Genomic DNA, 63,184 nt, shown 5'->3' with positions numbered 1-63,184 from the left:
GGGAATCGAACTCATGCGGAAGCGGCTTTAGATTCTCAGTGCTGTGCTTTAACAGACTGCACCACCAGGGAGGGCCGAAAGGTTATTTTTAATAAAAATTGTCTTGCGTATGCCAACTTGTCATACATTCACTATTTTTATTTTAAAAGATTAAATGAATATTTTTTAATTTTCAGTTTTAATTTCTTCCAATGGTAAAGATTGATGAACATAAATTATATAAACAAAAGCTCTCTGTGGTCTTTTAAATAGTATGAATTGGCGCTCACACCAAAATGTTTTGAGAACTGGTGGTGTGGATTCTGGCCACCCAGGCTCCTGGTCAGAGAGTTTCAAATAGTTGGACGTGTCATTTGCTTGAATTTTGATCGCCAGACGGTGACGCGTGGCCCTGGAGACAGAGCTGGCCGCGTCATGTAGGCTCTGTCTGTCACCAGAGGAACAAGGGCCCAGTGAACACTGGGATAAACAGATGAGAAAAGATGACCCAACAATTTCATAGAGCAAGCCTGATTCTTCACGTTCATATTGATTATTCTCTCCCTGGGGATGAGGCACTTCTCATCAGAGAATAATTAATTATGGTTCTGCAATACATGGACAGTGGAGTTGGTGGGAGAGAGAAGCTAGCAAACAAAGACGATAACTGAAAGAAGTTGGGGATAGCTTTAGCTGTGTTACAGATTTAGTGTCCACCTTCCCGTCTTCCTTTTTGAAGACTTATTTTATTTATTAATGCATACAAGAACTGGGGTCCAGGCCAGAGATGAGGAGAGTTGGGGGAGGGGATGACAGAATTCACTAGAGACAGAGTCAGGAGCAGAACAGGTGTACTGGAATACACTGCTGAGGGGAGCAGGGGGCGAGACAGGCGAGGTCTGCTGGGCTGTGTGGGTCACCTCCCGGCATCAAACTCATGATGCAATGGCAGATGATAACTTCATAGTGCTGAGACTTTAATCCCTGTGCCATCAGGGAGGCCCACATTCTCATCTCTTTCCCTCTCTAGCCTGGCTGTTTCAGTTGGGATGGATCAATTGAGTGAGTGCCACACTCGCCCCCTGGTGGCCAGATGCACTACCATGCTTCCCCCTACCTTGGCATAGGAAGAGCACTAGGTTCCAGAGGCTGAAGCTGGAGAGGAGCCAAAGAAATCATCTGCGGTCAGTTCAGAGCACCCAGCAAGGATAAGTGGTCAACGCATGGAAGCAATTTCTATTCCCAATGAAAACTCATTTTACCATTCATTCTTCAACCTGTAATTATGCTGGATAGCATTCAAGTGTCATGGCTACATGCAGGTACTGTGATAAAAGCTATGCACAGATTATATCACAACATCAAGCCTGGGAGTAGGGACTATTATTGCTGCTGTTGTACAGGTGAAGAGACTGAGGCTGAAAAATAGTAAGTAACTTGCCCAAGTAGTATGTGCCAAAGCCAGGATAGGGGCCCAGTGATTTACACTGCTGAGTGTTATGGTTTGCCTATTGTCTTGATTGTGGATGGTCTGCTTCTAAGTCCGTCTCCTCCCCCTGGACTGTCCCTTTCTAGAGGACAGTGACTGTTTTACCTAACCCGGTATCCCAGCACTGACGTCAGTGTCTGTGTTTGGAGTCACCGGAAGATGGCATGACCACTCGCTCAGGCGCCCCAGACATAAGGATCTCCACTTTGGGAGGCCCTGGCTAAAGGGCAAATGTCAGATTCTCTTCTGGCTATGACTCCAAAACACCTGGAAAGGCAAAGGGCAGGTCCTTTATCATTCCTTCCCTCGTGTGAAGTGAGGTGAATACTGCCAGGTGGCCACAGTGGCAAAGACTCAAGGCTTTGCTGGATCTCAGCTTCACAAAGATTGAGAAAGGGCAGAGGGGAGGGGCTCAGGAGGAGTGTGGGACAAAGGCACAGGATGAGCTCAAACCTCTCCCCGTAGGGCAGTAGCGCCACCTAGTGGGGGAAGTTTTAGATCATTTTGGGGAAAAAAAAATACCATAATGTCCAGAGCTAGGAGACGCTGAGAACACCATCTCCTGGAAGAGGTGTCTGGGCTGTAGCTGCCCTTCCTGCAGCCAAAGGTAAGCATCTAGAAGCCTTGGCTTTTCTCTGAGGCAGAGCAGCCCATTCTGAAAGGGCCCATTTCGTTGTGAAGTAACATCCTCCAGTCCTGCCTGGACTTGGCAGAAAAGATACCCTAGCTCAAGGTCACACCAAGATCACACCCTGTTCCTGGGGACAGCTTTCCTCCAGTCAGAAGCCAATGTAGGAATATAAAAGCCTCACCTCGACATGGGCCACTTTATTTATTTATTTTTAAAGATTTATTTATTTATGCCTACAGAGCTGGAGTACAGGCCAGAGGTTCAGGGGAGGTGAGAGGATTCACCAGAGACAGAGTGGGGAGCAGAACAGGCCGACTGATGAGGTACATTGCTGAGGGGAGCGGCCTGCAGGTCAGGAGAGGTCTGCTGCACCATGTGGGTCACCTCTGGGGTGAGGGGAGGATCAAACTCATGCTGAAGTGGCTTTAGCTTCTTAGTGCTACGCTTTAACCTGCTGCGCCACCAGGGAGAGCTGAACATGAGCCACTTTAACATGCCATTCCAGTTTCAGAGCTGGTTGAGACATCTGCTAAGACTGCATTGCTGTTTTCTTTACCTGATCTACTTCTTCCTAAGGAACCAAAGCCGGTGAGACCAAGACCTGTCCCCAACAAATTCCCTTTACTTCAACCTACATTTCAGTGTTAGCTTCCCAGCACCCAATTTGCATCACTATTTCCTGGATCATCTATGACTGCATAGTCAGAGCACCTGTCTGGAGTAGTGAACTCCAGCTCCCAGTCCCGGTCAGTTTCTTCTTCAGCTTATTGTCTCTTGAAGCCCAGAATCCCCCACGAAGCTTTCTTGTCCACAAAGACCACCAGCTGGCATGATGAGGCAGCCCTTGGTTCTGCTGGGAGTGCCAGATGTCTCTTATCCCCCTTCAGCTCATGTAGGGTCACTGGGTAGGCAACAGACCCCACACTGCACAGACAGCGCAGTGACACTGGCCTGAGGGTTCAGGCCACCCCAGGCAGGCCTTGTTGTTTGCCCTCACCACTAAAGGAATCAGTGTTTCCTGGCATACCACTGATCTGTGTCTGACACTAGAACTCGGAGCCTCTGCCTCCCAAACTTTTGCGATGTTTCCCCCTTATGTCTCTTATGAGGACACAGCATGGCTTGTATCTCTGTATATTTTCCCTGTGAAGTCAGTTTAATGGCCTTTCTGCCCAACAGATCAACAGAGGCGTATCATCTACAATCAGTACACGGTGAGAATGTGTCCTGTAGGCCAGCGCTGACTTTTAGAACTCACTGTGATTATGAAAAGGTTTTCTTTTTTAAAATTATTATTATTGTATTTTTAAAGATATATTTACTTATGCATACAGAACTGGGTACAGGCCAGAGGTGAAAGGGTAGTGAGAGGACTCACCAGAGACAGAAAGTGGGGAACAGACTGCTGAGGGGAGCAGTGGGCCAGTCAGGAGAGGTCTGCTGCGCCATGTGGTCACCTCCTGGGCAGGCAGGGATCGAACTCATGCTGAAGTGGCTTTAGATTCTTAGTGCTGTGCTTTAACCTGCTGCACCACCAGGGAAGGCCTAAATTAATTTTTTAAAAGATTAATTTTTATTTATGCATACAAGAACTTGGGTCCAGGCCAGATGTATGGGTAGGTGCTGAGAGGGTTCACCAGAGATAGTGGGGTACAGAACAGGGAGATCTGCTGAAATACATTGCTGAGGGGCACAGTGAGCCAGACGGGGGAGGTCTGCCATGCCATGTGGGTCAATGCCCTAGCTGGGGACGAACTTGTGCTGCAGTGGCTGGTGATAGCCTGATAGTGCTAAGACTTTAACCCCTGCACCACTAGGGAGGAACTGATGTCCGCTGGTTTTTGAAAGTGTTTTACATTGCCCAATTGTCTGCTATGTAAACATCCAGTATTTGTTGTGAGCCTTCTGATTACTTTGCACACATAATTCCCTCAAATTCATTCCAGTTTGTTGAAAACAGATGCATTTCATCATTTCTTATGAAATACTCTATGGTGTGAATATACCACATCTTTTTTAACCTAATTGTCTACTAATGGATATTTAGGGTATTTCTACTTCCGTATTCTGTAAATAATGCTGTTGTGAACACTATGGACAGATATCTCTTTGTGCTGATGGTTTCAAATTCTTTGGATAGATGCCAGAGAGTAGGATGGCGGGTCAGATGGCATTTCCCTTTTTAGTTTTTGAAGGGAAATCCAGATCACGTTCCATAATGGCTGCACACATTTAGACAACTCCCCAGCAGTGTAAGGGGGTTCCTCTTTCTCCACATCCTCTCCCACACTTGCTGTTGAAGGTCTTTTTAATATGTGCTGTTCTTGTGGGTGTGAGGTGATATCTCATGGTGGTTTGAACTTTCATCTCTCATATCAGAAACAATAGTGAACATTTTTTTTCACGTCTTTTGATCTTCTGAATATCCGCTTTGGTGAATTGACTCTTCATATCCATTTCCCATTTATTCATTGGATTCTGAATCTTTTAGATTTGAATTGTATGATTTTTTTACATGTCTTGGGTGTTAATCCCTCATCAATTTTATTTGTGTAAATATTTTCTCCCACTCAATAGGGTATTTTTTAATCATGTTTTTTTTTCTTTTGCTGTATAGAAACCTTTAAGCTTGAGGCAATCCCAATTGCTTATTTTTGTTTTTAATTCCCTTATCATAAGGTTCTGGTCACCAAAAATAGCCTTATTTTTTATATCATGGTACTGTCACAAACATGTTTCCTCTATGTATTTTATTGTTGCAGTACTCACATCTAAACTCCATAATTTTGTATGGGATTAGCAAGTGACCCAACTTCATTTTTCATAAGTGACTTGCCGATTTTCCCAGCCTCATTTATTTATTTAAAGATTTATTTATTCATGCATATAAGAACTAGGGTAAAGGCTAGAGGTGTGGGGGTGAGAGGGTTCACCAGAGACAGAGTGGGGAGCAGAATAGGTGGATCTACTGAAATACACTGCTGAGCAGAGCAGTAGATGAGACAGTCTGCCACCCATTGTGGTTCACCTCCCTGGTGGGGATTGAACTTGTGCTGCAGTGGCTGTGAATAGCTTCACACTACTGTGCTTTAATCCTTGCACCACCAGGGAGGGCCCACTTGCCCCACTTATTAAAGAGTCCTCTCCCATTTTGCTCTAGCATAGAGTAGATGCTTGTATATAAGTGGATTTATTCTGGGCTTTCAATTCTATTCCATCAGTCCATGTACCTATTTTTGTGTGAATGCCATATTGTTCTTAGCACTATTTTTACATTGTCTTTTTAAATTTTAATGTATTTTTTTAATTTATTACAAAGTTTATTTTTACATCATTTTGCACATTTTTTTTTCCATCTCGATTGTAATCCCCGCGGGTTTCCCATTACCAAATCACCCCTGTGCCACCACCATAGTCCCGTGCATTTCCCTCCCTTCCCCCCTCCCCCGTTTTTGTTCCCATTCCCCACTCCACCCCCACAGAATGTCTCTGGTCTATGGTTGTTCATTATTTTTGTTATTTTCTCGCCTGGTCCATTATACTCCTGCTGTAAGTGAAACCATCCGGTATTTTTCTTTCTCTTTCTGGCTTATCTCACTAAGCATGATCTTTTCCAGCTCCATCCAAGTTGCTGCAAAAGACATGTGTTTCTCTTTTTTGGTTGCTGAGTAATATTCCATTGTATATATGTACCACATCTTTCTAATCCAGTCATCTACTTTTGGGCATTTGGGCTGCTTCCATGTTTTTCCAATTGTAAATAAAGCAGCAATAAACATGGGGGTACAGGCATCTTTTTCAATCAGTGTTTTTGTGTCTTTTGGGTAGATACCTAGGAGTGATAAATTTTAATGTATTTTTTACATCATTTTTCATTTTTGTACAATATATGCTTTTCTATCTCAGTTGTAACCCCCATGGAATGAATTCCTACCACCAATTCACCCATGTGCCATCACCAGAGTCCCTTGTGCTCTTCCCACCCCCATTTTGATCCTGTTCCCTTTTCCCCCGCTATAGAATGTCTCTGGTTTATAGTTGTTTGTTAATTTTGATTTCTACTTTATTGCAATTACTTTTTTTTTTCTGATCCCTTCCATTCATCCTATAAGTGAACCAATCCAATATTTTTCTTTTTCTTTCTGCCTTATTTCACTGAAAATGATCCCTTCTAGCTCCATCTATGTTGCTGTGAATGGCATGAGTTTATCTTTTTGATTGCTTAATAATATTCCGTGTGTGTGTGTGTGTGTGTGTGTGTGTGTGTACATCTTCTTGATCGAGTCATTTATTTTTGAGCATTTGGGTTGCTTCCATAGCTTATCTATTGTAAAAAGTTAGCAGTGTTATTTTAAGAGAAGTTTGAAGACAGGTAAGACTTTATTTTCTTAGTGTTGCTTTTACAATTTGAGGCCCTTTGTGGTTTCATACAAATTTCAATATTTTTTTGTTCAATCTTCTTGAAAATTATTATTGGTATTTTGATGGGATAGTATTAAATTTATATATAATTTTAGGAACATCTTGTTCTCATTGTCAGGGCCCTTTAATTATACATCAGTTCAAATATATTTAATTCTTTTGGTGTTATATGTTATTTAAATATTATAATTATAGATGTAGTAATTTTCTTGATTTCTTGCTCTCATTCACTGTATATAAAAAGATGAGGTATTTCTGTACTGTTGTATTTTGTAACCTGCCACCTTGTTGTATTCATCTTTTGTTTCTTTTTTTGATGGAGTCTAATTTTCTATTGATGATATCATATTGTCTGTAAATTTAATTAATTTCTTCTTTTCCAACTTGGATTCACTTAATTTCCTGTGTTTGTCTGACCAAAAACTCTAATATCAATTGATTTGTGTATATACAATCCTTATTACATTAAGCAGGAATGTGACAGTGGGCACCCTTGTCTTATTCCTGACTCTGAGGGGAGAGCTTTCCTGACTCTAAGGATGTTAGCTTTTATTATATTGAGGTAGGTCCTCCCTTTTGTCTAAGGTTCTTGTCATAAGTGGATAGTGAATCTTACCAAATAATTTCTCTGCATCTACTAATATTTAAATGTGATTTTGATCTTTACACTTGTTGATATATCAGTTGATTTGTGTATATACAATCCTTGTATCTGGAAAAAATCTCACTTAATCATGGTGATATAGCAAATCAATCATGGTAAACTCGATTTGCTAGTGTTTTGTTGAAGATATTTACATTAAGGTTTATCAGAGATACTGATCTATAATTTTATTTTCTTGTGCTGTCTTTGTCTGGTTTTGGTATTAGGATAATGTTGGCAGTACAAACATGTATCAGGGGGCATTTCTCTTGCATTTTATAAAACAGTTTGAGCAAAATGAATATTAGCTCTTCTGTAGAGGTTTGATAAAATCTTGAAAATTCATTGGCAAGTCATCTGGTCCTGGGTTTTCCTTTTGTGGGAGAATTTTTAAAAAAAAATTTCAATTTCCATGCTTATGATCAGTTTGTTCAATTCATCTCTTTCTTTCTGGATTAATCTGGTAGACTGTATTAATCTATAAATTGCCCATTTCCTAAGGCTATTGAATTTATTGGCATATAGTTATTCATAATAATCTCTGATGACTCTTTGCTTATCTGTTTGATCTGTGGTTTCTTTTCTTTCATTGTGATTCCACTTATTAATGTTTTTTTTCTCTACCTTTATTTAAAGTCTAGGAAAAGGTTTACCTATTTTGTTTATCTTCTCAAAGAACCAGCTCTTAGTTTCGCTGATTTTTTATGATATATATTTCTTTTATTTCTGCCTTTCTTTTTATTACTTCCTTTCCTTTACTAATTTTGGGACTTGTTTGTTTTTTTCAAGTTGATTTGGGTATGATACAAGATTATTTATTGGGGCTATTTATTTCTTCTTAATGTGGACCTATACTGCAACTAGTTTCCCTTTTAAGACTGTTTTTACTGTGTCTTATAGATTCTGATAGTTTGATCATCATTTTCATTCATCTTAACGTAGTTTTTAAGTTTTGCTTTGATTTCCTCTTTTATTCAATAGTTATTATGCAGCATGTGTGTATATTTACAGTTTTTCCACCTTCTAGTTTATTGCTAACTTTTTGGCATTGTGGATCAGAAAGAATAATAGGAATAACTTCAATCTTTGGAGTTTTTTGACAATTGATTTATATCGCAGGATATAGGTTATTCTTGAAAATGTTCCTAGTGCACTTGAAACAAATATGTATGTAGTGGTTTTTTTGGTGGGAGTGTTATGTAGATGTCTTTTAGGGCTAACTCCTCATTTAAGGATGTTGTTTTCTTGTTTATTCTTGTCTTGATCAGTCTGTCCATTGTTGTAAGTAGAATATTAAAGTCTCCTAGAATTATTGTGTTATCAATATATCTCTTAAACTGTTATTGTCCCATATATCTTGATGGTCCATTATCAGGCACACACATATTTATAGTGTTCTTTCTTCTTGTATTCAACTGTTAATCATAACATAACATCCCTCTCTATCACTTACTACCTTTCTTAATTGGAAGTCTGTATTATCAGTTATATATAATGCTGTTTTTGATTTTTTAAAATTTCCATTTGCTCTCCCATCTTTAACTCTAAGTATATATTTTTCTTTGTTGGTAATTTATTTTATTATTAGCAGAAAATTGGACTTTGTTTTGAAAAAATTCATTTAGCCATTCTATATATTTTGAATGGTGAATTCAGATCATCTATATTTATGGGAATTATTGAAACATAAATACTCATTGCCACTTTATTATGTTTTTAGTTTTTGCTTGTCTTGTCTTTTTTTTTAAAAGATTTACTTATGTATGCATACAAGAACTGAGGTATAGGCCAGAGGAGTGGGGGTGAGAGAATTCATCAGAGACAGAGTGGGGAGGAGAACAGGCAGATGTACTGAAATACATTGCTGAGGGGAACAGCAGGTGGGCCAGGAGATGTCTACCATGCCATGTAGGTCACCTCCCTGGTCAGGAATTGAACTCATGCTGCAGTGGCTGCAGATAGCTTCATAATGCTGTGCTTTAACCCACTGAGCCACCAGGGAGGGCCCTTGTCCTTTTATTTTTTGAGGGCATGTTGTTTTGCTTAAACTCCCTATCTGATGGCTTATGTATAATTTCTACTAACTTTTTGTTTGTTTGTTTGAGGGTTCTACTGAGGTTAGCATATGATGTGTAATTCGTGGTACTAATTGGATGGTCTGGTCTTTTACTGATTGGGATAGTCCATAAATTTGTTTCTTTCTTCTCTTTTCCAGGTTAAGTAATTCAGGTATCTACCTTGATATTCATTGTTCTGATGTTTTCAGCTTTATTTCATGTATGACTTAGTGTTGATATATATATATATATATATATATTCAGTTTTTGCTTTTCAGTGAAAGCTCTTTATTCTTTCTTCTGCCTTAAGTGTTTAGCTGGGTAAAGAATTCTAGGCTGGAAGTCTTTTTAAATGCTAAGAATGGGAAACTTCCTCATATCCTATTTAGTAAATAGCTGGTAATACCATCATTTGCTATATCCATTAACTCAGCAGGAAGCAGTGTAGTCTATTAGTTAATTAATGACTTCTGGAGCCAACTGCCAGTTTAATTCCCAGCTCCATTACTTTTCTACAGTGTGGTTTTGGGCAAGTTATCTCTTCTATCAAATGAGGTTAATAGTAGCTAGTTTCCCCTATAGTTCTTATGAGGATACAACAAAGTGGTTTGCATAAAACATTTATTTGCAGGAGTACTTGACACAAAGTAAATGCTATGTAACTATCAAACATTTTTACTACTTTCCTTGGTTTATTTGACAAATCTCTGGCAAACTTTTTCTCTCTTTGGACATTACTTAGGAGGCACTCTATAAAGCTTTTTTTTTTTTTTCTGTTTTATTCCCAGCTTTCATCAAATCTGTCATGCATGCCAACTTTCTCTGTTGGCCTCACATGGATTTTCCAGCTTGCTTCCAGCTAGCTAGTAATAAGATTTTCCTCCCTCTGGAAATCTTGTTTATTTCGTATTTTGGTGCATACTTTCCTGGTTTTCCAATAATATATTTTAAAAGTTTTAGCTAAAAAAATGTCTACCTTCATATTCTCTCATTCTAACACAGAACAGATTATAAAATTTTCTCCCAGTTCAGCCCCATGAAACATCACTTTTCCTTTCCTCTTTTCCCTCCAGCTCCTAGACTGCCCTTTGGGAGAGGCTGTGTTATGGTAGGTGCCAGTACTGAGGCATTAATGTTACCAGTGTGGCCAGCTGGGTTCCCTTGAGAAGGCAAAGGAGAGCTGGGAATGTGGAGAGAGACATCACAAAGACAAATGCACTTTATTGATCAGGCATCAGCATCATACAGGGCCAAGGAAGAGACCCCACCTGGCCAGGGCCACACTGGGGGTGGGGGTTCTGATTCACATTGAGACCCAGGCTGGGGTGTCCCCTCTCCTCTTCCTAATGGTTCAGCAGCAGGGTGGTTCTCAGGGACGGAAGGAGGTGGGGATCTATACTTGCTCTGTCTAAAGTCCAGGGCTTCCCCAAGGGACTAGATCAGTTACTGGGGGAGTGGAAAGTGGATGTAGTGGAAAGAGCTTTGGACCATCAGGCCAAAGTTTGGGTCTAGTTCCTGGCAATACTTCTGACTAGGTATATGAGCTTGGGTGAGTCACACCCTCCTCTGAGTCTATTTTCTTTAACAAGGGTGTTGAACAAGATTTCTCTCACTGAATAGCAAGCTGGACCCATGCGTTGGACAAAGTCAAAATTAAATCTCAAGGGTGGCTCTCTAATTTGCAACCTAACAACAATTAAAGTATAGAATTTGCACAATGCAAGTTTTCCCCCCATAAATCTCTCTTTAACCAGCAGCAACTACTAGCTGCTATATTGAAATGCAGTAGAAATGGCGTCCAATTCTGAAAACAACTCATGTCTAATAGATGAAAGATTCAGCTATGAGAATGGGACCTGCAGAGAACATGGCTGTCAGATGGCTGTCCTCCTGAGGACAAGCTAGGCAGGCAGGCACCGATGCCTCTCGCAGTGGGCAGCTGGTTTTTCCCAGAGTTCTCAGGGAACAGATGCAGGCTTAGTACTCACATTAGCTCTCTGAGATATCAAATGAGGCTTTGTTCTCCAAACTCAGGCCATGATCTGAAGTACCCTCTCTGACTTCTAGAAACACCCTCCTCCAGGGGGTCCCACACACCATTGATTCACTTTCCCAAGGAACCCCAAACTAGTGTAAATGGACAGAGAGTTCCCATCTCCTGCCTGGTTCAGGGAAAATGCTGAATTTAAATTATGTGCCCTCCCCTCTGGCCCTGCCTCACAGATCCTCTGACTTTGGGGCAGAGGAGTGAGAAAAAGCATCTCAGGACTCCATCCTTTAAATGCTCTCCAGCAGTTCCCCACCATACTCCCCCACTCACACCCTGAGTGTAGCTCTTGGCTCTCCCTGGAGAATGGCAGTCTGGGAACTAGACCTGGCAGGTGAGAAGAGCATGATTGGGGCTGTTGGGGTCTGAAGGTTCTTGTCCCTTCTACCTGTCAGGTGAGAAAATGCAGCCCCACTAGGGACTGGAGCGGGCACTGCTTCTTGGGTCTGGGGTGGCTGGGAGATAGGGGCATCTCTGGATCATTCTTGACCATCCTAAGATGAGGCACCGCCAACTTCTGCAGCAAGAGAGCCTGGGGCCTGGGCGCCCTCTCTCCTGGCTGGGAGGTAGGGTACTGGAAGCATGAGACTGGGCACAGAGTCCAGGTTTTTCTGGACAATTCAGCCCTGCTCTTGTGGATCCAGTGGGAGGGGACCTGGGTCCAAGTTGAAGGGCCATGGGTTTGGGGCAGGGACAGCTGTGGCCACCATTCAGTACTCTTCTGTGAGGCTGGGCTTAGCTGCCACACACTGTCAGTGTCCTGCTCTTTTCCCTCCTTGGGCCTCTCAGCAGGTAGGTTTTGGGTAAGTGGCCCCAACCATGGGGAGAAAGCCCACATCACCAGCCTCCTCCAAGGAGAACTAGCGTGGCAATGGGTTACAGATGGACAGGGAGCAGTCCAATAGGTACCCTTGAGCCAGCACAGGTGCTTGAGGAAGGAGTTGTGACTTAGTCACCTGGTTTTGGTCATCGTTGGTAGTGAATGTCCTAGCCAGGCCAGTGGTAGGAGTCCTCTCAGAGGGAGAAGCCCTTGGTAGCTCTCTGGCCACGGATAGAACAGCACAGAATGCTGGCAAATGGGTTGGGGTTGCAGGCCAATTATATGTCATGGGTAGGTGGGACAGGGGCAGGGGCAGGAAGGTCCCCACCAGGCTCTGGACATGTTGGCCTGGAACGGGGGGAGGTACATTTATCTCTGTCCCTGAGGAGTGGGTGCATCTCTCCTGCCTACCTGTTCCCTCAACACCAGCAAGCAGCCGCTTCTGGAGCAGTGGGGGCATCCCCGGGCAAGGCCCCACCTTCAGCCTCTGTCCTCTGCCCCCACTGAAGTTTGTCAAATTGACAACAGCTCCTCATGACTGAGGTCTCGAGGGACTGGGGGAAGCCGGTGGTCTTCAAGAAAGGGGGACCTGATATTAGGTTGGGGCCAGGTGGGGAGAGGAGGTGAGAAAGGAGGGGCTGCACTCCAGAGGGGGTGGGAAGGGGTGTTGGGAAGCTGCCAGCCCCAGGCTGGGGTTTTTGGCCCCAGAGGTGCAGTTCCACCCAAGGGCCACTGCAGGCTGCCTTAGTCAGGAGATCTCGTTGCCAAACACCTCAAGAACAAGGGGCGTGAGCTTCATGCTACACTCGGGCTGAATAGACAGAGAGCGGTACTGCTTGGAGTGCTCCTCGTTGAGGCTGCGCAAGTCGGCCAGCTTCTGGATCATCTTTGCGTAGAGCAGGTGGCTGCCAGGAGGCGGGTGGCGGCAGCGAATGTAGGTCTGCAGCGTGTTGGACAGGCGGTCCTGGATGGCTTCTACCAGAGCCGCATCCTGCACTCCGGGGCGGTCTGCAGCACGCAAAGGTGGGGAAGAGACACAGCACTCTGAGTCAGGTCGCTTGCTTTACACACAGCTTCAGCACCTCCCAGATCACGCCTGAAGGAGCTGAACTCTTGCACCACGGACTTCCCTAAAACCCAACTACTTTCCGTTGCATTTAGGGTCAAGTCCCAGGACCCCAGCTCACCACTCCTTCCCTCCCTTGGTCTGCTCTGTCTTTCCACTAGGACTCTGATTTGTCTGACCTCTGGGCTTCCCACCTCTGGGCCTCCCATCAATGACCTCTCTACCTGGAACTTAGCTCTTTTATTTTCACCTGACTTTTTTTTTAAAAAGATTTATTTATTTATACATAATACAGAACTGGTACAGGCCAGAGGTGCAGGGGCAGTGAGAGGATTTACTAGAGGCAGAGTGGGGAGCAGAACAGGCTGATCATCGAAGTACAATGCTGAGGGGAGCAGTGGGCGTGTCAGGAGAGGTCTGCTGCTCCACGTGGATCACCTCCAGGCCTGATGGAACTCATGCTGAGGTGGCTTTAGCTTCTTAGTGCTGTGCTTTAACCCCCTGCGCCACCAGGAAGGGCCCTATTTTCACCTGAGCTTGAAAGACCTTCCTCAAGCTCATTCCTAATAAACTCCTTCCTACCTCCATGTCCCAGACAGTATCAGTTCCCTATTATATTTGCTGTAGAGGCACATACTCTTTATTTTTAAAACGTCCATCACTTTAGGAATTAATCATTTACTTATCTTGGAGTATATACTGTGCATACCAGAATATTAAAAATCATGGCATGTCCTCTCAGAGGGGTATATTTTAGGATGTCATCATTTTGATGTGAATCATAGAAATATGACAATATGCACTGTTTGTTGTACTTTTAGTATTTTAAGAGATTTACTTAGTTGCCTTTTGTCTACGTATTATGTAGTCTATTTACAATTACTTTCTTTCAAACAACATTATAAGAATAGTTTATGTAAAGAAGTATTCAAAGATACTCAGCATCTCTCCACCTGTGCTTACGGGCATTCGTTCAGTTGCTCGTCTAGTTACAGATTATCAGAACAAAAGTGTGTTTGTAAACTGTATGGGCACTAAAAATTAGAATAATAATAATTTCATATATTGTGGTTAAAAATAGTATTTGTTTAGTGTCTCCTATGTTCCAAGAGAGAGAATGTGACCTGTTTGTTGCCGAATCCCTGCACCTGTGACCAACAGCAAGCCACAGCAGAGTGAACAACTGTGGGTGTGCAGGGGGAGGGGAGCCTATGTCCTTCCTTGGGCCCCAGCCCCGGACAGCCCCTAGATCTGAGAACATGTCCTTGTTCTCAGAACACTGTCCGAGCCAAGGCAGAGCTGCCCACTTTAGGCCTCATCACCAACATATCATCTCTGCGACCACAAAACTTATTCCCAGGCTTTCTCTTTCTCTTCTTACCCCAAACTGGCAGAAGAGCTCAAGGGTCCCAGCAAATGCCTTCAAAACCCACCAGATAAGCCGCCTGGGCAGAGCCATCCATCAGGGCCCAGGGTTTTATTCCTGCACCCAGGGAAGCCCAGGAAAACCCTGTTCAGTTCACACAAAGCAGAGCCTGTGTGCTGGCAGCACCCAAGTCTGCCTGTGGCTTGAGAAACCCCATAGACCTGATTCCTTGGAGTCCTCTTATGGCTCACCTGTGGGCCCCCGAGGGCAAGGCCAAGGGAAGTAAGGGTTCTCTCATGACATACACTCCACTTGGGCAAACCCAGCAAAGTGGGTATTTCCCACCTGTGTCTTCTTCCAAACTGCCCGTCTGGGCCTCAGCAGGGCTTCCTCCCTCACACTGCTGTGGCCCAAATCCCCAATTCCGGCCAGACCCCTACCTGGGGAGACAATGCAGATGGCCATGAGCAGGACATGCTCCTCCTCATGCAAGTTCAACTTCTTCAGCCCCACCTGGAACTTGATGAGGGGTTCAATCAACTCCAGGCTATGTCCGGCTGGGAGAGAGAATAATCAGAGCTGTGAGTGGAATGGAGGAGCCACACACTCCAACCCACCTCACCTCCAGCTCTCAGTGGGCCTGACCTCCCCCTTCCCCTCTTGTTGTTGCTTAATCCCTGCTGATGTGCTAGCTCAGGAAGGGGGGACCAGAGCCTCGGAGATGGAAAGAGTGGAGGCAGAGCCCAGACACACCTTTGGTCACATCACTGACTTCGTACTTGTAATCTTGGCTGCCACAGGTCCAGGACATGTCGTCCATGGTGAAAGACTGGTTGGAGCGCAACATGATGACCTCAATGGCACTTGACTTGAGCAGCACAATCTGGTCCTCAGCGGTGAGGTCTCTGTAGGGAATGGTGGGAGGAAGGTGTCTTGCTGGTCAAGACCTTCAAGTCAACAGATCAGTGTCATATTTTAAGAGGCTAATATCTGCCAAGGGACCAGAAGGTGCCCTAGCTTCTCCCATCATAGAACTTAGGCCTGACTGGGAAGGATAAAATTATTATGTTTTCCATCACTAAAGACTTCTCATTCATAAAATAAGAAGTGAAGTGTTTCAGCTACAAAGACAAGGAAAACCCAATAACTTGCGTAAGCCCAGGCTGAGCCAGCCAGCACCATAGACAGACTGAGGAAGCTCCCAGAGTTATGAAATGAATATGAGCTACAAAAGTCATGACTAAAGTCATCTTCAACAGTTCCCGTGCCTCCCCCTCCCTCTTCCTGTACCTGGCCCTTCCCAATGGTAAAGCTCAGCCAACTTTATCTTTAGGGTATCTTAAGCCCTTGAACTCATTCCCACTCGTACCAGGGCTGTTGTGGTTCAAAGCTGTGTCCCTGTTTTCAGTGGCCTTCTATGCCATCCTGATGTCAAGTCTCTCTGGTCTCTGATTCATTCTAACTGCTGTTGCAGGGAAATGTCACTCAGTGTCTACTGACTCAAACACCCAGGAGAAAGACAGAACTGACTCAAGCCTGCATCATCAGCCTCCCTTCCTACTACAAACAGTCAACCATCCTTTCTAGTAAGCCAGACTACTCTGCATTCAGAGGCTGTCCATCTCAGGCCACCCGGCCTCTGAGCATCTTGTATTCCAACCAGCCACGCCTTTCTTCTGTTCCAAATCATCATCCTGACACTAAATGTAGTGAGGTTTCCCTTCGGGGCCCCCCACCCTCTGATTCTTTTCTATAGAATTAGAGCTGCTTCCTCAGGACTGCCTGACATTGCCCGCGACCACCTTGCCCCTCAACTGCAAGCTGCATAAGGACCAGCACCACCTCTTAATTACCTTAGTGGGTGCCCACACACTGGTCACTGCACTCTGAGCACAGTGAGAGTGACCCTAAGTAGATGTTGATAGTCAAGAAGCCAATGACTAGGTTCACTACTTGAAGTCATGAATTGGGCTTTTCTGAAAAATGACAAGAACGCGCAGCGCTTAAGATTCACATTTTTTTCCCCTCTCTTTGTCTTCTTGGCTCTATATTTCCCCCTGGACATCCTGTAGTTGGGCGGCCACTCCCATTTCAGCTATAGTTTGATATGTAAAAATCTGGGAATTAGATAACAATGGAATTGAGTTCTGTATCAACAGGTGGTGATGGTGGGGAATGGAAGGTTTGCACAAATAGGGTGGCAATCAAGGTTTGGCACTGAAAGACCAATCACTTTTAGACTGGGAAGGCTGTGTGTCTAGTTTCCCCTCCATCATTCCTGACAAGTGACTCTCACACACAGTCAGGGTTCCCCTAGTGCCAGGGGGCTTACAGCCTCTGGATGCAGCCACAGTTGAGCGCTCTTAAGCTAATGGCTTCTCCTATGGAGCTACAACTGACATGTGTCCTCTCACCCATTGCTTGTAGCTCTGTCCTCTCCAGAAACACACACCAGCTGTTTCCATTCACTATGGGGAATCCCTTTAACCATTTCAAGAATACTTCCATACACCCCATGTGCCTTCCCCAGGATAGACAGCCTTAGTGACCCCATCTTTAGATGACTCCCCATCCTTGAGACGTTGCTGTAGATGCTCAATTCATTATTCAATTCAAATTTGCTCATTGCTAAATCTTTGGAAAATCCAGGCGAAAAATTAAGGGAACTGAAAGTTGCTCATAATTACAGCTAACATTTGGTGTGTTTCCTTCCTATTTTTTTCCTGTACAAATCTCTCTCTCTCTCTTTTTTAGAGATTTATTTATTTATGCATACAGAAGTGGGGTACAGGCCAGAGGTGCAGAGGCAGTGAGAGGCTTCACCAGAGACATAATTGGGAGCAGGATAAGCAGATCAACAAAGTACACTGCTGAGGGGAGCAGTGGACGAGGCAGGAGAGGTTTGCTGAGCCATGTAGGTCACCTCCTGGGCCGGGGATTGAACTCTCACTGAAGCGGCTTCAGCTAGTTTGTAGTGTTGAGTCCTAACCCTTTGCACCACCAGGAAGGGCCCAGAAATATATCTTTTTAAAGCATATGTGAGTTTATATTAATACTATGTCCCACTTCCTATATCATATCAGCATACTATGAGTTATTTGATCAGTCTCCCATCCAACAATTTTTGGGCCAGTTTGGCTGCTTTTAGTTTTTGTTACTATAAGTAATTCTGGAAGGATATCTTTGCACATAACCTTTTTCAATGCCACACTCAAAATGGATGGCCAGAGTGTGCAAACGTCCCCATGAGTACAGGGCCAGAGATTTCACTGCCTAGTGTTCCAGACACACTCTATTATGACAACAAAACTGGAAAGACCTCAATTACCACCCCAGCCTGGAAATACAGGGACTTCCTACATGCAGTTACAATCAGAATAAGAGGGTGAAGGCGGAGGAGGTAGAGCTGGATATAAAGGGGTGTTATACCTGAACCTGCAAAGGTGCTGTGCTTGTCTAATATTTATGTAGTTTCAGTGATTTTAACCATGTACCCTTGAGTTAGTAATTGCTGTGTTTTCCATAGCTTAATTTTCTTTTTTTATGTTTCCTCTTCCCACACTGTTCAGCAGCCTCTTGTAACTATTTCCACAAAGGAAATCACATCAGGAAATCTGTCATTGCTAATATTTTCCTTACAGATATCCCTCTTAGCAAACTCCAGCTCTCTTCTCTCCCTCTCTCTCTCTGGTGGTGCATTGCTCTCTAGACTCTCTAGACTTGCCAAGTATTCTTTTCCCCACCACCCTGCCTTATATCCTCTTGCTCCTTCCCCTGTCCTCTCCCTCTTAATAGCAGAGCCCTCACAGTGCTTACTGATACCCACTAGTTATTGCATGCACTTTACTTTACCTAATCTTCTGCTATGTAAATGCACAGTAGTTCCTTTTGTTGTTCTGACTTGTTGAACTGCACACAATTCTGTTTAATGGCTGCAGTCATCTTTCCATATATTTTTGGTTCAGTCACCAGTTGATAGGCTGCTTCTATGTCCTTGCAATGGTACACAATGCTGCTATGAACACTGTAAAGCATATATGTTTATGTTGATGGTTTCAGCATCTTTGGATAGGTGCTGAAGAGTAAGATTACTAGTCATACAGTATTCCCATTTTTCTCTTTTAAGGTATACCTAGATTGTTTTATAAAATGCTTGCACCCATTTATAGTCTCACTATCATGTAACCAGGTTCTTCTTTCTCCACATCCTCACCAGCACTTCTTCTTGGAGGTAGAGATCTTTTTTTCTTTTTTAAGATGATTTATTTTTATCATATAAGAGCTGGGGTACAGGCCAGAGGTGTAGGGGGTGAGAGGGTTTACCAGAGACAGAGTGGGGAGCAGAACAGGCAGACTGACTGAAACACACTGCTGAGGGGAGCAGTGGGTGGGTCAGGAGAGGTCTGCCTTGCCATGTGGGTCACCTCCCTGGCTGGGAATCAAACTTGTGCTGCAGTGGCTTCAGAGAGCTTCATAGTGCTGCGCTTTAACTTAATGTGCCACCAGAGAGGGCCAGTTGGAGGTCTTTTTAATAAATGTCATTCTCATGGTGAGAGATGGTATCTTATTGTGGCCTTAATCTACATCTATTTTATTGGAAGCAATGATGAACCTTTTTTTCATGTCAACTGACCTTCAGAATATCCTCTTTGGTGAGCTGTCTCTTCATATCTGGTGCCCATTTACTAATTGGGTTGTTTTATGATTGTTGAATTGTGTGAGTCTCTTATACAATCTTAAATATTATCTGGTAATCTGTTACACATTGTGTGGCCATTTTCTCCCATTCAATCGGGTGTTTTTAATTATCTTGCATTTTCTTTTGCTGTGTAAGTGTTCTTATTTGAGATAATCCCAATTGTTTATTTCTGCTTTTATAACCCTTGTCTTGAGGGTCACCACCAGAAATATCAATGTCATGGAACATATTTCCACTGTTTTCTTCTATGTAGTTTATGGTTGCAGATCTTTATCTAAATATTTACTCCACTTGGAGTTCATTTTTGTGTGTGGCATTAGCAAGTGATTAAATTTATTTTTTTTACATGTGACTTGCCAATTTTCTCAGACCACTTATTAAAAAGTCCTTTTCCCATTTTATGGTGCTGTTATATAAATGGATTTGTTCTGGAGTATCAATTCTATTTCATTGATCCATGTATCTATTTTTGTGCCAATATCATATTGTTCTTAGTACTGTTATTTTTTTTTTTAAAGATTTATTTATTTATTCATACAGAACTGGGGTACAGGCCAGAGGCTCAGGGGCAGTGAGAGGCTTCACCAGAGACAGAGTGGGGAGCAGAACAGGCAGATCGACGAAGTACACTGCTGAGGGGAGCTGCGGGCGGGTCAGGAGAGGTCTGGCTCGCCATGTTGTCTCCTCCGGGGCAGGCGGCAGGCGGGAATCGAACTCATGCGGAAGTGGCCTCAGATTCTCAGTGCTGTGCTTTAACCCGCTGCGCCACCAGGGAGGGCCAGTACTGTTATTTTATAGTGAAGTTTTAAGTCAGGTAATGACTCCATTTCTCTCCTTTTTCTCAGGATTACATTTGCAATTTGAGATCTTTTGTGGCTCCATATGAACTTCAATATTTTTGTTCAGTTTTTAAAAATTATTGTTGGTATCTTGATGGGATGGCATTAAATGTATATGTAATTTTAGACCAAATAGTTATTTTGATTATTTTGATCCTCCTCATCCATGAGCATGGGATATCCATACATCTCCTTAAGTCATTCTTTAAGTCCCTTTAGTAATGTCTTACAGTTCTTGTGTATAGTGCCTTTACCTCCTGAGCTAGTTAATTTCAAAGTATATAATTCTTTTGACATTACTTTATTATATTTATTATTATATACCACTATATAATAAATAATAAACATATATCAATATATTTTATGATGCCAACATTACCCTAATACCAAACCAGCACAAGGAAAGAAAACTATAGACCAATATCCCTGATGAACATCAATGCAAAAATTCTCATTGAATTACTAACATTTATGTTTATTATTTACATAATAAATAATATATGCTTATATTATAAATAATTTTATAATTGTAAAAATAGTCATATTCTCGATTTCTTTGCTCTCATTCATTGTTTGTATATAAAAAGATGATGTATTTATGTATTATTGTATTTTGTAAACTGCCACTTTGCTGTGTTCATTTCTTGCTTCTTTTTTAATATAGTCTTTAGGATTTTCTATAGATACTATAATAATATAATATAATAATGATAGTTAAATTTTTTCTTTTCCAAATTGAATTGTTTGTTTTTCTGAGCCAAACCTCTAATACTAAATTAAAAAGAAGTGGTAACAATGGGCATCCTTGTCTTGTTTCTGATCCTAAGGGGAGAGCATTCAGGTTTTCACCATTAAGTATTATAGTGGATGTCAGTTTGTAGTATATGGCCTTTGTTATATTGAGGTAGGTCTTTCTATTCCCATTTTGTTTAGCGCTTTTATCATAAATAGGTATTGAATCTTACCAAATGTTTTTTCTGCCTCTGTTGATATATGATTTTTATCTTTAAATGTGTTGATATAATGTATTACATCAGTTAATTTGTGTATATACAATCCTTATATCTCTGGAATAAATCCCACTTCATGGTGTATAATCCTTGTGATAAACTGCTGAACTTGATTTGCTAGTAATTCAGTGAGGGCTTTTGCATTGATGCTCATCACAAATATTGGCCTATCGTTTTCTTTCCTTGTGCTGGTTTGGTATTAGGGCAATGTTGGCATCATAAAATATATTAAAGAGTCTTTCCCTGTCTTGTATTTTTAAAAACAATTTGAGCCAAATGGGTATTAGATTTTCTTTAAAAGCTTGATAACATTCACTTGTAAAGTCAAAGCTCTGGGCTTTTGTTTCTGGGAGCTGCTTATTAGTTTTCATACAAGTGACTGCTTCTGGGCACTTGTGATGTGCTCTGGGAATGTTTTGCTGCCTGGCATTTCCCACTACCAGAGGACAGATCCTCTCTCTTGGATTCCCAGATGCCTCCAACAGGTCTCGCATGGAGCTATTAGTTCTTAGCAGCAACTGTTTACAAATCTATCTCATCCATCAGAAACCTATTCAGGATAGGATAGATGAACAATTGAGCATAGAGAAAAGGGTATATACAGGCGGAGGGGAAATTGATTCCCAGAAGGAGTTTGAGGGATGGAAATGATAGTGAAGTTGAAGGCACTGATCCCAGACAGCTGGGCAGTCTCTTGTCAATGATACCTGTCATCCTTGGTTCTTGGATCCCTCACTTGTCTGAATATTTAGATGCTGCTCCTAACACCACTTTATCTATGCATTTCTTTTGCAGAGATGAGGGAGAAAGATTTGTGAGGTGCAAATCAAGAGGCTGAGGGAGGGGTAGGTGGAAGGCAGGAGCAGGCCAAGGCCACACCAAAGCAAGTTCACACCCAGGACAGCTCTCCCAGTACCACCCCACTATGGTTCCATGCCCACACTGGTGTCTCAGCCCGCCTCCACTCACTCACACAGAAGTCTCATCCTGCCTTCCCCACACCTTCCAACCCGCCTACAGGCAGCAAGATCAAAGTCACCAGGGACGGAACCATTGTTCTATCACTTCTTGGAAAAACAGAGCCCCTAAGTGCAGAAACTGGTGGAACCAGTGAAATGTTGAGGTGGCCCCACGTGGATCCCCTTGGAGCCTGGACTCTGGCTCCAGCCCAGGCTCACCATCCCCGTCATCTGGCCACAGAAAGCACCATATCGGTCTCCCCGTGAGAGCTCTTGCAGGGCCCCTCCATGGTTACTGGGACACATTCTGCCTGGGGCTTCTCAAGTCATGCTCAAGAGAGAGAAGCCAACTCAGGATATTCAGAATCTGTTGAACCAATTTTGTATCAATAACTAGGCAGCCACAGTGCCTGCTTATTCACACAATACATTGGCCACCACTGCTGGGTTAGATTCTGAGGAAAATGACAGTGACAGGAAAGGAAGGGGGTAGACTTCAGCTTACCCTTGGGGAGAGAAATTGAAGTGTGAGTAGGGCTGTTTGTGTCAGGGTGTATGTGGTACAGGTAAGGAATAGGGGCCAAGGATGAGGGAGAAAAACAGGGGCTCAGGTTACTGAGTGGACAGGGCCACACTTGGGTAATAAGGCTAAATGACTTTCTTTTGGGAACAGTTTTCCCAAGTGTGCAATCCAGTAACCAAGCCTTAGCATCTGAGTGGGTCCCCAGGGGCCTTCTCGTCCAGTTGCCCACTGGGCAAGGAGGGGTGACCCCTGTGTAGATAACCCCTGGTCTCTGGAATTAGGATGGATTTGGGTGCTACAGTGTATCCATTGGCACTCTGGAGTGTTTTTTCTCTAGCTGTTTACACAAAACAAGAGTTTTTGGAACACAAGGAGTTTGCAAACAGTAATGAAGAGTGGAGGAGGGAGTTGGAACTTGTGCTAAGTGGAATGTGCTGTCAGTTCCAAGTTTAGGGTCTGGAGGGAAAATCCCAGGCCCAGTGTGATGCTGAGCTTGTGGGTGACGCTCAGTAGTATGCTTCTGCCTGGTTGCCAGAGTGGCTCTTCCCTCTTTTTGCTGTAATCAAACTGTGCAATGCAAGAAGAATGTCTCAATACTGCTTGCTGTTGTGCTCTTTACAATTCTCACATTAATTCCTGGAAAAGTATGGGAGATCCCCCTGGTATTTGGTTTTGTTTGAGGCATGAAAGAACACTGCCAGACTGCCAGCTGTCTCAGGGCAGAAACAGACTGGAAGTACAGGGTTTAGAGCTGAGAATTACGATCATCTAACTGATAACGCTGTAATTTCAACAGCAACTGGTGGCTTCCCTAAACAGCAGAGACAGTCACAAAACAATACACAGCTTCTCTTATTACTTTCCATCAGGAGCGGTCAACACCAGATCATGTTCCAGCACTCAGGACTCTGGCACTGAACCTGAGTGCCACCGTCTAGGAAGTGTTCCTTACCTGCTGCTCAACTGCAATCACTGCTACCATATGAAATGCTAATAACACTTGATATTGATTCACAGCTTTCTCAGTCACATTATATTTGTGTCTTATGGCCATGTTCCTAACGAACCTTTAGGAAGAATGAGCATATATATATAAATACAGATATAACTACTTCCCACTATATGGCTGCTAAAAGCATCAATACTTTGTTCTTTAAGAATATTTATACTGTGTGACTATTTAAGTGTAAGTAGCATTCATATAATTATAACCAAAATAGTAAGACATTTGAATGAATGAATGAAAGTTGTATACATGATTCCATAATTGAGGATCTCTACTCCATTCTTCAGCTTACCTGCTTTCGCAAAAAGGTCTTACTATGGTTAGGAAGTGCTTTTTTGTTTGTTTGCTTTTAAACAGAAATTTGGGTAAGGGGTGCCCAGGTCATATGTGCCAGGAAACTTTTCTCCCTTTGAGATTCCTAAATTATTTCACAAGCCTTCATGCCCAAACTTTTCTCCTCTTTATCACTTCAGAATTGGAAGAGGAAGATTAATGTGGATTTGATTAAAACAGACAACATAAAGATTAGACCCAAGCCAGCTAGGGTGGACATAGCAGTGAACTTAGAGTTCTAGACCTGGCTTCTCCACACTCACTCCAACACTAGAAAACCATCCTGACTGGCCATTGAATCCTTTAGGCTTCCATTCTGTCATCGAGAAAGTGTGGGGAACAGAAAACTCCTTAATGCTGGCTTATATTACTGGATGGGCCTGCGCTTCTTAAAATACAGATTCCTGGGCTTACCTCAGGGATTCTGATTTAGGAGGTCTGGACAAGGACCTGATTCTCTTTTGGAAAGCAGTGAATTAAGGATATCTGAGATTTCCTCCAACTCCACGTAGGGTTCTAACCTCTGTGCCAGGAGCTTCTTACCTGAACCCTGGGATCATCTTGGCGAAGCCAACGACTTTCTGGATGCTGTAACTGACCAGGTCAGCTAGATGGGGCAGCATGGAGAGCTGGGACAGATCCAGAGTCACAGAAGGATCATCTGAGTCTTCTTCGCTCAGATCCAGGTTGGAGAAATTGGTCGGCTCCATCATATCTGGGGAAGTGTGAGGGAAGGAACTATTTAAGGATAAATGAACCATGATCCCTCTCACTTGAGTCTGTGAGGACTCAGCACTCTGGCACAGGATCAGCTGGAATCTCACGTGACTGCTGCTCCCTGAAGATCATTCTTCAATCCAGGCTTCCCTATAAGATTCTCCTTGCTCTTCTTTCATCACAGTGGGGAGTGAAATCAAAGACTGGAGAAACTCCAGGAAATGAGATTTCCTCCAGACCATATACTACTACCCCAGTAATCTCTAAAAAATGAATTTGGAACAAATAAACTTGTAGAAAAAGTGTTCAACCTCACCAATGATCAAAGAACTGCCAAAAGAAGAACATCTACATTTTTTACCTGTAAACTAAAAAAATATATATGTTTAAACAGTGATTCCAGTGTTTCTAAAGAAGTAGGGAATTAGGCAGCCCTTATAGGGTGCTGGGACACTAAAGCTGCTTTACAAGAGGGCCAAAACTCTATGTTATGTACATTCTTTGGGCAGTAACTTCACTCCCATAAATTCATCATAAGGAAAAAATTTGGTACAAGTATAAATATTTAGCCACTAACATACTGTCAAATTTTAATGAAAACTGGGAATCAATCAAGATAGCCAAAGATAAGAGATTTATACATGTTATTGTATTTTAAAACAATGGTCCAGATGCATACTAAATAGTGCAAATATTTACTGTTGCCATGAAAAGAGAAAAGAAAGTTACCTGCTGTGTATCACACAATTCTATTTCTGACTATATGTATGAGTGTGTTTTCAATAAAAAAGATGGGAAAGAGATATATCATGGTGTCAACAGTGATTACTTTTGGGTAATAGGATTATATATATATATATGCATATATATATGATGTATGTAGATATATATATTGTTATATTTTCTAAATGTCTATATTTAGAAAATATATTACTTTTGTATAATTTTTTTTTAAAGATTTATTTATTTGTGCATACAGAACTGGGGTACAGGCCAGAGGCTCAGGGGCGGTGAGAGGCTTCACCAGAGACAGAGTGGGGAACAGAGCAGGCAGATCAACGAAGTACACTGCTGAGGGGAGCAGCGGGTGGGTCAGGGGAGGTCTGCCACGCCATGTGGTCTCCTCTGGGGCAGGTGGGAATCGAACTCATGCGGAAGCGGCTTTAGATTCTCAGTGCTGTGCTTTAACCCACTGCGCCACCAGGGAGGGCCACTTTTGTATAATTTTTAAAAAATTCAGGTGTTAACTAGTTTGAATTAAAAATCTACATATCTATGGTGATGGCACATGGGTGATTTGGTGATGGGAAACCTGGGGATTGCAACTGAGATGGAAAAATGCACAAACATGTAAAAATAAACTATTATAGGGCTATGTAAAAAAAACTATTATAATAGTTTATTATAATAAACTATTATAGGGTGCAGCGGGTTAAAGCACAGCACTAAGAGGCTTAAGGTACTTCCGCATGAGTTCGATCCCTGCCTGCCCCGGAGGAGATCCACATGGCGAGGCAGACCTCTCCTGACCCACCCGCTGCTCCCCTCAGCAGTGTACTTTGTTGATCTGCCTGTTATGCTCCCCATTCTGTCTCTGGTGAATCCTCTCAACCTCCACATCTCTGGCCTGTACCCAGTTCTGTACGACATGGGGTGGGGAGTACCTCAAATCAATTAATCAATGAATTTGATACTTAGGGTATTAAAACTCCTAAGGGTCTCCCTGGTGGCCTATAGATGGAGTGTCAGCGCAATCACTAATATGACCTGAGTTCAACCCCCAGCCAGGATGCTGCCCACAGGGCACAGATCACTCCTCTCTCACCGCTGCTCCCCTCAGCAGTGTATTTCAGTCTGCCTATTCCGTTCCCCACGGTCTCTCTGGTGAATCCTCTCACCCCAAGCACCTCTGGCCTACACCCCAGTTCTTCTATGCAAGTACATAAATACATAAAATAAAGCTTCTCTTCTAAATAAAATAAAACCCTTGAGTCTTATGGAATGACTCTTAAAAGCTGAAGTACAGACCTGTGTTCAACATGCAGACTGAGCCTCATTCATATAAGTGAATATGTCATTAAGTGAGAAGAGCAGGCAGGAGGACAGAGGGCACAAAGACAGGGGAGGAATTCCTGCAAGGCCCAGGGCTCCGAGGGCCAGCTGCTTTGCGAGCAGCCCTCACTTCTTAGCCCCTGACCACTGCTCTCTTGTCCCTCCTGGGTGGGCAGAGTCAATGTCTGACTCCGCTGCATTTCTCTGCAGTTGGCTCCGGGCCCTGCTCACCTGTCTGGATCTGGGCACAGACCTATCAGTGAGCCCGGCAGAAACATATTTGTGAGTTATAGTTCCCCAGAGGGGAGAAGGTTGTCCCATCCCTGTCTTCCTGCTTGTTTCAAGTGGAGGGCAACGGGTCTGGCAAAGCAGTAAAGGGACGAAGGGCCAGGGCAACAGAGGGTGAGGTCAGAAGAGGAAGGCGGGAGAGGGAAAGCAAGGATGTAGTGGAGGTGACAGGCCTTCAGGGCCTTGGTGGCCTCCCAGGGCTTACTAAATTAGGGGAACATGGGACCCCACATCTTCCCTACGCTCCAAAATTTACGTTCAAAAAGCCCTGATGATCATAAAGCATGCTCTTTGTTTATTTGAAATGGCTGAGTGACTAGATTTTACAAGTTCTGTTGCAAAGGAAAAATATAATCTCTCACTGTGTGAGGTGATGGATAGTAACAGAGCTTACTGCCATTTTGCAATATTTAACGGTCACACCTTAAATGATACAGTGCTTTCTGTTAAGTATATCTCAGTAAGACTGGTAAAACACAAATAAAAAATACACAAAGGGTCCTGACTCAAAAGACCATTTAAGGAACACATCACCCCACGGAGGGGCCAGGTCCGGAAGCCTGATTTCTGTGGATGGGAACTCCAGTTTGCCCTGTTTCCTAGGATAGGAAACAGAAGGGTTTCCTTGGGTAGTCACCCTTCTGCTGTCAAGACAAAAAAGGTAAAGGTTGCTTGGGGACGTGAGCTGCGCACAGAACCTAGGTGATACCCTCCTGCCTGCAGCCTAGATGGATGGGGCAGGCTCTTCCTCTTGGGCTGGCGGGGAAGGGCACTCACCTGGAGTCGTGAACTGGTCTGAGCAGGAGGAGGATGAGTCTCCAGAGAAGCTGGGCATGTAACCTAAGCATGGCTTTGAGGGGCTCCCTCCACACTCATCCACGCGCATGGGGGGCTGGAAGGTAAAGGTGGAGAATCAGGAGCGCCAGTTTAGGGCTCCCTCCCTATCTGGGTCCCCATCTGTGACAGGCTTCCCCAGTGCCAGAGGACAGGTCAGCCTCTGTCCCTCCCCAGGTTCCAGGCCAGGATGCCAGTCCCTGCTTCCTTTGCGGGGACTGCACTGGCCTCTGCTCCCCACCGGGCTCACCCTCCCACTTGCAGGTGCACATACGCGGAACTGGCTGAAGTCGGCGTAGGTGGGGTCGTAGGTCTTGTGGTGGGCCTCCAGCAGGATGGCGATGATGCGCTGCTGCTCCTCAGACAGCTTGGGCCGCAGACTGTCCTTCAAGGCCTCCTCCTCCTTCCGCTTCAGTATCATCTCTCTCTTCCGCTGCACCTCCTCATCAGTGAGGATGACTGTGGGGCGAGAGAGTGGGGGCTGGTGTAGGGCTGGGCTGCAGCTCCTGGGAGGCCTCCATCCAGGTGGAGGAACAAGATAGGAACTGGTGTTGCCTCCACTCGGTGCTCACAGCAAGGCAGTTCCTGCCATGGAAGACTCCAAGTGCACTCTGATGGAAAACTGGATTTTCTTTTTTTTAAAAGAATTATTTATTAATACATTCAGAACTGGGGTTAATGCCTGAGGTGCAGGGGGTGAAAGGATTCACCAGAGACAGGGTGAGGAGCAAAACAGACAGATGTATGGAAATACACTGCTGAGGGGAGCAGTGGGTAGGTCAGGAGAGGTCTGGCAAGCCATGTCGAGGATCAAACCTGTGCTAGGGTGGCTGGATAGCCTCATAGTGCTGTGTTTAAACCTGTTGTGCTACCAGGGAGGGCCCGGAAAATTGGATTTTCTTTGTTGAAGAGCATGTGTATGAGCGTGGAGGGAAAAGGACTTGACTGCGGAGTAGCGTGTTGTTAACGAGTCTGGGTTCTCTGGGACAAGCTGTGTGACTCAGGGCAATGTGTTTAAACTCTCTGGGCTTTTGTTCTCTCATTTAAAAAGTGAAAACTTTGGGTCATATAATCTCTTCCTAGGTCTCTTTTTTGTTTCTGCCTCCATAAAGGGGATGTGTGTACATGGCATAAAACAGCCTCCTGAACTGACCAGCTGTCCTGAGCACTGGCGTTGCTAGCACAGAGCAGAGACTCATTACACACAGTTCTGCCCCCTCCCCCGAACATCCTTTGATCCAGAGGGAGATTTTCAGGTGCAGAGAGCGTGAAAGACGTTGTGTGGACAGACAGTGGGAAGCTAGGAGACCCCTACTGCCCATTCCCATGTCCATGTTTTCAGACATGGAATTTGAATGCTCATCCACTCTGATCAATGTGAGGAGATGTTGCCTCTGGAGTGTCCTGCAGGACTGTCCAGGCTTGAAATTTATGACCAAAGACGGTATCATGTCCTCCTGAATCCCGCCCCCACCTGCCCATAATACCTCACTGCTGTTATCTGCAAATTCTTTTTATCTGCCAGTTAGGGTGACTGGTGACAGGGAGCCCCAAGTCCACCTGCAGGCTCATGCAAGGGTTTGAGGTGGGGAGGTGCCCGCCTCACCACTCTGGGGCAGCTGCCCTGGAGGGTGGGGTCAGGAGCAGGGGTGCCTGGCACAGCAGCCAGGGAAATAGACCTCCTGGCTGGGGCTTGCAGAGCGCTGATGGCAGGGCCCACGGCCTGTAGCTACTTGTTGTGTGCCGTGGCATCTGCCCACAGAACTGGGGCATTTCACAAGAGCAGGGGAAGGAACCAGAACCTCAGATTAAGGGGGTTCTGTTCTTGAATGAGACCCAAGTCCTTCAGAGAGGATAGAGAAATGGAAGGGGGAGAGACGGGAGCAGGCCCACAATGTCTTCGGCACAGTAGGAATGGAAAACCTGTGGCAAAAGGTGTGTTTCCTCCACAGCTGAGGTAAGCTGTGAAGAGGAGCCTGGGAGGAGCCCACGCCTAGGGTACTGACTCACCTACCCAGGGAACTGCCAACCTCCTCCCACAGAGGGTGTCTGCTTAGACCCCAGAGGTCAAGTGTGGTGGGAGAAGGAGCAGGGAACATCCCATTCAAGGCAGGGCGCGAAGCTCTTGCCTGGGAAACCTAAGATTAGGTGTCTGGTCTTTCCTGCTCACTGAGGGTCGGGCGGAGGAGGTGATGAGCCTAGCTGGGGGCTGGCTCTGCCGGCCACGCCACGGTGTCCACAGACATGCTCTTCAGCCCAAACATGCTTTGATCATTCTTTGTGATCCTATGGGGTCACTCTCCTGCTCACAGATGTTTTTTGGGTTTTTCTGAGTTACCATGACCAAACAAAATCTTGACAATTCCATGTCAAGATTCTCCATGATTTTGCTTCTTTCTGCTTCTTTGCTTCTTCCCAAGCTCATTTCCCAGTACCCCTGGACATAGAGTATGCCTGACTGATTTTGGGGTTGCTGACTGTGAGTATGACATGCTCATTCTTAGCCACCAGGTTCCCACCTATGCTGATGTCCTCCCAGCTCAGTCTTCTCTCCCCAACAGCCGGCAGATCTCTCTGATCTGAGTGCCAGCTCTCCCTACTGCCCCTCCCTATTGTGCTCTATCTAGTTCCCCTTCACACACTGGCATCCAATTATCTTCCACTCTGTAATCTTTATAGTGACTGTGGTTTCCCATAAATACCTGTACATGGAGACAGTCTAGGAACCCAAGGTCTCTTCCACTGGACTGTGGGCTACTTAAGGGCAAGAGCCACATATTACAATTCCTGTGTATCTCCCAGAAAGGCTGAGTGGGGTGTCTTGGCCATGGTGCTGGCTCAAAAGGCATCAGCCTTTTGGGGGGAAGACACAGGAGTTGTAGTATGTGGCCCTTACCCTTAAGTAGCCTACAGTCCAGTGGAGGTGAGACATTGAGTTCCTGGGCTCTGTCCATGTCCAGGTATTTATGGCACTGGACACCCAACACGATAACACCCCAATGAGGTGCTAGCCAATATCTTGGGCGCAGGAATGGACAGTGAGAAGTCCACCAAGGCTGGTATAATCCAGTGTTGGGACATGCCAGCCCAGGCTGAGCAAGACTTACTTACCTCTTACACCTAAATAATAGTGATTGAGGGCCTCCCTGGTGGTGCAGGGGTTAAGTCTCAGCACCAGCAAGCTATGCCAGCCACTGTGGCATAAGTTCGATCCCTGGCTAGGGAGGTGGCCCACATGGCGCAGCAGACCTCTCCTGCCTCTCCAGCTGCTCCCCTCAGCAGTGGATTTCAGCCAGTCTGCCTGTTCTGCTCCCCACTCTTTCTGGTGAATCCTCTCTGGCCTAGACCCCAGTTCTTGTATGCATAAATAACTAAAATAAATATATTTTTAAAAAATAATAATGATTGAAATATTTTCAGGACAGAATGTCTTGTAATGTAATACTTGTAACAAGTAACCTTTTCTTGATAATTCAGAGGCATCATTATGAACAACTCCTGAACTTTTCAGGAATAGGGCTGTGACCTTGTAGAGAGCTGTTTCCTGTATCTATGACTCAACCTGCTAAGATTTATTGTGCTACTTTTCATAACTCTCAGTCTTCCCTTCTGTTATGCTGTTTGTTCTGATACATGTCTGAGTAAGTCTTCCCCCCACTGAGAGTTACTATTAATCTCTTAGGAACTGGAAAGCCTGATGATCAAGGTTTATGTGATAAAAAGTCATGTTAATAAGGATGGATAACAAACAGAATATTTTATTCACTGTGCACTATTTTAAATGCTTTTGATGTATTGACTCAATTATTTTGTCCTTGTTACAATCCCTGAAGGCAGATGCTATTATCTCCGTTTTGCAGGTGAGGGAGCTGTGGTTTAGAGAGGTTACACAACTTCAACTTGCTCAAAACCACAGAGCCGACATGCGGTGGAGTTGGTATCCAGGCCTCGCAGTGTGGCTCTAGAGTCCAGCCCATCACAACCACCACCCCATCCCGCCTCTGATTCTTCTCAGCTCTGACTTCTCAGTGAGACTCTGGCTCTCAGCCATCTCACCCTGACACTCAGGTGCCTGGTCCCGCTGAAGAGTGTGAAACATGGAAGGACAATTTACAAGTGATTCACTTTAAAAGGACAGAGTTGAGAAGGCTCAAGGTTGATGCTGGGTCACTATCCTTCCTGTCTCAGATAACCACCAGCGTCCCTTGTGCAGATGGAAGAAGGGCTGACAGCTGCTGGCTCCAAAGACCTCTGCGGGCCCTTAAGTCTCTCACATATGCAGATGCAGTTGTGAGTGATAAAATAAATCATCTGCTTAAAGGGGTCATTAAATTCACAGGAGATGTTTTATCATTTCTATCAGTGAATTGCTCTTAAAAACACCATCAATTTCATGTCAGAAGACACTGGTTTTGGAGTCAAAAACTACTGACCTAAAGTAAGAGCAAACAGATTCTGAAAGAATGTATGACATACTCTTAGTGAATAAGGTCGTGACCTCTGCATGTGGACTGTGAAATCCATATGGGCCCACAGTAGCTTTTCAGCCTTCCTTTAAAGTTCTTTGTTCATAAAGGGCTTCAAGCACGTCAGGAAAATTCCTGTGCAAAATGCCCCTCTCCCATGAAGCCAAGATCTAAAGATGCAAATAGCTTAACCACATTTCAAGTTGCCCCTGCTGGCCTAAGCGATCCTGGAAGTGGATATACATTTTTTACAAGTGAATGACACAGACAGATCAGGCTTGGGAGCTCCTCCTGGTCTATAAGCCAGTGGCAGATGTAGCAACAGAAAGAAGCATAATGGGAGCTAATAGCCTGGGTTCTCAGCTCCCATCATAAAAGCCTTGGGGCGCCTTGTGGTTTTACAGATGTTGATGACACTCAATTGTCCCATGGGGACAGCAGCCAGTGCAGGTGAGACCTGAGCAGCTCCCCCATGGTTCTGAGCTGGCAGTCCCAGGCTCAGAACACTGCCAGGCTTCCCAAGCAGGGAACTCCAGTCTTCCTGCAGAAGCTTCCCTTTAGCAGGGAAGTCTGAGTGTGTGGGTCCCCACCCATGTTTCCTACCTTAGCTGGAGCTCTGGGGCTTAGCCCCTGAGAACTCAGCCCCACAGGCCTAGGCCTAACTGTGCAGCTCTAAGAAGAGTGGGCACGGGTTGTCCTGGGCATAGCAGGACAGGAGGGACCAAAGTTGGGGTTGAAGAGGCAAAGCTGATTCGGTGCTGGGGGTGGGCATCCACTTCAGACTATTCCCCCTTACCTCTCCCTCCCCACATCGTGTCCCAGGGCAAGGGTCCCCTGACTCATTCATGGCTTGCTTGTCACCATGGATGCAGTGACCTCTGTGAGGATCTGGAAGGAAGTAGGCAGGGACGGGGAATTGGAATACGACTTGCTTTACGACAGCAGCCCTTCTTTCTGGGTCTCAGATGTTTGCTAAGGGTTCTTCCTTACTCTCAACTGATAAGATATCTCCATCCTACTAAAGCACCAGGATGGGGGGACCCCTCCAGGGCATTAGCAGAGCTGACCCTTCCCAGGGTGCCTGTGGCAGAGCCCTGCTGAAGCCCAGTGGTGTCACGCTGAGCCAGGCTCCGTGGGACTGCTTCTCTGAGGGAGGAGGGACAGGAGCTGTGTGAGCTACCTTTTGTTTATGTCCACCCTGGTGCTTCGCACAGTGCAAGTCCCAGCGTGCAGGAAGCCAACATGTGAGCAGCCCCATGAGGCACCCGGGCCTTCACTTCTCCAGGATAAACACAGAAGGCAGGGCGGGGCAGGGGACTGGGCATGGAGCCGCTGGCGTGCCGGGGCCTGCACGCCCCCGTGGGGGCGAGGAGGAACTACAGCCTGGAAACTTCTTCCAGGACTGCCAATGTTGGCTGGGGAGCTGGAATCAGGAGTGGGGGGCTACAACCCATGAAAGGGGAGGCTGTGCAGACCCAAGGAGGAGGTCCAGGTGAGAGCCTGTGCTGTGCTTCTGCTTCCCCACGTGGAATTTTTTCCCCTCCTAAAGAAGAGCCTTCTCCTCCCCTAAACCTTGTCCTGTGACTTTCCCCTTTTCCTGGATACGTCATCCTTTCTTCCCGCCTTCTGCCTCCCTCCAAAATGGCCCTGCATTTGCACACCCCTCTTCCGCTCCAGCCAGAGTCGGAGGGGGGTCAGGGTACAGACTGCAGTGAGCTGATGTGTAAGGGCACCCAAGCCCAGGCTGGCCCAGGACCCTCGCTTCCACCCAGGGAGGGCCCAGCCAGCCCCTCTCAGGGCCTTCTGAATTCAGTGGCTACTCTAGTTACCAAATAACTGGTATTAGAATTCAAATGCAAAATCCAGGGGTTGTTCTTAATGGTGAGTCAGAAAATATGTCTGCCCGCTCCCCCCACGTCTCCTGCCATCTCAGCACTGGACAGGACGTCTCACAGCATCACTGCCCTTTCTCCACTGGTTCGAGAGGGCCATCTGGAGTCCCTTCCCTTCACAGACACTTCCTACCTAGTCTCCCCTGGGCACCAGTCCTCAGATCTATCTTGGGCTGGAGGACTGGAAGGCTGGGGTGGCACAGGACAGGATGCTAGCCAGGCTCTGAATATTTGTTCTCCAGTCCCTCCTGTGATCCCTCCTAGCAGCTCTCGGTTCCAGTCCTGAGCCTCATCCTTTCCTCCACAGGCCCAGGGAAGGCATGATGACATCTTGGAAGACTGCCCTGGGGGGGCTCATGAGGCCGCACCCTGTCTCTCCCTCCTCAAAGGCCTCCAATATACATACAGATCCCAGAGGGATCTTATGGGACTCACTGGTGCTTTTGACCCCTGAAGCCCAGCAGCCCTGGCCCAGGCCTCGGTCCCACTCAGGCCCTCGGTCCTGGCCCCTGACACCAGCCACTACGGAGGAAGGGCCGCAGGCATCGCTGGCCAAGCCTGCACAGCAGCACCGAGCCCTGGGCCCAGCACTCACACTCCTTCATCATGCCGATGTCCACGCAGCGCTTGAGCCGGCAGGCCTGGCAGTGGCGCCGATTGTCCTTGGTGATGCGGCAGTCTCCGTTGAAGGGACAGGTGAACAGCGCCTTCCGCTTCATGCTCCTCCTGCCAAAAGAGCGCAGGCCCTGCACTGAGTTGCCAGTCTACCAGCTTCTCAGCCCAGGCTTCAGGAGAGCGGCCTGCAGGGACTGTGCCAGGGGACTGCTCACCAGGCCCCCAGACTTCCACTTCTTCCCCAGAGGGCTGGGGACCATCCAGCCCCTGGGCCACTCTCAGTACCCCTCAGCCCCATCCCAGGTGTGAGTGCACCAACCGTGGCCCCCTTTCTTTGCCTATTCTGCCTCCCCATAGCTCTCTTGTACTTTCACAGTACTCTACTCCTTCCCCCTCTTTTTTTTTTTTTTTTAAGATTTTATTTTATTTATTTGTGCATACAGAACTGAGGTACAGGCCAGAAAAGCAGGGGTGATGAGAGTATTTACCAGAGACAGAGTGGGGAGCAGAACAGGCAGATCGACCAAGTACATGCTGAGGGGAGCAGCGGGCGGGTCAGGAGAGGTCTGCCGCGCCATGTGGTCACCTCTGGGGCAGGCGGGAATCGAACTCATGCGGAAGTGGCTTTAGCTTCTTAGTGCTGTGCTTTAACCCGCTGCGCCACCAGGGAGGGCCTTCCCCCTCTTTTTAATATTAGGGAATATATAAATGAATTTTTGTGGCTTTTAAAAAAATGCTGAAATCTGGCCCTCCCCCTCTCTTTTTAATATTAGGGAATATATAAATGAATTTTTGTGGCTTTTAAAAAAATGCTGAAATCTGGCCCTCCCCCTCTTTTTAATATTAGGGAATATATAAATGAATTTTTGTGGCTTTTAAAAAAAATGCTGAAATCTGGCCCTCCCTGGTGGCGCAGTGGGTTAAAGCACAGCACTAAGAAGCTAAAGCCACTTCCGCATGAGTTCGATTCCCGCCTGCCCCGGAGGTGACCACATGGCATGGCAGACCTCTCCTGACCCGCCCGCTGCTCCCCTCAGCATGTACTTGGTCGATCTGCCTGTTCTGCTCCCCACTCTGTCTGTCTCTGGTAAATACTCTCGTCATCCCTGCTTTTCTGGCCTGTACCCAGTTCTGTATGCACAAATAAATAAATCTTTAAAAAAAATGCTGAAATCTGCAGTTGTCCTCACAGTTTTGAGGGGGCACTAAAAGAGGAGGGGGCACCATGAGAGGAGAGGATGTCAGTCTCAGCTAGTCCGGAGATGTGTGACTAGAGCCTTCTGATCCAGGGAGAGTCTAGTGCACAGGGGCTGGAAGAGGGGAAGGGTGCTTGCCGAGCAGTACAGATCCAATAGGACTTTCCTCCCAGCAGCTCTCTCTCCAAAGAGACTGTCCAGAAGAGAAGAGGCCAGGTGAGCAGGGGGAAACCCAGAGGTCCAGCCTTGACTTTCCAAAAAGCAGAGGAAGAAAGGGTTCTTTCTATAAGAATAGAGAATTGTCACGGGGTTGTTTGTTTGCTAGCAAACCGGCAGCCCCCGCATCCTGCACACATGTGTATGTATGTACATGTGTGCAAGTGTAAGCATAGACTCATTTTCCTAATTCTAGTTCCTTCTCCAGGTGCCAGCCACACCACATGGGGATTGGGGAGGCTGCTGAAAAGACAGTTCCCTGGGGCTTCTCATCAACTGTGTCCTAGAGGTTCCCTAACTCTTCCCTGCCCAGCAGGGTGTGCCCACATTTTTGCCCCAGAACAGGTGAGAGGACTTCATTGGGGAAAGATGGTGGCAGAATCACTGTGCATAGCAGAGGCTTCCAAAGAGATCTGGAGATGCCCAAGCCTTCAACACAAAAACCAGACTCGACCATTTCTCTGTCCAGGAGATGAGCTGGTGAGAGTATCTTCCCCAGATGCCACGCTGTGACTCACCGCTCACCTTCTCCAGAAGGGCAGGACACTCAGCCAGTGACAAATGGGACCACACCAACTTGAACTTGGGATGGGGGGAAAGCCCAGAACAGCTCTGTGGGTGATCACCATCAGTGAGACACCCAGGTCACTAGGAAACTGAGACACAGTGGAGCCCCCGTTTTACAGATGGACCCCTGAGGTAAGGACACTTGTCAGTGAGGCAATTCTACAAGACGTGAAGACTCCTAAGTAGGAAATCTTAGGGATGAGAAGCTCAGCTCTTAGCTTTCTGTGTTGAAAATATTGTTTTCACCCCTGATACTCAAGGTGCCAAAGCCACAAGCCCCAGGCAAGGAGCTGCAGGCGGCTGACACAGTGCTAGACACACAGCGCTCCAGGGCCTCCACCACCCCTGCTTACCCAGGGGGCCCACCAGTGGACAGGGCTTTGCAGGGGGTGGCGTAGTGCCAGGCTGTGGGGGCAGCCCAGCGAAGACTGCCTCCTGCCCCTATGGGGTCTCCACGGGGAGAGACTGTCAGTCAGGCTGCTGCCTCACCTTTATGGAATAGGCCTCTGAGCTTCTGCTTTGCTTGCTGGAGGGACAAGGGAATGTGGAAATATTTGATTACAGTTAGGGCGACCTGAAATGGGATTCTATCATCACAGGGAATAGCAGTGTGTTCCGGGATATGGGATTGTTCCCTACTTTTACTTCTTTCCCTTATTCCCAGCTTGTGGTCAAACACCAGAATGTCCATAATTCAGGAAGGAAGGAAGGGAGGGAGGGTGGGAGGGAGGAAAAAAACGAGAGAGAGAGAGAGAGAGAGAGAGAGAGAGAGAGAGGAAGTAAGGGGAAGGGAGGGAGGGAGGGAGGGAGGAAAGAAGAGAAGGAAGGAGTTACAAGCCCTGTGCTTTTTACTCTAGGCCACACCTTGTCCCAAAGCGCAACCTTGTAGTATGTCTCCACAGTGTTTGAGTAATGCAGGAAGCAGCCTATTAACATGATACTCTAAAATTATTATTATTTAAAAATATAGTAGCCAACTCTTCCCTATATTTAAGTGTAGAATCAGGAGAAAGACTCTGGAATTGGATGTACTGGGAAGATGGGGGGTCACACATTACCAAGAGCACCGTCACATTCTGGGGTGTGGGTCGGTGCCCAGGGGGTGGGCGCCCCCTTGCCAACTCCAGCAGGCCACCGCAGGTCCTTCCTGGAGCCCATATCCAGAAGCTGGTTTTCAAGTGTGTGTGGTCTAGCGCAGGTATCTGCCGGCCACAGGGCCTGTGGACTCTGGGGCCCAGGTCTCCCCCTCCTCCTTCCACACACGTGGCTGTCATTTAGCCTCTGCCCACAAGGAGTCAGGGTGGCCAGACTGGCCCCAGCACTGTACTTTGTCCTGGGGAGCCACTCCCTGCCCTGCCTTTCTGCCCGCACTAATTGCCTGTGAGCTGGTTTGGTTTGAGAAACAAGCACCTCTAGTTTCCATGGGAGCCTGTTACCACAGCTACTCGCCAAGCCTGGACCCTGTCATCCTCTAGATGGTTGGCAATTATACCCCAGCTCAGGAAGGGGGTAGGAGTGGTGTAACTACACTAAATATAGATGCAGTTTCTAGAAAGCCAGGGTGAGAGAGGACATTGACCGATTCTTGTGCCAGAGACCAATTCATCAAAACAAGCGAGACAGCAGCTCACAATAGCACCCAGTGCCTCGGGAAAGAGGCCCAGGCCTGGGGCAGCAGGGTCCCTCTGAGCAGGTAGCCCCTGCCAGCAGAGACACACCTTGTATGACCCAAGCCAGGGCCAAGTGCCAGCTCTGGACTTTGCCTCCACTGAGTTCTGACTCTACAGCTTCCAGAACCTGCTGAGGGGCCTGGAGGTGCTCCCGACACAAAAAACCTCTGTGAAGGGGGACCCACATGACATATCTGTATGTGAAACAAGGGGTCTCAGCAGGAGAGTTTAACACCTTTAAAGGAAAACAGATAAATACTGTAAGCAAGGAACATGGGCTTCTTTTCCTGAAGGTGCCTTGGCAATACCTACCAATATGTAAAATCTAGAGTCTTAGTGAATTTACTTCCAGAAACCCACCCTGAGTGGCTCCAGCAGGGACCCAGGGACACACACTACTGCAGGGCAGTTACTGCACCCCTATTTGGGGGAGCTTGTATTGCCCCTCAACTGAGAGTGGGTTCACCCGAGTATTGTATAAAACAAGCTGGTCATGGAAACGACAGAGGAGGAATGTGGAAACGCAGCATGCTTGCAGAAATGCTCCTTGGCCGATAGAGCCGAAGGCAGAGGTGAGTGTACAGACACACAAACATGTGGCCACACCTTTATATAAAGGACCTGGAAGCAGACGCCGCCGTGCGCTGGTAACAGCCACAACTTCGGGGAGGAAGCAGGAGCCTGAGAACGGTCTGGACCTTTCCCTCACATGCGCTACTTTGTCTTCACTTAAAGCATACACTTGCATTTCTCAAAAGAGCAAGCCACCACTCACTTTATTTAAAATTTTAAAATGAAATCCAGGATTGGATTAGAATGGTCTGCATGGCGCTTAAATCCTAGTGCACAGCTTGGGGAAGTCACTCCACCTCCCCATGCGGCCACAGTTCCCACGTCTGTAATAGGCAACAGCCCTACCAGGGGCTGTGGGTAGCATTAAATAAAGGAAGCAGGACCTGGCACAAAGTAAACACTAGAACCAGGAAGGAGAGAAGCCAGCAGGGCGGCAGGGAGAGTGCTGAAGGGTGGCTGAAGAAGGCGCTCTTTAACCTTCCCGGGAGGGAGGGCCGGAGACCTGGAAGCAGGCCCATGTCTACGGTTCAGACCTCCCTGAGCGCCCAGGGCAGGCCCTGCAGGCACAGTTCTAAACACATTGTACTTTATGTGCTGCTGGTCGTTGGGCAAGTCACAGCAGCCATCCAAACCGCCCAGGTGCTCTGAGCCCCAGCCAGTGACCAGGGAACTCTGAGGAATGGGAGGGTCTCTCAGAGCCCCTGGTCCAGCCCTGCCTTCTCATACCTGACATTTAACACCTTCTGCTCAGCCACATTTTCTCGGAGACCCCTGCCATGGTGAGGATGGCCAGGGGCCATGGTTACACCCATTGCTGGCTCCATGTTCGAGGAGAGGGAAGGCTTGATTGTGTGTTCCCAAAAATAAGACATGACAAAGGAAAGGCAGCAACAGCTAGGGATTAGAGGGAGCCTCCATACCTGTCCCTCCCGTGTCCTCTCTAGGTTCACAAGAGCCTTTCGGGAAGGGAATTACCCTTATTTCATAAGTGATATGAAAAGGCCCTGGGGAGTTATATAACTTGTTTAATGTCAAAATGGCTGATATGCATGAAAGCTGAGATTAGAGCTGAGATCTGCTTGGCACTACATGTTCTGCTATTCTTATAAAACCTGGTCCTCTTCTTGAATCTACCGCGTGTAATCGACCGCAGAGCAGCAGTCTAAACTGTGGCCCCAACCCGAGGGTGTAAAGCAGAGGCTGCTGTAAGGGCTCCTCTGAGACCAGTCACTGGGGTAGAACTGGGGGTTTTGAAAGTGAGGGTAGCCCCTGGCCATCCTCACCATGGACCCTGCTCTGCCGTAGCACAGAGGGTCCCTGGGGGTTGCTGAGAGAGGATTTATGCAAATGAGCCCTGATCAGGTAGTCAGATTCCAAAAGAACTAAAATATTGACTACAAATAAGTCTTCAGCATAACTTGTAGCTTTCCTGACCACTCCAGTGACCTTCCCTCTCCAAACATTCTGACCTCTCACCAAGCTTCTGTACACTAGTCTTCGCCCCTCCCTTACCCTACCCGCCCTTCCATTCACACCCCTGAGCAGCTGTGGGGAGAGGTCAGTTGTCAAGCTGCCCTGGACAAAGTTCTCTTCTGAACACTGACTTCTTAGTAATCATTCACTGGTGCCCAGAGGATGCCCCATCAGCCCTGTCCTCTCTTCATTTACTCTACTGCCTTTATGCACGTTAAGTTTTAAGTCACTGGACATCTGCCTCATTTCATATGTCCCTCACAGAGCAGTTCCTTCTGCAGACGTCAGCTGGGGAAACTCACGGAAAGCCAAAACACGCCTCATGTTCTTGGGTCCTCACCAACCTTCATTTTTCTCTGTATTCCATAAGACTCTAAATTCACAAAACCCCAAGAACCTTGGGGCTAGCAAACAAGAGGGCATTTCTCATCCATCTCTGTTAGCTTGGGGCTCAGACAGCTTCAATGTGTCCTCACTAAAGAGGCAGAGGGAGGAAGAAGCCAAGGTAGAGAAGCCAAGCATGAACTCCTTCTGCACAGTGCCTTCCAGGCCACCAGGACCACCAGGGACTGGTGCCCAGGGCTTGGGAAAATGCAAGTGTCCTGACACTCACATGATGCTCTTCCCTTCTGGGCTGCCACGAGGAGTTGAGTAAGTTTGTTGAAAGCAAGGATTTTATAGCTCTTATCACAAGGATGAGGCACTTGCCACAGAGAAGGCAACTGACACAGCTTTCCTTTCTGGATCAGGATTTCACAAAGAGATAAAAGTGACAACAGGAGTCTAGAACAACTATTTGAACTAGACTAAAATGAGAAAATGCCAAATAAAATTTGGATGATGCAAAGGAGGAGAAATTGGGAGTGGATGTTACATATACTCAGTCCATTCTGGCAATTCACAGAATTTATTGAATTGCCAGAATACTGAAGCATGGTTCCTCGGGAAACACAGGGAAAGTTTTGCAAGAGATGCCAGTGTTTGCAAGATGATACACCATATTCTATGCAACCCACCTTATTTGATATATGCTGTCCCTTCAGCAACACAAGCTCACGCCTGCTGCAGATCCGAACGCCTAGACTTCCCTGCATGGCACACCACACACTCTCTTTCCTCAAGAACACCTGACAGCACTTCCTCACTATGCTTGAGGAGCAGCCTACATCATAAAATCATCATTTAAAACCACAGAGATGCAAACAAACAAACAAACAAAACAACCCTGATACTAATAGGCCACAAGCATACTTGTTCACAGCACAAGAACTGGGACTAAGGTCAAGGCACCTTGCTTGGCCCCTGCAGAACTGTGTGCCTGAGAGACTCAGCTCTCTACCAGCACATGCCCACCAATGACCACAAAACCACTTGGGTATTAATTTGGCAATAAGTAAATTTTAGTAGCTAAGCCAATGTGCAAACACAGAATCTACAAAAAATAACAACTCTGTGTGTGTGTGTGTGTGTGTGTGTGTGTGAGAGAGAGAGAGAGAGAGAGAGAGAGAGAAACAATTCAAGCCAAACTAGAGAGGTTGGCTCTCCAGAAGGTGCAGCCTGACTCAGTCATCAGGCAGACAGTAAAGCCGAAGGCACACTGAGGACAGGTGACAGGCAGAAGCAGTCTCTGCCGTAATCCTGGCTTCGAGGCAGGGCTGCAGCCTCCACCAGCAACATCTTTGTGGGGTCCTGGGAAGAGGAGGGAGGAGCGGCCCATGCAGCACAGAGGGGACGCAGCGTGCATGCGTGCGTGCGGATATGGAGGCGCGAGCGAGGACCTCTGGGGAGGTCCCTACATTGCTAGCCCCTCTCCCAATGCCTGGGTCATAGATGCTCATTAAAATCTGCTGAGGGAGTATGCAATAGAAAAAACAAAAGGAGGGTGGATGGTGAGAAAGACTTCAGTTTGTTTATTAAGGCAGAGTTCCACTGAGGACATCAGTATCGATACCTCAGGTTCTAAAACAAGACACTTATATTGTACTAGATGCTTGCTTGAAAGCACTTTAACATGTCATCTCATTGACCCTCAGATTCCCTCTGCATAGGAGAAGGTCTGCCTTTCACATGCCCATGTGCTTAGTTTGAGAAACCAAAACAGAGAAGCTAAGAATTTGAGCAAGGACATGCAGTTGGTTAATGGGACGGTCGGCATTACTGCCCACACATTTCTGACTGGTTTTATGATAGGAAGTAGGCCCTGTTATGGGCACCCAGACCCCTTCTCTGTTATTACTCAGAAACCAGCTCCCCCATCCCAGGTCCTGCCAGGAAAGGTCCAAGTGGCCCCTGGGACGCATGGCCTGGCTCTGGAAGGCCCACCCTGCAGGAAGTGCAGGCTTTGGGCCAGAGAGACGTGGCAACAGGTCCGGGAGCCAGCGATGCAGCTGGTCTGGTTCCCCAAGATGGGGAGCATCCTGCCAGGAAGTCAAGCAGCCACCGAGCCAGGCCAAACAGGCAATTAGCACCCACAGAAACCCCAAGACTCAGTGACTGCTCAGGGCAATGAAACTCAGGGCCTGCTAGTTCCAGGGACAGAGAACAGGTGAGTCAGGAGCCACATTGTGAGGAGCCAGGAGGCCCTGAACTGGAGGAGAGGGCCACTCAGGTCTCCACTCCAATGCCCTCTGCCTAAGCCCTTGGCCCCCGGCGTCAAGGCCGACTTGGCTCTGGACTCCTTCTTCTCTCTCTTAATGGCTGAAGCCGGGGCCTTTATTTGCCACCATATGGACATAAGAAGCTTTGGTGTCTTCCTTCTTCCAGACTTTTCTCTTTCTTTTTCCCAATCTTGTGTGTCAAATGCTAATTCCTCATGGTTCCCTGTCCCATCCTGCAATTTATCATTTTCCCTTTCCTATCCTTCACAATGTTGGATGGGGACATCTTTCTTTTGGCCTTTCCAGTACTTTCTGCACTTGTGATGCTAGACTCACATAAAAGGAGAAAAGATTGCCGCAGAGAAAATGAACCAGCTGAACAGGAATGTTGTTGTAGACTGGCATAGTTTGGGCACTCCAAGTTTGGCTTTCCGAACTGGGGCAAGCAAGCCACAAGTGAAGATATAGGCACAGATTAAGTAGAGAGCCAAACATAGGGCATGGCTTCCTTGGATATGAGGAACAGTCTGATTTGGAGGGGGGAAGTTTGGAGAGGGGAATGTGTGGAGAGCAAGCTTGGGGCCAAGTTCTCAGGCTTCCCTAGCACATGTCTATTTATTAGATTAGAAAACTGATTATCGGCCAGATAGGAGGCAGACACAGGGGTTAGTGCAGGAGGCTATGGGCCTAAGGAGTAATGGACAGATGGGGATCACAAAGCAACATAGAAAAGAAATTTCTGGGGGGCTCAGAGGAGACATAGCTGGAGCTAAGGGGAGGGGAGAAAGAAGATCCCCCTCAGAGGACACCCCTGCCCCCGATCTGTGAGAGCTGGCATGTTTCAAGGGTATGATAAGGAAAGAGGCTTGGGAAATGCAAGGGTCCTGTGGGGGGGGGGGGGGGGGGCGGGGTGGAACCTGCCTCCTTCCCCCACCCACTTGCCCTCAGGAAGAACTCACCTGAAGAAGCCTTTGCAGCCTTCGCAGGTCATTGCATTGAAGTGAAAGCCTGTGGCTCGGTCTCCGCACACCCCACAGATCCGGGGCACGTTCCGGTCAAAGTCACCAGGATCAGGCAGGGAAGTGCTGGCCGCCATGGCCTCCATGCCTGAAAAATGGCAGGCGCCCAGTGAGTGTGGCCAAGGCATCCGTTGCTACTGCCCATCTACCGGGAACCTGGTGAAGCTGGGCTGTGCACCCAGGACCCGGCCTGAGCAGGATTCCTTGGTGTCCTCTTTCTGGGGCGTTCCCACACCCCAACAGACCCTCCCAACACTGACACCTATAGAAGCAGGGCTCTCTGACCCAAGATGGTGGAGAAGTCGCTCCTCGCATGTCTAGGAGCGAATCTGCCTGTGCCCTGCACCTGCTGCTTGGGGTGGCATTAGCCGCTCTGTGACTCACTGGCCTCCCCTGGCATTTCACTAAGCAGGGTGTGAGAAGGGCTATGGGGTGCAGAAATGCCAGCACTGCTTCTGGCATCTCCTCAGTAGCAGGGCTACAGCAGGTCAGATCCTCTATCCTGCCTAATGCCCCCTTCAGGGGAACTCACATACAGAGAGAACTCCTCAGTCCCTGCATCCTTCAGGATGAGGGGATAGAATAAACTAGTGCCCGAATCACAGCCTTGACATTCTAGACCCTGCTCCTCTGCGCTGACAGGCCTTGTCCCGGCTGCCCTTTGTGTCTGTCTATCGGTCCATCTGTCACTCTGCCTGTCAGGCATTATCATCTGAACATTTTACACTTGACCAAAGGAGAAAAAGAGGTAGAGGGAACAAAATCTGATCATTTTGGGGAAAAGCAGCTAACTTACACACTCCCACTAAGTAAGGGCTTGCTCTGCCTAGAGCTGTGACGCTGACTGTCACCAGCAAGGAGTTGCATCTGGGGGCACCTGTCTCCCTAAAATGCTTTCAAACCCTGCTGCCTCCTTGTTATATCTGAATCCCTACAGAGATTTTCCCCTTCACAGTGGTCCTTTTGCTCAAAGACAGCAGGGGCCCTCAGGCCAGATGAAAAAGGAGTGAAAACCAATTAGGAGGGATCAAATGCCCTCCCACCCTGTCCAGCCCAGACACCGTGGGCTCCCTACTGCAGCCAGGTGGGGGGGCTTGGGAGATCCTTGGGGGACTCCAGCTTTCTTTTTAACAACTAGGTCTGCGATCCCTGAGCTGGGGGTTGGCTTATCAAAGCCATTAGAGTCTTACTTCACTTTATCTTCATATCACCCCCAATGAGGTAAGTACCATTATTATCACTCTCTTTACAAATGAGGCGCAGCAAAGCGTGGACCTCGAGGGCGTCGCTAGCAACTGTGCTCACAAAATGCACAGAATACTTAATTAGAAAAAAATTCCACAGAGATCTTCAATTCAAGAAAAAGAAATGGGACAGCTAGGGAGAGTAGGACACTGTCAGTCCCAGAGGGTGGAGACCCTCGTCACAGAGAGCAGATCCTCTGATTTCATCAGCTGTTCTGCTGTTGGGACTTTTCATGTTGTAGCGACACCGTGTGCCTGCCACAGACTGACACTTGTGAAGCTATGTTAGAGGGAGGGACGAGAGAGAGACGTTAAAAAAAATAACAATGACCTTTGTGAGGATGAAACTGGGGAGAGGCTTGTATGTTGTAGAGGTTGTGTGTAGTCCCGTGTTCTGTTTCTTTGAGTGGTAACTCCTTCTTGAAACACTATATATGTATAATATATGTATATAATATTTATATGTATAGTAAATGTTTTATATCTGTAACTTTTCATATATATATATATATCTCGAAGAAAAATCACTTGTGATCTGTCAACATTGTCCCAATAACACAGCCAAAGTCAGGCTGATCCTCCAAGCTTCTAGAAAGCCACATGTCTGAGAGGTGGGTAGGGGTCCCAGAGGCCCAAGGCCATAGGGGGGCAACAGGAGCAATAGTCCAGGATGCTGTGGCTTCACCTCAGGTCACCGAGATGCCGCGGCTCTCTGACGTCGTGATGTTGCTATAGAATCTGTGGTTTGGGAGACCCAGCATGCTGTAGGTTAGGTGGGGAAAGGAAATAAAGAGGCTGGAACATGTGTGTGGGGGAGTTGAGGGCTTAGGGGAATATTAGTCAATTCAGTCCCACAAGTGTTTCCATAACTTGACGTCATGCCATGGGCACAGTGAGTACCATAGCCAGGCATTGTAGTATTGGGCACTGGGTGAGGTGAAGGTGCCAGGGGCTGGGGTAGGCCCGACAAGAAGACTAGACAGGGCAGCCAATTCCACAGTGAGCAGGGTTATCTCAGCTGTGTGGACAGAAAATTCAGCCCTGCTGAGGGTCATTTCCTGCTACCCTGACACCAGGACAGGGACCAGCCTTCAGAAGTGGAGGAATGGCTGGAATCTGTGACCTGAGGGCCATCAACCCAGGAATGACAGGCAGAACTGTGGAGGGCAGGAGAGAGAAGGGAGAGGCAGTGAGATAGGAAAAGTCTGGCTCACTAGAGGCCGGGCTACGGGGTCAGCCTGGGGACATCAAGACCTCTCTACTGAGCACCTCTCCGAGCCCCTCCACTGCCAGCATGATGCAGTTCTCAGCTGCAGGCTGCTATGGCTTCTGCTGACACAGACCCACATTTTCGGAGTAGTAATAGTCTCTTCCTATGGATCTACCCTGTTCCTCAAAGCCAGAAAGTTAGAAATGTTGTGGTTGATGAGGAGACACCCACCTGAGGAAGCAGGGGCACAGGTGAGTCGAAGCTGGGGTGCCCTTCTGTGAAGTCTCACAGACACTTCAGACCAAGAGGACTCTGAAATGGAGAAGGGGAGATGTTACTGCTTCAGCTCAACACTGGCTTCGGGCAGTCTGAGACTTTTAGCAGTCTGAGGAGTGGATCTGAGCAGCTCTTCCCAGGGTCCTCAGTCGCGGCTCAGGGACTGAAGCTTGACAGAGTGACTTGTTGGAGGCAGGTGTGCCGTGTCATCCCTGGCAGAGGTGAGGAGGCGGGAGCCAGGACCCAGCCCTCCTTTGAGGCCGGGCGTTGCCAGATGCACGGGAAGGGATAAGGGGCAGACACCAACCTGTGTGCAGTGGAGCAGCCTCCCTGCTGTAGGCCCTCCACCTTCCAAGCAAAGGGGGTCTTTCTAGTGCCCCACTGTCCTCCACCCCAGATTTGAGGGGTGCTGAGAAAGCAGGGCCAGAGGGTGGCCTGGCATGCTGCTGAGGGTGGGAGGGAGACCACTGCCCCAAGTAAGATCACAGAAGAGCCTTGGGGAGCTGGCAATGTGCAGCCTGGGATGGCAGCCTGGGGCCCTGGCATCTTGGGACAGCTTCAAAGACAGGTGTCTGGGAGCTGTCTGTGGAGACAGGGTGTAGGCGGAGCAGGTGCTGCAGGGGTTAAATACAGCAACATGCTGCCATCAAACAGGATGTTTTCTGCCATTTTTAGCTCTGCTCCAGACAGACTCAACACCCCCGGCCCCAGTGAAGGCTGAAGGGACCGACTCTGGTGCCCAGACTCTGAGTCTCGGTGGCACAACAGGTCACCAAGGTGGGGCTGGCAGAACTTCACCCTCCTGACTTCAGTCCACACCCACACTTAGACACACATATGGCACACAGCGCCTACCTTCACCCTTCACTGACACCAACAGGAGGTGGCTGAAGAGGCAATAGGTATGAAGTGCCTGTCTCTGAACCCTGGCAAAGACCCTGAAGCCAAAGCCTAGTGGAAAACATCCAGACCTCCACCTTTGGTTTCTTGGTCTCCCAGTAGCCTGGCTAGGCAGGGAAGGAAGCACCAAGGCCTCAAGAGGGCTCCAAGGCCTGCAGCCCTGCTCAGACCACGCGCCTCCCGCTGGGATACTGCCAGCCCCTAGGGAATGTCCCAGGAGCATAGTGTATCTGAGCTAGGCTGGCCTACGCCAAGGCTATCGGTGGAGCACACCTGAAAGGATAGATGTTACTATTTCCCTCTACTTGTACTACCAAGACCCCCTAAACCAACTACATCCTTCTGTATTCTACCTTTATCTATCTCCTAACCCCCCTGCTGTTTCCCCAAGAAAGCTGAGGTAAGAGAGCCAAGTGGTGACAGCAAGGGCCATCACATTCATGTCCTCCACTCCTAAGGCTTTCAGAAGTCAGCCATGGAATCCGGGTAGACTACCACCTTGGAGCTTATAAGAGTGTGCGTGTGCCAGGCTGCCAAGCTCTGCACACTTAAGCCTCCTAACCCTATGAGGAGGGAGTATCCCATTTCACAGAGGGCACAACCAAAGTCCAGAACACTTCCAGTGACTTGTGGGAGTCCGAGCAAGTGGCGGCACAAGGGCTAAATTAGGGCAGGCTGACCGCAGCGCCCAAGTGTTGCCCTCGCCGCCGCCAACGCCTCCCTCCCAGTGATAACCATCAGCGCAGACACTCTTACTTCGTGCTGGGCCCTGCTCCAAATTCTTCACATCAGCTCACTCACTTAATCCTTACAACAACCTTGTCAGGCGGGTACTGTTATCACCCCTATTTTAGGCGTGGGAAAACTAAGGCACAGAAACGATGACTGTCTTGGGGCCTGCGTGTGAACCACGGTGGTGTAGAGTCCACTCTACTGCCTTCCTAAGCCCAGTCATCTCCTGCATCCTAAACCTTGACATGCCCACTCCACTGAGTCAGGGAGGATGGAGAGAGCAGTCCCAGGTCCTGAGGAAGGAGCCCCTAAGATTGGGGGTGACAGGACTCAGCCAGCACTCCTTATCAGCATCTCTTATCGGGGGAAACCCCACCCCACAGACAGGACTCTCCTCCCCATGCAAATGGGCTCTGTTGGATGGTCCCTTTAGGAGAGGTGATCTTCCGTTAAGTATGTAGGTGCAAGTGCATGGAAAGTGAGGCAGACTATAGAAAAAAGAAAAAGGATCAGTGGGAAAATGCTTAATCCTACCCCCTTTGCAACACTCTACCCCACCCCGATTCATGTTTTGAGTACACACAACACCCCACTGCTTTTGCTGGGGCTTCCCCAAGTAGCCCCCTCCTGGGCCTGCCTGAAGAGCTACCCGGCCCCCAGCACTGCACCTGAGGAGAGCAGAGGGGAGGAACTGAATTCTGCAGAAAGTCCCTGGCTTCCAGTCATCCCGGGTTTGTATCCCACATCAAAACCTCTGTCTGACCTTGTCTTAGCAAGAAATGAGAAGATAACATGTTCTTTCCAGTCATCAAAGCCACAAGCCCTGCCTCTCCTACACACCACCTGTCAGTTCACATAAGCACCCTTTCCCGTGGCTTCTGTACGGGTGAGGTCTCAGCCAGGACAGCTCGTGGGGTAGTGGCTACAGGGTGTGGGGGTACAGCCTTGAGAAGGTAGGATGGAAATGCTGCAGGCTTCATTTTTCCGTGTTTACCAGCCCCTCCCCAGAGTCCTGCACTGGTAAAACCTGACCCTGGGCAGACAAGCAGCAGGAAGGAGTTGACCTTGACGGTCTTCTCAGCTCAGAAACTGTACACTCCCAAGGCTGGACTTCCCATCATGATCTGGAAATGAGATTCCCTCATTGAGCCTGCCCTCTGCTTCCTTGATGACCCCCAACACCTGTGCTAGTGCAGGTGGGGGCCACTCACCCTCCGACTAGTGATATGCCCCTAGTGGGGTGCCATGGAAATGGGAGCCCAAGAGAGGGGCTCCCCTCTACCAGGCTGGGGCTGGGTTGATCAAAACTGGACTTTCTAAAAACTGTTGACATTGGCTCATGCTCCCACTCCTAGAAAGAAATGGAAAGTTGCATGATTTCCCAGAAGAGGGAGAGAAAATTCTTCTTCCTAGAACTGACACAGAGTCCGCCACATGTGGGACTCCCTGGGCGTCCGTAGGGCTGAGCCCTCCAGCCACAGCTGCCCACGTGCTCAGCTGCACTCCCTTTTCTTGCTGTTTTTAATTTCATCACTGACTGTTGCCCTCAATTTTTATTTGCTATCTCTTTATTTGAGTGTAACTCAGGCACTGGCACTACCCGGCCAGCAGTGGTGCCCTCTCTGCCTTCTTGCCCTTCCCAGCATGGGCCTTTTCCAGCCCCAGCACTGCCTCCCAGGGTTAACTGAGGGGAGACAGAGTTAAAGCGAGGGAAAGGGGAGAGGAAAGTGATGTCAGTAGAATTTGCCAAAGCAATCTCTTATCCCCATCACCCCCCGCTCCTTCACACAAGAATATTTTAAATATGGGTAAGAATGATTGGAAATTTATGTCCAAAGAAAAACCCAGTAGAAAGCAATCATCCCAGAACACCTTAATGGCAAACTTATCCCAATCATCTTAAATCCCTCCTTGAAAATTCTACCCTAGTATTTTTCCTGCTGGAGGACTATGTCCCACAACAGCCCACTCTCTTTGGGGGCTCTATGCTAGAAGGTCCTTCCTCATGTGTGGATGGAGCAGCCCCTGCGGCTTTCATAGAACAATTCTTTGCAGACACGAAAGATGAACCATCTAGCCATTTCTGGGGAAGTCTCTTGAGGAGGGGCTGGAGAGGCTACAACATGGTAGCAAATCTGTCAGCAAAAGGCCTATTTCTCACCTGCCCACACACTGTCGTAAAAAAAGAAAATCTATCATGATTATGATGTGAGTGAAGTTGCAGAGGCTACATTTAATTTTGATTTAGACCTCATAAACCTCCCAGGTGTTATCATAGCCCCACCTAGTAAGGTGGTAAATGTCAGTGTCAGCCCCCACTGCCTTCACCCAGATCACCGTTTCCAGCCCTGAAAAGGGCCAATGGAAGGGGGTCGAAGGCTCCACCAAACCTTCCTGCCTCCTCTTTCTCTACTCAATTATTTCTATGGCACTAAGAACACAGACCAGGTATGCCAAACTCTTTAGTAGTGACTAACTGAATCATGGGAAATTAAATGGCTGATGATCCAATAGTTTCTGGAAGGATTACTCCTTAAAGGTGATTCTTGATGAGGTGTATACATCCCTGATAAAAGCCTTAGATTGACACCCCGAGCACTTCAAGACTTAACAGGTAACTCCACAGAACCACGGTGGTAACCCCCACCCTCCTGGCCACTCCTAAGGCCATCCTGTGTCTTTGAGGAGCATTGCTAGCTTCTTGGAACTGAGCAGAACCTTGAGGCGGAAGCCATGAGGCCCTAGCAGTAGAGTAGTAGATACATAGGTTACTGAGATATATTTCCACTTATTATTGATTATTCCTACAAGCTGCTTTTTCCGGTGGAAACTCTGCCCTCCGCTTTGTCAATAAGATTTCTGGGTTGATTACTGCACTAGGCCATGCTCTGTTGCTGCCAGAAAGTGTAGGCAGCTGCAATCGCCTCTGGAGACAAGGGAATCAGCCTGTTCATAAGATGGCTTCTAGCCGAAGAAACCGAGGACACTAGGAGGGAAGTGACTGGCCTGTGGTCACACAAGGAAGAGAGCCTCTCCATGCCACCCTGGCCAGGCCCCATGGGTTCACCATCAGCCTAACAGGGGGCATAAAGTGACCTGGGAGAAAAGCAGGTCCCAACATGGGCAGCAGTGAGGTAATGCCATGTTGGCCCCGCCTCACAAGCCATGCAGAAAAACAGCGGGAGGGCTCACTTGCTCCTGTCTGCCCACCCCTAGGTCCTGATTGGGCCTCCAGCCTGAAGCAATGCAAAAGGACTCAATGGATAAGGGAGTGTTCTAGAGGGAGCTGGGCTATTTCTGACCTGCTTTTTTCCACTTCTGGGTGGCTCTCCTGGGGTACTAGGATGGGAGTACTTCCCTGGGGAGTCAGCTACAGGTCACACCTGATGGGATACAGAGGCTCTTTGTCCAGCCACTTGGAGACCAAAGAACAGAACCAGAAGCAGTGCATCAGGAAAGCACCAGGAATACAGGGGAGTGAGTGCAGTCTTCTGGGGAGACCCAAGACCAAGCTTTGCTGGCTGACACAGAGGGGATTAGCAAGATAGATGGGATAGTCCTTCATTTCCTGAAACCCTTCAAGTTAAACCTGCCTGCGTCTGTGTTTCTTTGTACAACTTGTGAGGATGGAGCCAGAGCTGTTTCTTTCTCGCAAGTTATTCCTGAGCCCGGATCCTGACAGCTCAAAGATATTTGGGATCCTGGGCATCAGATCCCCTGGCTACCTATACAGCCACTTGGGCCCACCTGATATTCTTGGCTACCTACCATCCAGCACCCCCAAAGCCTATCCTGTGTCCCCATCTACAAATAGGGACTTGACAGGACCTGGGTCACAGTGCCGTTGTGGGGACCAGGGCTGTGCAGTACGAGGCATCACGCCTGGCGCACTCAACACTATTAGAGCTGTAACTGGTGTAAGTACAAGCAAAGCCTGGAAAACAAGAACACTTGCAGAGTAGAGGCAAGTTCACTGCCCCAGATGCTCCACCCTGAACAAACACTGCCCAGAAAGCCACATTTCTGCTGAACTAAGAAAAAAACTGACTGCCCCACCCATTGGCTGTGGCTTCCAAAAATCTGGCTACTCAGAGTGGGGAGAAATTGACCATTGGAATCTCTTTTCCAACAAACAGAGAGGCGGAGGCACAAATCTGAACTTTTCTTCCACTAGAAAGGTAAGGGGTGGCCTCCCAAGGTGCCACTGGTCACCAGGCCTGTCACCATGCCTCCCCGGCTCACTAGTGCCTGCCCTCATCACCATCCAGGGCTTGTCCGGCATCTGCCAACCATCTGCTCTTCCCCGTCGTGTCAGCAGCCCCGCAACATCCCCGTCTGTTAGCAGTGGGCTTCCTCTCCCACTACTCCAGCGGCAGAAGGCAGAGCTGGGGGACTGAGGCAGATGCCACTGGGCTGGAGCCAGGAGGAGGCTGTCAGGGCTGTCGCCACTCTGGCAGCAGGAAGGCCCGAGCAGTCCTGGCCTGGACACAGACTGACTCTGGCTCAGCGGGCCTGGACTGCAGATGGCCCCTGGCTCTCAGATAACTGGATAACTCTCCAGCAGCTAGCTCCAGTCCTGGGGGCTCTTACCGAGGAGGTTTCCTGTCTTTGGGTTGTTAGCGAGAGGGGACACTCAGCATGCTCGAGCACCTCACAGTGTAGGCCAAGAGGTAAGGTTCCCACCTTTTGTAAAACCTCGCATTTGTCACCCCAAGATGATGTTGGCTGCTCCTCAGTTTCAGATTCAAAAGGCTCTTCTCCTAAAGAGCTTTTCCAGGGTTTTCATTTGGCCAGGATTCCAGCCATCCTTCTCATATAGTTGGGCTTGGAGACCCCCTTGGAGGGCCAGAGAGGCTGCAGCATTCCTCCTTGGCCTCCTGCCACGGTAGACACAGGCTCTGGCCTCTGGCGCCTTGTCTCTGACAGTAGCCCCTGCCTAGTTTTAAGCAGTAAGAAGGCAGTTCCTGCACTAGAAGTTAGAGACACAGTGGTAAGCCAGGCCCAGACCCGCTTCCTTGAAGCCTATGGTCCACTGGCGGTCCACACTTTATTGTGATCCACACTGAGACGCAGGTGGCACAGTTGTAAGGTGGGCATGGAGGAGAGCTCCGCAGGGTGAGGTGGAGAGCCTGGCCTTTAGAGGAGGCCACATCCCAGCTCCCAAACGAGACAGGGAGGACGCAAATGCTAACATGATGTGGTGAGGAGGGGATGAGGGTACCAAGCAGGTAATACCACCTGTGCAAAGGCTGACAGGCAAAAGGGGAAGACGCGTGGGAGGCAGAGGAACTGTACAGTACAGCTGGAGAGAAAGGGCACCCTTCTCATCCTGCAGGCCTGCAGGAAGTAGAGTCCATTCTCATCTCTGTCAAGTACTTCTTCTAGGAAGCCCGTTGAGTCTTGAAAACAATGAACTGTATTTGATTAACATTTTGAAACTAAGACTTCCAGACTCCATTCAGATTCCCCTTCCAACATGAATTAATCTTGAACACTGTAAAGAATATTAAAACAAGCCTCTGTCCTGTTAGTTCATTGAGAAAGGGTCCCCGGGGGCAGCAAAGCCATAGGCCTCGTCTGCCCACAGCTGAGGCCCCTGCCTGTGCACCGCTGGACCTATGACACTCCTTTAGGGGAATCCTTTACCCTGGGAATAGGACTAGTGGTAACTGAGCGGGAAGGGATAGGTAAAGGAAAGAGTTCTAGAAAGTTCAACCCAGATGACCAGGGGGTGAAATATGTTTTGCAAGAGAAAAGCAATAGGAGGGGTAAAAAGTTCCACAAGTGCAGGTGTAAGCTAATGAGCATCTCAGCTATGCATCATCAGCCCTGTCTGTCCAGGGTGGCCACACACGGTTGCAGGAACCACAGAGCCAGTGCGTCCCCAAGCTGGCCCCACCAGGCCACTCAGCCCACTCCTGTCTCCCTCTGACTTCCCCTTTGTCAGGAACCATGCTAGGGAAAGACATCAGGCACACACAGTGCCCCAGAGACACACATGTACGGATGTCCACACTCACTGTTGGCCACCGCGCAAGTCCAGCCTTTCCCTCAGGGCCATAATTAAAGAGCACTTCCTTCTCCCAGTGTTTTAGGCTCAAGTGTCCTAAGCTGTGGTGCAAAGTGGTATGAAGTAGCTGTCTCTGTCCTACCGTCTGGGCTCCAGCTCTAGTCCCTCTGCAGGGCTTAGATCCCTATCTGCTGACTTTGCTCCTCTTCCTGTGCTCTTGGTAACCAGAGGCAAAGATGGAACAGACCTGCTGCAAAAATCACTTTCAATGCCACATGGGGCCACAGGAGAGGTGAAAGCCAACGTCTCCCGGAGAACCACCGTGAGACCCCTACAGTGAGTGGTTTGCAGCCCTTCCCCCACCAGTAAGAAGGAACCGAAAGGACCTGCTCAGGCCTTGGGCTCAATTAAAGGAGCTGTGGGTAAAAGTACTCCAGCTAGCTGGGTGGGCTCCCGGCAGCTGGCATTGCTGCCAGTCAAATCGCCCACTGGGCAGCACTAAGGGGAGGAGGCGGGTGCTGTGGCCACAGGGGTAGAGGTGACAGTCCCTCCACCCACTCTTTTCCCTTAGCTCCTCCACCCCTTACCTTTCCCAGAACAACACCCCGACCTGAAAATCAACCCACCGGCCTTCTCTTCAGTAGCTCTGAAGATGTTTTAACAGAGATGAGAAGGGTTTCTTAGGGTGAGCTGCGTGCTGTCCAGTTTGGGAACAGTAGCTCAGGAGGAAGGGGAAGGGGAGGAGGTTTAGAGGAAGACAGGAGGCCAGCCATCGGGTTAGGGGCCTCCCATGTCCATGCTGCACTCCCAGAGCAGGACCTTAGTCACACCTCAAGGGGCCTAGGACTTAGTGGCTGCCCCACCTGCCCCACACAGGTGCCGGGAAGGGCCAGGGCTCTGGGCACACAGTGGTCAGTCCTTCGTGGCCACTGCTTTCTTATAGCATGGAGGGAAGAAGAAAACACTGCTTTTTACTGAGACTCGAGAATTCCATCCAAGCCGATTTGCAAAGCTCATGGTACTGCTGTAACAGCTGAGGTTAAATGCTTAAGATGTGCAGTAAAAACTGTTATAAGAGGGCCCTCCCTGGTGGCGCAGCAGGTTAAAGCACAGCACTAAGAAGCTTAAGCCCACTTCCGCATGAGTTCGATTCCCCCCTGCCCCGGAGGTGAACACATGGCGCGGCAGACCTCTCCTGACCCGCCTGCTGCAGTGTACTTTGTCGATCTGCCTGTTCTGCTCCCCACTCTGTCTCTGGTGTATCCTCTTACCCTCCGCATCTCTGACCTGTACCCCATTCTATATAAATAAATAAATCTTTAAAAAAAAAAACAACAACCTTACTTTAAAAAAAAAAAAACTGTTATAAGAATGTTAGTTAGTATTTCACTGTTATTTTCCCAGGTACTTGAGAGGAAGAGCAGGAGGACTAAAGTCGGGGTAAAGCAGAAGACTGAAAAAATATTTTGAAATGCACATGAAGCCAGAGGGCCTCACAAAATGGATTTACATCACGTTTCACAAGCCTCTCACTGCATATCAAACCCAATGCAAAATTGTTTTGTTTTTGCCTAAAAACCCTTTCCTTGAATGTTAGCTTCCTTTTGATTTCTCTACATAGATTTTTCCTTTTAATACCGATAGGAAAATATTTGCTAGAAGACAGAGTGGGAGAGGGAGGAGGGAAAAAGAGGGTAGGAGAAGGCTAGCTGTGGATATCTTTAGCTTGGAAGATTTCACTGTGGAGCAGAGCGACACATTGCATGACCCAGTGCCATCACCCTGAGTGATGCCCTGAGGGGTCCTTCAAGCCTTCACTGAGTAGCTCCATCTATGCTAGGCTGTCCTGCTCCCATTGTCATGTATGTAAGACCCACCGCAGGCCTCCCCAGAGGCCTCCAGGCCAAACCTGACCCACCACCCCACCCACCACCACAATTTTTTAAAATTACTTGTCAATATATAAAATAACACAGGGTTCACTTTTAAGCAAAAAATACATGTACAAACTTACTATAAAGAATGGCCACACTGGGCTAGTTGTAGGGGTGTCTTTGCTGGCGTGCCTCGCCAGACCAGGCTGTGCCCTGGGTCCACCCCACAGGGCTCCATCCTTCCCACCTCACTATTTCCCACCTGGTGCTGGCCTCCTAGGGGCAAGCACAGGGCAGCAGGGCACTGTGGTAAGGGAGACGTGGTCAGAGGCGTTCTGTCGGAGGCCAAACCTGGCCTCCCTCCTGCCAGCTCCTGTGTGATGACACCAGTGACCAAGGCAATATCTACCCCACAGGTCTGGGACAAGTAAGAGGAGGGGGAACATGCAAGGAGTTTGGCATGGTCCTGCATGTGCCCCTAGGGGAAGAACTCATCTGAGATGCTTACGTAAGATGTTCCAACCACGCAGAGCAATTGCTCTTTAGCTGTCCACCCGAAGAACATTTGCTGAGCGAAACTGTGATTTGTAGGGTACTACATTGAATGATGACATTTTAAAGATGAGATTCAGACCTGCTCTCCAGGGCTCACCGTACATGAGGAAGTGGACAGTTGAACAGCCACGCACTGCCAGGTAGAATTATACACAAGGCCCGCCCTCTACGCCTCCCAGACCACCAGTGGTTTGGCATTCAGAGAGGCTCATCTGACTCTTTTCCTTCTAGGTTGCAAACCTTTCTGGAGCTTTACTGAGAAGTGCAATGGAGAATTAGCTCTACTTCACCTCCAGTATCTAAGGCTGCATTCTTGATTTCTTCCACCGCACACAGTTCAATATAATTCAATGTCAACAAAGCCATTCAGATCTCAAATGGAGTTCATTATAATGGAATTTTACCTGAGGCAGCCCATCCCCCACTTCTTAGCATCATGGCACCCAAGATGTTGGCTTGCTTGCCAAAAATTAGGTTGGGCAGAAGTAACTTCCCGCCCCTGGCACAAGTCCGAAAATTCAGAGCCATTTGGAACAAAGAACTCTGCCCTGAAGGTGTTTTTCAGCATCGCCCTGGCCAGCCTAAGGCTGTCCCATTCTAGCTCCGCTGCCATGACCTGCTGCCTCTTCTCCAGCCTTCCTTAGATTGGGGGGCAGGGACTAAGCTGCGGAACCAGAACGTTGCAGTAAGTTAGTGTTCAGGGAAGGGAAAAAGGGGCATATAGCCTGGATGTTGAAAACCCTAACTGGGAGCTTGATGGCTTTGGGAAAGAAGTTTATTCTCTTGAACATCAGTTTTCTGTTCTGTGAAGTAGGCATAATAACATTACCTAGATCCTAAGATATTTGAGGGGCATAAATGAGAAAATGTATCAGAAGCATTTAACACAGTACCTGGAACAGAGTAAGTTAGAATAACCACTGACTTATTATAATTGCCAGCTATTATGATAGGTTAACTTCACCGGGGTCAAAAGCTGGTGCAAAGAGAGACACGAGGGCAGATTTGGGAGTAGGGGGTGCTTGAAGAAAAAGTGGAGCCTGCCATGGAATGAACCTGGATGAACTTGGGGCAGAAGTGCTCACCTGTCACAGAAGCTGATGAGGTGGGTAATTACAGGACTGTGGGCTGGGGTGGCCCATGCAGCTACTCAGCCAGCCACATTCTTTTGCTCCATGGGAAGCTGGGTGGGTGGGCAATTGGCTTTTTATGTGACTGCACGGACATGGGGTGTATCTGACACCTCTGAAACTCAGCCTCTCCAAGCAGGTGACTCTTGGGACACCTATCAGCCTATAATCCTTCAAGTCAGTGTTTATAGAGAAGGAAGAGATTCTCTGTGGCACTGTGCCCCTCTTCACGTGGTACCTACTCTGTGCGCTCTCCCACAATCCTCTGGACACACCCCAAACCTCCCCACCCCATTTCTTAGATAAATCAAAGTCAAAGAACAAGGCCAGGCTCTGAACAGTTGGTCAGTAGCAACGGACACTTCAGTTTACCTCTCCTGGAGACCTGGATCATGAGGCCTGCCCAAAAATAATTCCCACCCCTGCCCCCAGCCTCGTCTGTTCACCAAACGTACATGGTTCTGCTATTTCCGTGTTTTTCATCTCAAAATCAGCACCAAAGGAAAATGTACATCCAGTTCGAGGATATTACTGAGCACGCAGTGTGTGTGCAGAGCTACCACTGGGCTCTTGACTGAACTCCGGGCTGCCGGAGACTCCACACAGGACTCGGCACCAGCCTGCGGCTGAGTGGGGTTACTCGTGCACAGCCACCACAGAGGCACCTCGAGAAGCCAGAAGCCAGGGCCTTGGGTGGACGACATACAGCTATGTATAGCCAACAGGGATTTCAGAAGTCTAGTACAACTTCGTCATTTTAGAAATGAAGGCTATATCAAATGTTAAAAGGATGGGGAGCAATAAGGACTTTTACCCCCACTAGAAGGAGTGATTTTGTACGACCGCCGTGGAATGCGGTCCGGCACGGTAGAGCAATGGCAAATACAGACAAGTCTGCTCCTAGCGCAGTACTCGGAGGGGGTGTCCATGTGTGCATCAGGAAACAAGCACGTGTTCCCAGAACTGCTACCTTGATAGCCCCCAAACGACTCAAATGTCCACCCAAAAGAGGGATGATGTCCAAATCGTGGCCTAGTCTCCCGTGGAGCAGAACTGCGAGAACAAAGGACCCAGCACTGGACAGCATGAGGCGGGAACCCCAGGAAGCTGGCCCTGAGCGAGAGAAGTCATCTCAGAAAACACACATGTACATAAACTTCCAGCCGAGCACAGCTAAACAATACACTGTTTTGTAACATGTACATGCATGACAACATAATGAAAGGCAAGGAAGTAATGAACTAAAATTCAAAGTAGCAGTTACGGTGAGGTGGTGAGTAAGGAAGGTGATGCAAACGGTAAGAACAAGAGACTTTTAGGTGCAGTAAAGTTTCCACTCTGAACCTAGGGTGGGCACGGGGGACAGCCTGTGGCTCTGTGCATGTGAGCATATTGTGTGCTCTGGGGTGTCTGATACATGTCACTGCTAGAGAAAAACAACAGAATCAAAATAAAGAATCAAAGAACCTGAATTCCAGAGATGCTGAATAACTTCCTAAGATCATCAGCTAACAAACGACTGAAAGAGAAATCAACTTAGTGAACTGAGTGCCAGGACATAGAGGGCCTGTCACAATGATGGATTTCTGGGCTAACAAATTTGAAAACAATTGCAAGAGTATTCTCACTGTTAAGTTGCCAGCGTCTCGAATAGTACCTGCCACACAGTAGGCCCTCGACATGTAGCCACTGAATGGCTGTCTGTACATGCCTCGGCGGGGCCTGCTTCATGCCAGGAGCCTGACTTAGATCACCTCTAATCCTCACACAACTGTACAAGGGACTTATTATTATTATTATTATTATTATTCCCAGTCTACAGATAAGGAAACTGAGATTCAGAGATATTAAGAAACTTGCCCGAGGTCACAAGCTAGAAAGTGACAAAACCAGAATTTAAATCCAAGTTTGTTTAACACCCTGTGAATATTTAGCCTTCTCCACCAGGGTGCCAGCACAGCTCCTGACAGTGCTCCCTGAAATTTCAGTGAAAAACCCAGGGACTAGGGCGCGGTAGCCGAGGGGCAGGCCAAACATGCTCCTCCTCTCTCTGACTGGCATTTGAGGCAGTTTGGACAGTAGGTCCAGGGCCAGCAGGCTCTGCAGGGCACCCATGGGTGGACTCTGCCACCGCAGGAAGACTGCTGCGTCTCTTTAAACCCTTGTTTCCCCACATCCATGTTGGAAGGTATAATAGTAGCTAACACCTGAGAGGAGGTATGAGAATTAAAGGGCCACATGTCAGGGCTGTGAAAGGAGCTGCTTTCTCTTTCCAGGAGTGTTCCTTGAGGGATAACCAGGAAGAAAGAGGCAATGGTGAGAACAGCTTCCATTTAGCCAACAGGAAAATGACCCTCTTTTCCCTTGGTGCACTTAGCACAGTTTATTAATAAAGTGGCTTGCTTGAAATTGAAAATGTGCTATTTGCCTTTCAGACCCCTCAAATCTTATTCCATCGTATACAATCTGTCCACGAGGTGCCACCTCTCTGCTTCTTGCCTGCTGTTTCTACCCCAGTAAGACACCCAAGGCTGCTGGAGAGGCCCTGGGGCCTGTGGGTGCTGAAAGAGGGGGCCTCTAGCTGAAAGGCCGCTGTTCCCAGAATAACCTTTGGAAAAACCCAACTTGCTCTCAGGTCAACTTGTTCCAACTAGTCAGTAACGTAACCCTGTCACTCACGCGCATTTATTGCAGGCTTGTTATGTGTGCAGCCTGGCCCGAATGCCCTGTGGCTGCGGGGGAATGCAGAGGTGACAGGGTTCTACAGAGGTTAAGACAGACCCAAACATGAGTTCTCTCCTTGAGGTGTTGTTGAACCCTCCCCCCCACTCTCAGTTTCCCTTGGTAACTGGAGTGTGACAGTAACAGTGGTGCCGTGTCGTGTGGCTGTGACTGGTGCAGGAGGCTGCACATACAAGGTCCCAGCCTTGTATGGTACAAGTGAGCAGAGGGAGAGGCTGTTCCTGGAGCTGCAACTCCAGCGCCAGCAGGTGGCACACATGGGACATGGCACCAGTAAGGCCCCACGTGGGTCTCATGGGTGCCCTGCAGTGCCTGGAATGTCACACCTTGCATAATACGCAAAGCGTCAACCTGTCATCTGAGGCCTATGAGGGCAGCATTTCCAGGGAGCCATTGCTGGGTCCTGCCCAAACTCTGCTTTCCCGCAAGTGCAGCTGCCCACGCCTTGCTCGGGACTAGAACTCTCCCCTGCACAGAATGGGGACTTTGTGTGGCATTTGGTCTGGGAACACTGCTTGGTCTATTCCTTGGACCTGCAGGGCAGGTTTGTAATAGCATGACACACACTCAGACTCCCTGGGCACGGTTGCTCCTGCCTCCTGCTCTGGCACTTACAGATCAGCCACTGCTCCGCCCCCACCAGCCGGGGGTCTCATCTCCCTTCCCCTCCTCGTGAGTCACTTCAATGGTTGAGACTTCCTAAAATGTCTTCCTCTGCCCTTTTCACTTGTGGGTGATGAGAGGGACTTCCTCCTACCAGAATGGACAGAGGCACCAAGGATCTCCCCCTTCCCACAGCAGCTCCTCAGTTACAAGTTAGACCTCTGGGGACTCTCCAGAGAGTCTGTCCTGAGCACCTGGACCATGACCACAGGTGTGCAGTTTCTCATGTCACCACATAAGATGCAGTCACTGCCAGCAATGCTGTCGTTTGGGTTGAGAAAGAGCCGTCTGTCCCCACCCCAGACCATTTCCCTAATAGTCAGACCAGACTGGGGAGTCTAACACCAGTGTGCAAGGGAATTGACTCCATCTCTTGCTCTGGTGTGACCTCTACTTTGCCACCATCTCCTTGGAACCTGATTGTAAGAGACCTGTGTCCTTGGTCCATTGGGACGACAATCACCCTACCCTTCCTTTGGATAGGATGCCCTTGCACAATGCGGCCCTGGGGGTCTGGGATGCTGAATGGATAACACCAAGAGGCTGTAGATATAAGGAAGAGGAAAGGGAAAGCATGAGATCCAGTCTTGGCTCCATTATAAACTCCAGCTCCCCAAGGAGCAGCTGAAAGGGGACTTGGCAGGGTGCCCTGTCCCTGACTGAGGTGGGGATTGGACAGGAAAACCAAAGGTGAGAGCAGTCCCAGAAATGGTAGGCTGGGAGCAGTGTTGCTCTGGGGAAAAGACTGGACTTAACTGATAACACCAGCACCAACTGGGGTGCTGACCTGCCTTCAGAATTAAGTTAACCCCATCTTCCCTCACCATTAAGCACCACCGCTATCTTCCCCTATTCATTAACCCATCACCCCACGTCCCACCTGCCCCCACCACCTTCCTCACTGTAACCTCCAGATTTGGAGTGGCACTCACTAAAATGACTAACTGTTCCAGTTTTCTCAGGTCAGTTTCAATTTATGTATATTGTCCAGACATAACCATTAACAGCACCTTCTTTCACTCTCTTTTATTATTTGGACAATAAATTACATGGTCACTCTTAGGCACATCCAGCAGGACACTGACATAGGAGAAGATCAATGAGGCCCAGATTGATCTGCTCAGAGCTGGACAGTAGTGGCAGGAGAGCCCATAAGTGGTCCTCCACCCTGGGGTGCAGACCACTATGTAGGAGAGGCCTGATCCTGTGGATTCTCTTCCTGTCATCCCTCAAAGGGTCAAGGGCCATGTGGGCACACACAAGGCTTGTAATCAAATCTTGCCATTTATTTACTCCTTTCTACCTGCTTCTAGAACAGCCTGCAGCAGGAACAAATGGAAGGCTAGAGTCTTCCAATGCATACCAGCTAGCAACAAGCCAGAGTGTCATCCCAGCTCAGATATCCCAGTGCTCCTGACTCTGGCTTTCTGGCCACTAGAACCCAACTGTTCCACATGGGTAACAGCCAAGTTCAACGCAGAGGCAGCTCTCAGCCAAGATGGCCACTACCTTTTTAGGATGTGTAGTAAAGAACTGGACTGAACGCTCTCTTTTGTCTTGGATAACTCTTGATCCAGCACACTAGGCTCCGTGCTTCCTCCAAGCTTAGCCGACACTGGCTATTTGTTTATGGAGTAGATCCTGGGGGACTCAGAGGTCCTCTTGGTGTGTCTTCTAGGATTTAATCCCCTCTGTTCTGAGTTTCAACATGGGGGAAAAGACTGAATATTAACCACCAGGACCCCCTAAATAGCACCAGATTTATACAAGTAAATAATGCTTTC

At 47.8% G+C, this 63,184-nt stretch overlaps 1 protein-coding gene across 1 annotated transcript; it reads right to left on the bottom strand.

The window, feature by feature from the left end:
* Positions 1-12,836: 12,836 nt before the first annotated feature.
* VDR (vitamin D (1,25- dihydroxyvitamin D3) receptor) lies at positions 12,837-44,150 on the bottom strand. Its single transcript, XM_004693174.1, has 8 exons — positions 44,005-44,150; positions 34,734-34,864; positions 28,055-28,239; positions 27,738-27,838; positions 24,433-24,627; positions 15,274-15,425; positions 14,961-15,077; positions 12,837-13,096 (listed from the first exon to the last, which is right to left on the bottom strand). The coding sequence occupies exons 1-8, from the start codon at positions 44,148-44,150 to the stop codon at positions 12,837-12,839; spliced, it is 1,287 nt and encodes a 428-aa protein (XP_004693231.1).
* Between the last annotated feature and the right edge of the window lie 19,034 nt (positions 44,151-63,184).

This window comes from Condylura cristata, unplaced genomic scaffold (assembly GCF_000260355.1).
Source record: "Condylura cristata isolate star-nosed mole 26May11 unplaced genomic scaffold, ConCri1.0 scaffold00036, whole genome shotgun sequence".
In the NCBI taxonomy this organism is placed as follows: Eukaryota; Metazoa; Chordata; class Mammalia; order Eulipotyphla; family Talpidae; genus Condylura; species Condylura cristata.
The sequence above is the reverse complement of the archived record's forward strand: the minus strand, read 5'-3'. Positions and strand labels throughout refer to the sequence as shown.

What these genes read in the sequence shown, in the direction of transcription:
- VDR (XM_004693174.1), bottom strand. Translation starts at nt 44,150, where the DNA reads ATGGAGGCCATGGCGGCCAGCACTTCCCTGCCTGATCCTGGTGACTTT. An exon ending in GGCTGCAAAGGCTTCTTCAG is followed by an intron (nt 34,865 to 44,004) that starts GTGAGTTCTTCC and finishes CTCTTTTGGCAG; the next exon opens with GAGGAGCATGAAGCGGAAGG. An exon ending in CCGACTTCAGCCAGTTCCGC is followed by an intron (nt 27,839 to 28,054) that starts GTATGTGCACCT and finishes TTTACCTTCCAG; the next exon opens with CCCCCCATGCGCGTGGATGA.